Source organism: Garra rufa, chromosome 6, assembly GCF_049309525.1.
Source record: "Garra rufa chromosome 6, GarRuf1.0, whole genome shotgun sequence".
NCBI lineage: Eukaryota > Metazoa > Chordata > Actinopteri > Cypriniformes > Cyprinidae > Garra > Garra rufa.
The window spans coordinates 27,177,262-27,249,350 of record NC_133366.1 but is presented as its reverse complement, the minus strand read 5'-3'; the positions used below and the strand labels follow the sequence as shown (position 1 = coordinate 27,249,350).

Genomic DNA, 72,089 nt, shown 5'->3' with positions numbered 1-72,089 from the left:
GCATCTCACAAAAGTGAGTACACCCCTCATATTTCAGCAACCATTTTAGTATATCTTCTCAAGGGACAATACTATAGAAATGAAACTTGGATATACAGTACAGACCAAAAGTTTGGACACACCTTCTAATAAAAAAAGAGTTCTTTATTTTCATGACTATAAAAAAATGTAGTTTCACACTGAAGGCATCAAAACTGTGAATTAACACATGTGGAATTATATTTAATTCTATAAAATATTTAATTCTATATATACTATATATACTTCTGCACAACACAACTGATGGTCCCAAACCATTTATAAGGCAAGAAATCCCACTTATTAAACCTGACAGGGCACACCTGTGAAGTGAAAACCATTTCAGGTGACTACCTCTTGAAGCTCATCAAGAGAATGCCAAGAGTGTGCAAAGCAGTAATCAAAGCAAAAGGTGGCTGCTTTGAAGAACCTAGAATATGACATATTTTCAGTTGTTTCACACTTTTTTGTTATGTATATAATTCCACATGTGGTAATTCATAGTTTTGATGCCTTCAGTGTGAATCTACAATTTTCATAGTCATGAAAATACAGAAAACTTTGGTTCAAAGGTGTGTCCAAGGTGTGTCCAAACTTTTGGTCTGTACTGTATTTTATAGTAGTCGATGTGCAGCTTGTATAGCAGTATAGATTTACTGTCCTCTGAAAATAACTCAACATACAGCTATTATTGTCAAAATAGTTGGCAACAAAAGAGAGTACACCCTAAGTGATAACAGCAGTATGTTTTTGTCTGCTTGACAGGACCATACAAACTTGTGTATCTTGTATTAGAGCAGTTAAAATTAGGTGCTTTAAGTACAGTTCTCTCATACTGACCACTGGATGTTCAACATGGCATCTCATGGGCAAAGAACTATCTGAGGATTTGAGAATTAGAATTGTTGCTCTCCACAAAGATGGCCAAGGCTATTAGAGGTGCAGTAACACCCTGAAACCGAGTTACACTACAGTGGTCAGGGTCTTACAGAGGTTTTCCAAGATGGGCTCCATTCAGAACAAGCCTTGCAAGGGTCAATCAACAAAGTTGAACCCTCGTTCTGTGCGTCAGGTGCAGAACCTGGCTTCAAAAAACAGATGCATGAGTGCTGCCAGCATTGCTTTAAAGGTTGCAGAAGTAGAAGGTCAGCTTGTCAGTTCTCAGACCATATGCCGCACACTGCAACAAGTCGGTTTGCATAGGCGTCGTCCCAGAAGGAAGCCTCATCTGAAGCTGGATCACAAGACAGCCCACAAACAGTTTGCTGAAGACAACCTGTCCAAGAGCATGAATTACTGGAACCATGTCCTCTGGTCTGATGAGACTATAAGATGAACTTGTTTGGCTCAGATGGTGTCCAGCATGTGTGGCGATGCCCTGGTGAGGAGTACCAAGAAAATTGTGTCTTGCCTACAGTCAAGCATGGTGGTGGTGGCATCATGGTCTGGGGCTGCATGAGTACTATATCCAAGTTTCTTTCTATAGTATAGTCCCTTGAGAAGATATACTAAAATAGTTGCTGAAATGTGAGGGGTGTACTCACTTTTGTGACATACTGTACATCAGAAAAAAACATGGTTGTCTTATATTCAGGATCTAGAATAATACATGTGAATAATACACCCACAATGATAGGTGACGCCAAATATACATAAACGCATATTTGTGTTAATGAATTTTTGGTAGACTACTATGAGATGCATAACCTAATTGTTATATAATCAAGGTAGGCTACCTGTCATTTTTATGGTATATCAAAGTGTTTTATTTTGGTACATTTTACCAGTATTTACCATACTTTCAAAACAAAAATTAAAACAGGGAAAATATGCAGTATGAATTTTATTTTATTTTATTTATTTATTTATTTTTTTCATTGTTTTCAAAAAGCCTTTTTCCAAAAGGTACATCTTGAAAAAGGGGGGTGGTTATATATTCAGAGTCATCTTATATTTGGACCAATACAGTATTTTTAGGATGTCCTTACTACTTTTTTTTCTGGGACCTACATGGTAGTTGCATTGATGTGTATGCAGGGTAAGATTATCCTAATTTGTGTTCCGAAGATGAACGAAAGTCTTGCAGGTTTGTTTTCATTTTTTGGTGAACTATCTCTTTAGGAGAGGTGAAAAGAAATAATGAGGGAGGAAAAAGAAATACGTTTGATAGACTATATGGATCATTTTTCCGCTAGGGACACTTTTGACTACTTGAAATTTTGGAAAATGTTTCATTTCTGTTGAAATAAATGTTTTAGCATATCCTAGGAGATCTGATCATCACATGAAAGGAATAGTAAATCCAAAAATAAAAATTTGCTGAAAATGTACTGACCCTCAGGCATTCCAAGATTTAGATGAGTTTATTTCTTTTGGAGAAATTTAGCATTATATCACTTTCTCACCAATGGATATTCTGCAGTGAATGGGTGCCGTCACAATGAGAGTCCAAAGAGCTGATAAAAACATTGCACAACGCACAACTCTAGTCCATCAGTTAACATCTTAAGAAGTGAAAAGCTGCGTGTTTGTGAGAAATCCATCATTAAGACGTGTTAACTTTATTCTGTCACTTCCGGTCAAAATATGATATCCCAGGACAAGGACTAAATAGGTTTCAGGACCAGAATAGTGCATTCTTTCATTCACCTTCAAGCTATCTTAAAAATTATGAAAAAAGAATGAAAGAAATAGCACAAAATTAAAAAGGTGTTATAATCACCCCCTGCAGCTTACATAAATTCTCTGTTGTCAATTACTCACTCTCATGTCATTTAAAACCCCTTAGACTTTCATTCACGTTGAAAAATTATTTTGAGCTTCTGTTGACCAATCTCACTACTTCATCCCAAGGCCAAATACAATGAAACTGTCAAACCAGACACTGGATAAGAGAAAAAGTCTACCTGCAGCATAATAAAAACCATTACAAATGCACAGAAACATTCATATACTGCATTACAAATTATCTCCCACACACTTGAACAAAATTCTAGAATACGTGGTCACAAATATGAGTTTTAATCAATCTCTTGTTATAGAATGTGGTATAACAGAATCTTCCAAGAAGTATGCATTTCTTCAGACCCCTATCAAGCTGTTTTATTTTCCTGGTATTCGGACAGCAGTAATACACTATCAACAGCTCGATGTCAATGTGGTTCTGGAAAATTGCTTTGCTTTGTCACATAGTTCTTAGTGTGAATAAACCTTCAGGCTCTCTTTTCACCCTTATCCATATATGGATTTTACAGTAGGCACCATTGCACACAGCGTAGCAAGTGTGTCCTTTTTCCATATCCATACGTTGACAGCTCTCAACTAATGTAATTAAATCATACACCATAGTTTTCTCACAAAGGCGAACTTTTCATACATCGCCTCCATATATGACTCACCCTGAGAAGCCATTACAGGCTATCATGCTCAGAAGTACAGCACATAAATACATGTACACATTATGTTATGTAGAGTTTCTTTCTTATACTGAATTAGCAGAGCCCTATGATTTCCACGATCTAAAAAACTGCTCTGATCTGGAAAAATCCAGTCATAAAAATGGAATTTACTGTAGTACACTTAAATCAAAATGTGATATGGACTAGTGTCTGTGAATACTAAGCCGCAAAAAAAGACAATATTTAAATTTGAATCCTGCATGTTCTGTGTGAATGAATGGCACAGACGCACAGTTTTGTTTACTACACGCATACTGAAGCATGCATGACACTTGCATGACCTGAAGCATGCATGACACTTGCATGACCTCTGCCCCTTCATTATATAAGGACATATACACATAAACATAATCTGTAGAACTACTCTGAGTCACTTCATGAGCATTTTACGTTTTTTTTTTTGTTTTTTTGAGAAAAAACTTTTGTCTTATCGTATACAAACAGCAACCTGTCAAAATAAAAGTTCAGTTTAACTTGAAGAAACTGCAACAGAAATATATTACTCAATATAACGAACGATAGTACTACTGCAAATAAAATTATTATTAAAACATTATTATTTAAGGAATGTTTATCAGAGAAATTATTTAGCAGAAAAAATGTAAATACAAAACACAGTATTTCTGGAAAAAAAATAATAACAAAATATTTTTTTTTTGTAAAATCAATTAATTAGACATGCTTTTGATTATAAAAATGTAATCAAAACATTAAAATGGTGTCCAGAAAATGAATGGAAAACAGAAATTGGTAAGTAAATGGATTCATAGGGCCTTAAAATGTAATTTTTGTTAAACTTGTAATAAATTGCTGTTAACTTGTGCAAGTTTCTTGATTTCAGTTAATTAGACATGTTTTCAATTATATTTGTTTTAAATACCGAAATATTAAGTTGGAAAATGGATTTCGTAGGGTTTGTGTCTGGCTTCTGGTCTTATCAGTGTCCAACTATTGCTGCTATACACTGCATTCAGAAAGTATTCAGACCCCCTTCACTTTTTTTAATTTTGTTATGTTTCAGCCTGATAGTAAAGTTGTTTAAATTCATTTTTTTTCTCATTAATCTACACTCTGTACCTCATATTGACAAACTGAAAACTGAATTTCAAAAACTGAAATATCACATTTACCTAAATATTCAGACCCTTTACTCAGTACTAGTTGAAGCACCATTGGCAGCAATTACAGCCTCAAGTCTTTTTCAGTATGACACAGCAAGCTTTGCACACCTTGATTTGGGGAATTTCTGCCATTCTTCTTTGCAGATCCATTCAAGCTCCATCAGGTTGGATGGGGACTGTCGGTGGGCAGCCATTTTCAGTTCTTTCCCAAAATGTTCGATTGGGTTCAAGTCAGGGCTCTGGCTGGGCCCCTCTTGGACATTTACAATGGTGTCCCTAAACCAGTCCTGTGTGGCCTTGGCTGTGTGCTTAGGGTTATTGTCATGTTGGAAGGTGAACCGTCAGCCCAGTCTGAGGTTCTGAATGCTCTAGACTAGGTTTTCATTAAGGCTATCTCAATATTTTGGTGCACTGAGCTTTTCATCTACTCTGACAAGCCCCTTAGTCCCTGCCGCTGAAAAAAGCCCCACATCATGCGGCTGCTACCAGCACACTGTACTTTTGGGATGGTGTTCTGCAGGTGATGAGCAGAGCTGGTTTCCTTCAAACACGATGCATAGAATTAAGGTTCATCAGACCAGATAATCTTGTTTCTCAGAGTCAGAGGGTCCTTTAGGTGCTGTTTTGCAAATTCCAAGTGTGTTTTCATGTGTCTTTACTGAGGAAAGGATTGAGTTTGGCCACACCGCCATAAAGCCCACATCGGTGGAGTGTTGCAGTGATGTTTGTCCCTCTGTAGGTTTCTCCTATTTGCATATGATCATGGAGCTCAACTAGAATGACCATCAGCTTCTTGGTCACCAATCTAGACAAGGCCCTTCTCCATCACTTGCTCAGTTTGGCTGGGTGACCAGCTCTTGGAAGAGTCCTGGTTGTGCCAAACATCTACCATTTGAGGAATATGGAAGCCACTGTGCTCTTGTGAACCTTCAGTGCAGCAGATTTTTTTTTTTTTTTTTTTTTTTGGTAGCCTTCCCCAGATCTGTGCCTTGATACAATCCTGTCTCTGAGCTCTGCAGGCAGTTCCTTTGACCTCATTGCTTGGTTTTCGCTCTAACATGCATTGTCCGCTGTGAAGCCTTTTTTAAAGAGGTGTGCGCCTTTCCAAATCATGTCCAATCAGTTTAATTTAACACAGGTGGACAGTCAAGGTGTAGAAACATCTCAGCAATGATCAAGAGAAATGGGAGTCACCTGAGCTAAATTTCAAGTGTTTTTGCAAAGGGTCTGAAAACATATGAAAATTTAATATTTCCATTTTTTCTTTTTAATAAATTTACATTTCTAAAATTCTGTTTTCACTTAAATATTGCAGTATCAGGCTGGAACATAACAAAATTGGAAAAAGGTAAAGGGGGGGGGGCTGAATACTTTCTGAATGTGCTGTATATTGCAAATTACTGTAAAGCCCCACTAAGTAACTTTTCCCTCAATGCGCCCTCTACAGGTTAGAAGCGGAATTGTCCATTACCGCTGTCGTAAATAATTTAGCCTACCGTCGTGTCACATGCACGTTATTTGTTTGAAAGGCTATCCAGGACCGACTTTGGAAATAACGATGTCCAGTGACAAGGTAGAGTATGTTGTATGACATTATAAAACTATGAAAACCTTTAGTGAAGCCTGCCGTGAAGCAAGTCGCATTTGTAGTATCATTTGAACTACAAAACCGCGACCCGACGACCCAAACATACATAGTGCTGTTATGGCTGATAGAGGGTCGCAAAGTGAATACGAAAGTGCCGTTTCACCCTGTTATGAGTTGATGAACCACTGACATGAGTTCGGAAACATTATTTTAAGGTAAAAAAAGTTACTTAGTGGGGCTTTAATGTATTATATTAATTATAAACACAATGATTTGTAGTGCCAACAGTTTTACTGTTTACTGCACGTTGTAATTATTCTCATTATTTTCCTATAGCAGCTAATGAGCAGGAGGTCTCATTCATAGGCTTACTTCCGCATTGAAGAATAAGATGGTTAAAAGTAGCTAAACATTCATTAAACAACCATTTCTATAAGTTTATCCTATAGATGCAGTAATAAATTAAAATGAAACATGGTTGCCATAGTACCTAATGCTGTTTTTCTTCACAGTGGAGTATCAACTCTGGTTAGCAGTTTGGAAAATTGCTCATAGTAAAGTATGATAGAGAGACTGTTACTGGCATTAGACGTGCCCAGACTTCATCCTCTGTGTTTAGCCTGTTTGCTAACAGTATGGGGGTAATAATAAAGCCACCACAGTGACAGGGGCGATGATTAGCGACTGACGTGCTTTCCGTGTCTGTATTTGCTTTTATCCGTCACTCTCCGCAGCCTTCGCTTAGCAGGTGTCCGGTTTAGATATGGAAACGAAAGAAAAAAGAAAAGAAGCGTAAATGACGAATAGAACTACGGCTTATAAATGGCAGTCTGTTTTGAAGACTGCTAATAAACAGCGGGAGAAAGAAGAGGACACAAAATGAGTGAATTGAAATGAGTAATGCTGATGGATTTGATGGTGAAAAGTTGGTTTCCCCCCAGAAAGAAAGGGACTGATTAGAGAGGGAGTGGACAGGAATAAGGAAAAGAAAATTTGAGTGAGATCAGAGGGAAGGAGAGGATAAAGATGCAAAGGAGGGCTTCAAAGTGAGGCTGGAGAGAGAAGGATAGATTATGCTGTTTGATTCATGCTGTTTCGTTAAATGCGCATTGATTGCTCAGGCTGTAACGAGGTCCCTGCTGAAAATATACACATTAACGAATGACTCTGGACAGGCTAATGCTGCTAATGAATGGGGGTTGGTTGGTGTGAGGCTGTGTTTAAGATTTTTACACTCTTCTGTATATCTTACTGCATGGTGCAACCCAGGTTACTGCATAACTTCCACTGGCCAACACCAACAGATTGATTCATTTGTCAATAAAACAATAATATTTGATATCAAGTCCTGCGTGAAATGCTTGTTAAAGGGAACCCCAGGAATTAAGACTTGTATGGCTTAATATAAGTAAATGATGTCTATGTCTTGACTATTGGGGGGTGCCATTATTTTGATAATGTAAAATGGTTCCACTCTGTGAGCTACTGGCGCTACACGTTGCTATTTTCACCACAACACGACTCGGAATAAGCAACTCAGAAAAACAAAATACTGGTACAATGCCACATTTTGAGTTTTTTGGTTGTAAATTTCAGTTGAAGGGCAACAAGAAAAGCCATGTAAAATTTCATTGCTTTTTTAGTGATGAGAAGAGGATGTAGGTGGATGAATAAAACTTCCTAAAGAAAACTGCGTCTTTGTTCTCTCCTACACACTCCTTGTGGAGAAAAATCGATGGTACGGCATTTGGTTTAAGCCTACGCTTATATCAATTACTACCTGTAAGCTCTTTCAGTAGTTGTGGTCATCGTATTTTATTTTATAATATTTTATAAGTTGTGTAGTGTTATGGTAAAAAATAGCAACAGGTAGCATCAGTAGCTACATTTCACGTCATAATGGCACGACCAGTTGTCCAAAATTTGTATTAAACGATAGGAATTTTAAAAATAACGTAAATCTCTTATGCGTTTCTACTACATATTTCAGTAAGAGACATCATATATGTTATATTAAGCCATACATGTCATAATACCCAGCGTTTCCTTTAAAGGGATAATTCACCCAAAGATGAAAATTAGCCCATGATTTATTCACCTACAAGCCATCCTAGGCATATCTGACATTCCTCTTTCAGGCAAACATAATCACAGTTATATTTGAAATTGTCCTGGCTCTTCCAACCTGTGTAATTGCAGTAAATGGTGTCCCTGTTTCTGATTCCCAAAAAAGTATATCCTTCCATTATAAAACTTGACACAGCTCCGGGGTGTTAATAAAGGCCTTCTGATGTGAAACGATGTCAAATAAAAAAAATAGATTTTTAAAACTTTATAAACCGTAATCTCCAGCTTCCTTTCGATCAAGCAGGTGCTTTCACGACAACACGTTCAAGCGTGTGATGTAGGCGTAACGTAAGCTCCAAGGAGAAGAGTGTGGTCTTGTGAGATTAACCTCTAGGGAGTAAGTGACGAACACGGAAGCACAGAGGAGAAAGAGAAAAAGCTCTCCGGAGCTTACGTTACACCAACATCATACGCTCAAACTTCTTGTTGTGAACATGCCTGCTTGATCGACCGGAAGCTGGAGATTACAGTTTATAAAGTTTTAAAAATCTGCATTTTTTTTTTAGAATAACATCGTTTCACATCAGAAGGCCTTCATTGACACCCTAGAGCCATATAAATTTAACAGCGATTCTATTTGTCTGAAAGACGAATGTCAGATACGCCTAGGATGGCTTGAAGGTGAACAATTGATGTCTTTTTTAGTAGAAAACCCATTAAAACTTCACATTATTTGAAAAATCCACATCGTTCGATACATATTTTGGAGTATGGGGGGGCGCTGTTATTTTGATCATGTAAAATGGTTGTACTCTGTGAGCTACTGGCGCTATCCTTTGGTTTTTTTTACCACAACACAGCTAAGAATAAGCAACTCTGAAAATAAAATACTGATGCAATGCCACATTGGTTGGTTTTTGGTTGTAATTTTCAGTTGAAAGGCAAGAAGAGAAGCAATGTAAAGCACTGCTTTCCTAGCGATAAGAAGAGGGGAAAATAATGGGAAGATGCCTTTGGACAAATAAAACTTTCTGAAGACGTCTATGTTCTTTTCAATTCAGCCCTGATGTCTTTGAGGCTTTCAGTAGACCACAGGTACTCAAAGAGCTTACAAACGGCAGAGACAAGAAATGCTAAATGCTGTCCTGGGGGCGTTTAGACTCCTTGTAAGTGGAAAAATCAATGGTACGGCATTTGATTTAAGCCTATACAGTTACATCCATCGTAAACTGTAGGCTCTTTCAGCAGTTGCGGCCATTGTATTGTACAGAGTATTTTATTTGTGTATTCCGAGTTGTGTCGGTAAAAGTAGCAACTGGTAGTGTTAGAGTGCAACTATTTCACGTCAACAAAATAATGGCGTCCCTAATAGTCTAAAATATGTATAAAACTATGTAAATGTTTTACATTTACTCATTTAGCCGACGTTTTTATCCAAAGCGACTTACAATTGGAAATACAACAAGTGATTCATCCGAAGGAGGCAGATCAACATAGGAAGTGCTCAAAAATACCATATATCAGGCGTTGTTAGAAGAGTGCAGGCTAGAAGGGGAAGATCAAGAAAGAGAGGAGAACAGGCTAGAAAGGGAGGATCAAGAAGAGATGAGAAAATTTTTTTTTTTTTTTTTTTTTTTTATAGAGTCACATAGTGTCGAAAAAGATGGGTTTTCAGCAGTCGCTTGAAAGCTGTTAAGGAGTCTGCATTCCGGCTAGGGGTGGGAAGATCATTCCACCAGGCAGGGACGTTGAACAAGAATGTTCTGGACAGTGATTTAATACCCCTCTGTGGTGGTACAATGAGGCGTCTTTCACTAGAGGATCTCAGTCTTCTGGAGGGAGTGTAGATGTGTAGTAGTGAATGGAGGTAGGCAGGTGAAGAGCCGGTGGCTGTCCTATACGCCAGCATCAGTGTCTTGAATTTGATGCGTGCTGTAACCGGTAGCCAGTGCAGAGATATGAAGAGGGGTGTGACATGGGCCTTTTTGGGCTCATTGAAGACCAGTCGTGCTGCTGCATTCTGAATCATTTGTAGAGGTTTGATTGTACATGCTGGAAGACCGGCTAAAAGAGCATTGCAGTAGTCCAGCCTGGAAATGACCAGGGCCTGGACGAGGAGTTGTGTAGCATGCTCTGTTAGGAAGGGCCTGATCTTTCTAATGTTGTGCAAAGCAAACCTGCAAGATCGAGCAGTCTTAGCTATGTGGTCTTTAAAAGTCACTTTTTTAAATAACGTAAATCTTTCATGGGTTTTCTACCACATATATCAGTAAGAGACATCATTTATGTTATATTAAGCCTCACACGTCTTAATACCCGGGGATCCCTTTAAGGGATAGTTCACCTTAAAATGAGAATTCTGTCATCCATTACTCACCCACATGTCATTTTGTGGAACACAAAAGAAGATACTTTTTGATGATATCTATTGTCAGTGAACTATCAAGTATCCTCTTTTATGTTCCAGAGAACAAAGAAACTCATACAGGTTTGGTACAACATGAGGGTGAGTAAATCATGACAGAATTTCATTTTTCGTTGAACTAGCTTTTTAATGCCAGGTGTGAATTTGACGTTGACCTGGTACTCGGCGAACAAAATCAATATGACCAAACTTTATCAGTTGTGTGCAGATAAATCACAATTAAAGATTAAAAGTAGAGGGCAGTTAGTATTCAGAAAAAACTCAGAAATTGTTATAGGCAAAGCACTTTGAGACACAATAAGAAGCTTGAAACTGTTTATTGCACTGTTAACAAATAGGTATTTTTTTTACTAAATGTGTCTATGGCAGCATCTTTAAAGGGATAGTTCACCCAAAAATGTAAATTCTGTCAATAATTACTCACTCTCATGTCATTCCAAACATGTAAGACTTTCGTTCATCTTTGAAACAAACATTACAATATTTTTGATGAAATCTGAGAACTTTCTGACCCTGGACTATTTCTGGTCTCATGAACTACTTTAATGGATGTCCTTGCTACCTTTCTGGCCCTTGAACATGGTAATTATGTTGCTTTCTATGCAGGGTAGAAAGCTCTAAAATATCTTAATTTGTATTCTGAAGATGAATGAAGGTCTTACGGGTTTGGAACGACATGACAGTGAGTAATTAATGACAGATTTGTAATTTTTTGGGTGAATGATCACTTTGATATAATGATAGATTTGTGTTTGTTTTTTTCCAAAACTTTATGTGCACAAACAGTTGTGAATTATTATGCTGTGTTGCTCTATTTTAAGGAAATTATTTATTAATAATATTTTTACATTATATTATAGTATAATAGCATAATTTATTTGTTTATTATTGTTGTAATTAATGACTATTTAGCTGTAATTATTAACTACTGTTTTTTGTTTTCTACTTCTGCACTGCCTCACTTTTGTTCTCTGTTTTCTTTGTTTTTCAGCTTGCTGTTCTGACCGAACTCACTCATACTCATGCCAATGAGAGGCCAGGTCTGTCCAACCCTGTCCATCCAGGAACAGGAAGTATTTATCACAGCGAGAATTTCCAGTTAAAGCTTACTCCTCCGCCATTGGTGGAGGAGTAGATAACTCCGCCCATTGTTACAAATCATAATAAAGCACTACCATGTCTGTACAGAACTCATGTTTGAGATGTTGTGTTTCAATGCTTTATTTTGAGATGCTTTGTTAGTCATCACACTAGTCTAGCCCTCACAGTGTCAAATCAAATTGTCATTAAATCTGTAATTACTTGTTAATATATATTACTTCCACAAGTTTCAGAAATGCTAAACAGAGTAAAATCATTTATATTGTTAAACAGATTAACGTATTTACACTTGGCCCATGGCACAGTAATTAGTAACTACCTGAGGCAAGTAAAGAGAAAGAATGTTTATGATTATATCAGCCTGCATTAAAAAAATTAAATTGCTTTTTATAATCACATAGGAACAATGTTTACTGTTAATTTAGTAATTGAATTTAAAATGTTAAACTTAATTTAACATAATTATAGTTAATTTCAGCATAATTTAGCTTAATTTCATTCTTGCTGTTCAAGCACTAAAAAAGTAAATTCAATTATTGCATGTCTCAAAATTATTGCAGTATAAAGGCAACCACTGAGGCAGAGTTAAGTGTTTGTGAGATTCATTGGCTTTAGTTGTCTGAGAGAAGATGCTGCTCTTGTGCCTCAATTCTCTGTAGCATCTCTAGACCTCAAAGAAGTTGTGGTCGGTGTGTGAAGTCTGATATATTTTGTTTTTCTACAAAGCATAGACTAAGGTTAAGAGGACACCAGCAATCCTCTCTGCTCTCCTGATGGTCCATCGTGGCCTTTTTGTTAAATCTGGTTGCTGAACCAGATCAGATAGTGTTCAGTATTCCAGTCAGCAGGTTGAACTTTCTCAGTTGTCTCCAGTATCACTGATTCTAATATACACACTGTTACTTACACAGGAAACAGCGAGATGTGTGTGCTAGAGAACAGATACACAGAGAGTTCTTTAAGAGATAGAGAGCAGGCGCTGTTCCCTTACAGCCTCTGAGAAAGGATTGTTCTCTCATCAAAAGCTCATTTTAGTGTCCTAAACAGTGTAAGGCACAGAGATGCACCACAAACACTGCCCTGCTGATGCAGCTGTGGGTGTGTGTGTGTGTGTGTGTGTGTGTGTGTGTGTGTGTGTGTGTGTGTGTGTGTGTGTGTGTGTGTGTGTGTGTGTGTGTGATAAAGCTTCGTTTACGGTTTATGTGGGTCTTAAACAGTCTTAATTTGCCCTTCCTCAAATTAAGGCCTTAAAAGGTCTTAAATCAGAGCGGAAAGTCATAAATTCAGAAACTTAAATGTTGCATGCAATGCACTGCACAAAGTAAATGTCTTATTTAATATTTTCCTCTTGATTTCCAAAATAAAAAATCTGAACATCCTAAAATCAAGATACATTCACTTGAGATACAAAGTGAAGATAAGAAGTGTTGTTTTATGGGTAAATTCTAACGGGGTAAATTATACTTATTTTGCTTCTGGGAAGCGTAAATATTTAATGCAGTTTCTCAAGGGTCGTACTAAATAAAAAAAAAAAAAGATCTTTAAACAAAATAAGAATAATGTTTTGCAAGGGGTGTGTAAACTTATGATCAAAAGTTGCTTTTTTCTGAGACTATTGTCAGATATTTGTTCTTGTTTTAATAATAAATTCCATTTTGACCAGTTTCACGGAAAGCAAGACTTCTCATATAATTTTGCTTATCAAGTAAATGTAACTTTGATTTAAAAATCTTTAAGGCCTCTTTACACCAAGAATGATAACTGTAAAGATAACCATATTAGTGTCCACACCAGCAGATGATAAACTGTCTGTTAAGTATGGAAGCCCTTTTCTGCCACTGAATAAAAATTTTAAAAAGTTTGTGACAGAAAAAAGTCAGAATTGTAAGAAAAAGTCACAAACTTTATTTTATTTTTTATTCAGTGGGAGAAATGGGCTTCCATACTTAACAGACAGATATAAAGTATATTTTTATATTTATATAAAGTATATATTTCTCAGAATTGCGAGTTGCAATTGCAAGTTTATATCACACAATTCTGAGAAAAATGTAAAAGCGAGATGTAAACTTTAAAATGCAAGAAAAAAAGTCTGAATTGTGATAACTCCTTTTTTTATTTGTATATTTCAGTGGCGAAAACAGGCTTCCATAGTTAAACGCAGGCTCGTCTGCCACTTTAAATTCTTGAGCTCATTATAGCAGGATTGATTCTGATTAAGTGTCAATGTTTTTATAATTCATCAGCTGGAAAAAAAAATCGTTCTGGAAGGGATTCCACCGATATTGTTTCTCTGTGCCTTTATCATAATAGCTGTGGCGTGGACTCTATTTGTTAATACTGAGAATGATTTTTATAACTATATGTGACCCTGGACCACAAAACCAGTCATAAGAGTAATGTTTTGTTTTGTTTTTTTAATTGAGATTTATACATCATCTGAAAGCTGAATAAATAAGCTTTCCATTGATGATAGGACAATATTTGGTTGAGCTAAAACTATGATTTTCTGGAATATGAGGGTGCAAAAACATCTAAATACTGAGAAAATTGCCTTTAAAGTTGTCCAAATTAAGTTCTTAGCCATGCATATTACTAATCAAAAATTAAGTTTTGATATATTTATGGTAGGAAATTTACAAAAGATCTTCATCTTTACAAACATTATCTTTACTTAATATCCTAATGATTTTTGCCATAAAAGAAAAATCGATGATTTTGACCCATGCAATTTATTTTTGGCTATTGCTACAAATATACCCGTGCTTCTTAAGACTTGTTTTGTGATCCAGGGTCAAATATTGTCATTATCTTTAGAATTATCATCCTTGGTGTAAACAGGCCTTTAGACTTGTGCACTGGAAAACAAGACAAAAATACTGAACATCGCTTTTTTTGCAAATACAGTAAAAGTTATGGGTATTTCCATATGGATTAAAACATAATAGAGGTCTGTTGGAAGTTTTATTTTCAAACCTGGAGTGTTGCTAATACAACTGAATAAATATAAGTGTGCTACCTTTTTATATTTACATGTAGAGTTGGTTTCCACCAATTAGCACACAGGAAAAGAATGAACACAGCCACAGCTAAAATGCTTCCTGAAGTAAGATATTGTAACTGGATCTTATTTTTCCACCTACACTTCTATACATAGAGCATAAATGATCCCTAAACTATTCAGCAAAGGCCTGACTGCTTCCACCTTGGCTTCTACTTTTAATACTCCCATATGCACTTGAACAACTCAGATAAAAGGCAATTTCTAAGTGTGTCGTGAGCGTTTACATGTGTGGGCAGTGGAGGAGAGTCAATCAAAAGAATGGAGTGTTTTTCAATGATGGCTTTAAATCCCTCTGATTGTGCTGAGCCTCGGTCTGTGTCTCTAAAGTGCTGTAGGAAACATGACAAATCTGCATTCAGGGCAAAAAATTATTACAGGTCATTCATGAAAAGTTTTCCAATATGACCTTTCATATTCAAAGCATTTGTAAAGTGTAATATATTTAAATAAAAAAATAAAAAACAGGAAAAAGCCTGTTTTATTTTCCTGTATATGCATAGATGCATTGCTAACCGCACAAGGTGTTTGATGCATAAGGTGCTTAATAGTGTAATCTCACTGAATGCATTAATATTGAAGCCTTTTAAAAGAGCACATCCTCATTACCACTACAGAAAGAAAGCTATGCTGTTAAAAACTCGTGTTTATTCCTGGCTAGACATGTTTCATGAGCCTTTCCATTCAAAGGATCTAGTTTACTCTGTAAAGCACATAGAGGCAGGAAGAGAGAAGATCCGGCATCATGTTGCGCTGTATTGATCTTGTTTGGAGGAGACTACTTCATACAAATAGGAAAATAAATAAATAAATACATAAATAAACAGTTGGACATGAAATCAAGTGCAGAGAGCTGTGAAGTGCAGCGCCTGTGCTTCTTATTTTAAAAAAGCATTAAAGGTCCCATATTGTCAAAATCAAAATTTCCTGGCTTTTTTCATGATAACTGAGGTCTAGGGGCTATGTAACTACCATATGAGTTTCAAAGCAGTCAATCCACAGTAAACTGCACACAGCCTGCTTAAAGTAGCTGTTCATTTTCACGAGCCGCTGTGACTTCCGTACAGATGTGACGTCCGATCTACTCAGTCACCGCCTTCAGTCACCACCCCAGCACCAACCACCGTCCCACCCTCCTTTTGTCAAACCCAGACAACAACGCATCCATTCCATTGTTAAGCAACAACAACACGAAAACAAGTCGAGAAAACGCTGTTCAGTCCATGGATGTCAGGAAACTACATCATTGCACAGGCTTCAGAACAACGTGAATATAAGAGACCAGTGGCAGTCAACTTCAGCCTCTTTCACACAGCGATTCCGGTAAATACACGGATAATGTTTCCCATGATTTGTTCCGGAGTTGTTTAATTTGGTTCATTCACAGTTGTTTTCCGGAATCTGTGCGTCCTTTACACACAACCCTTAAAGACATGTGAAGTTTGGATGTGAGATGTAATGCGACGCATACGTTTCACTAAACTGAAAGTAACCTGATGAACAATCTGTGCTTCAGCGCTGATAGTGCGGAGCTGGCTCTGTCTGATCGCTGCTTCATTCCACTTTGCACGTATTTTTTTGTCGTGAAGAGTCGCAGGGTAACGTGCATCATCACTACAACACTGCCTTTATGGTTCTGGCTTTTGTTCACACAGCGCTCGTTCCCGTAATTTTCCAGAATCAGCGCGCATTGTGAAAGGGGCTTTACTGAAGCAACAGTTATGTAGCTTACTGCATTCGGTGTTTGAAAAAGAAAAAACATTAATGATCATTCTGAAATATCCTCTTGAGTATCAGCAAGCTAGGCTCTCTCTATGGCTCTGGGTTCGGCTACAACGATACATGACCGTAGTTACCTGTGATTGGCCTGGCTGTGCTTCACTCAGAAAACAACAGGCCAATCAGAAGAGAGGCTCATGAATATTAATTAGATGGGCCAAAATCGACCTGTTTTTGACAGAGCTCCTAAAAAAGGAGCTGTAAAAATATATTGAGATGGATTTTGGCACTTATACCGCAAATATATATTCTTAATGACATCAACAACTAAAATAAACCTCCAGAAATGTGTACAATATGGGACCTTTAAGTAAACTTCTGCTTCAAGTGCAGCCTTTCAAGGGCACATATTTAAAAAGCAATTTGCTGATTTTCCATTTCGCTGTCTGTCATTTACATAGTTTCAGGATAAATAAATATATATATTAGTTTGACAAGAGATCTTGTATTTTAATAGATGGTGTTGTGGCATGAAATGTGATGTAAAAGGCACAAAGGATTCATAATAGTAATTTCCTTTTAATTGTCCCTGAATCAGTGAAGAATACTAAAGATATTTAACCCCGCTTTAAATGCAAAGGGTGTTCATAGAGATATTCCCAACTGGACAAAAGCTCTGGAGTGCTTTTAAATTATTATTAGTGTACATGAGACTGTGCATCTCATTCTTAGAGACTTGGCAACATGTTTCATCATGTATATACATATATATATATATACATATATATATACAGGTCCTTCTCAAAAAATGTGCATATTGTGATAAAGTTCATTATTTTCTGTAATGTACTGATAAACATTAGACTTTCATATATTTTAGATTCATTACACACAACTGAAGTAGTTCAAGCCTTTTATTGTTTTAATATTGATGATTTTCGCATACAGCTCATGAAAACCCAAAATTAGCATATTTCATCCGACCAATAAAAGAAAAGTGTTTTTAATACAAAAAAAGTCAACCTTCAAATAATTATGTTCAGTTATGCACTCAATACTTGGTCGGGAATCATTTTGCAGAAATGACTGCTTCAATGCGGCGTGGCATGGAGGCAATCAGCCTGTGGCACTGCTGAGGTGTTATGGAGGCCCAGGATGCTTCGATAGCGGCCTTAAGCTCATCCAGAGTGTTGGGTCTTGCGTCTCTCAACTTTCTCTTCACAATATCCCACAGATTCTCTATGGGGTTCAGGTCAGGAGAGTTGGCAGGCCAATTGAGCACAGTAATATCATGGTCAGTAAACCATTTATCAGTGGTTTTGGCACTGTGAGCTGGTGCCAGGTCGTGCTGAAAAATGAAATCTTCATCTCCATAAAGCTTTTCAGCAGATGGAAGCATGAAGTGCTCCAAAATCTCCTGATAGCTAGCTGCATTGACCCTGCCCTTGATAAAACACAGTGGACCAACACCAGCAGCTGACATGGCACCCCAGACCATCACTGACTGTGGGTACTTGACACTGGACTTCAGGCATTTTGGCATTTCCCTCTCCCCAGTCTTCCTCCAGACTCTGGCACCTTGATTTCCGAATGACATGCAAAATTTGCTTTCATCCGAAAAAGGTACTTTGGACCACTGAGCAACAGTCCAGTGCTGCTTCTCTGTAGCCCAGGTCAGGCGCTTCTGCCGCTGTTTCTGGTTCAAAAGTGGCTTGACCTGGCGCCTGTACACGGTGGCTCTGGATGTTTCTACTCCAGACTCAGTCCACTGCTTCCGCAGGTCCCCCAAGGTCTGGAATCGGTCCTTCTCCACAATCTTCCTCAGGGTCCGGTCACCTCTTCTCGTTGTGCAGCGTTTTCTGCCACACTTTTTCCTTTCCCACAGACTTCCCACTGAGGTGCCTTGATACAGCACTCTGGGAACAGCCTATTCATTCAGAAATTTCTTTCTGTGTCTTACCCTCTTGCTTGAGGGTGTCAATGATGGCCTTCTGGACAGCAGTCAGGTCGGCAGTCTTATCCATGATTGCGGTTTTGAGTAATGAACCAGGCTGGGAGTTTTTAAAAGCCTCAGGAATCTTTTGCAGGTGTTTACAGTTAATTAGTTGATTCAGATGATTAGGTTAATAGCTCGTTTAGAGAACCTTTTCATGATATGCTTTTTGAGATAGGAATTTTGGGTTTTTATGAGCTGTATGCCAAAATCATTAATATTAAAACAATAAAAGGCTTGAACTACTTCAGTTGTGTGTAATGAATCTAAAATATATGAAAGTCTAATGTTTATCAGTACATTACAGAAAATAATGAACTTTATCACAATATGCTAATTTTTTGAGAAGGACCTGTATATATATATATATATATATATATATATATGTATATGTATATATATATATATATATATATATATATATATATATATATACACATATATATATATACATATATACATACATCAAAAAAATTATTACTCATCTTTTATTTACATTTGAACAGAAAATGGCATGTCCAAAATTATTCATACCCTTTTCAATAATCAATAGAAAAATCTTTATTGGCTATTACAGCAATCAAACCCTTCCTATAATTTCTGACCAGCTTTTTGCATGTCTCCACTGGTGTTTTTGCCCATTCATCTTTAGCGATGAGCTCCAACTTTTTCAAGTTGGAGGGTCTCCTTGCCATCACCCTGATCTTTAGCCAAGTTTCTCTGCAGACTGCCTGATGTTGTTGTTGAGAATTTCAATGTATTGCTCCTTTTTCATGGAGCCATTTACTGTGATTAGGTTCCCTGGTCCACCGGCTGAAAAACACCCCCAAAACATTAGGTTCCCACCACCATGTTTGACAGTGGGAATTTGACAGTCTTAGGATTGAAGGCTTCTCCTTTTTTGCACCAAATGACGGCTACATCATTGTGGCCAAACAATTCAATTTTTGTTTCATCTGACCATAAAACAGAAGACCAGAAGTCTTCTTCTTTGTCCAGATGAGCATTTGCAAAGGCCAAGCGGGCTTTTTTGTGCCTTATCTGGAGAAGTGGAGTCCTGCTTGGTCTGTGTCCGTGGAACCCAGTGGTGTGCAGTGTCCGTTGGACTGTATGCCTTGAGATGGTGCCACCAGCAGAGCCCAGATGCTGGTCGGAAGCCCAGGTGTCACTTTTGGCTTCCGACCACATCCTCTGAGATTTTTCACAGTGTGGAACGTCTTGTATTTTTTAATAATACTTTGTACTGAAGCCACTGGAACTTCAAAACATTTAGATATGGTCTTATAGCCCTTTCCTGACTTGTGAGCAGCCACAATGCGCAGCCGGAGGTCCTCAGTGAGCTCCTTTGTCTTAGCCATGACTGTCCACAAACCAGCAGCAGAGAGCTTCTGTTTTTTCACCTGTTGAGTTGATTAAAACAGCTGTTCACAATGAATCAGGGTAATTAGAATGCTTTAGAACAGCTTGGACTATTTGGAATGGTAGAGAACTTTGGATTTTTCCATAGACTGTGACAGTTTGCAAAGGGTATGAATAATTTTGGACGTGCCACTTTTTGTTCAAATGTAAATAAAAGCTGAGAGATATTTTTCCCCACAATGATGCCTCTTGTACATCGTCTTATTATCTTTTGGGAGAAGCCTGTGTCATTTCCGGTCAAATAAAAAACTTGCTTTTTGAATAAAAGTAAGTTTAAGTCAGAATTTGCCAGGGGTATGAATAATTTCAGGCTTGACTGTACATATATATATATATATATTGCAATCAGACATTTGCTGCAGAGAACAAAATTTTATGAAAACAATTCAACAAAGGCATCAGTAAACTATTGGAGAACATTTATTAATACACATTTGAGGGATTCTGAGAATGGAAAATTGATGAATAATGAAAAAAAAAAAAAAAAAAAAAAAGAATTGACTCTGAACATTAATGTTCAAAACTATTCAAAAGTCACCAAAAGTCACATTTGATTTAGAATCTTTTATTTTTTATAACCTCTAATAAACGCTGCCTGTAAGCACTTAGAAGCTTCTGTTACCCCTCTGCAATCTTGACCCATTCCTTACATGAAAAAACTTCAAGATCATTGATAGTCTTTGGTTTTCACATTGCCACTGCTTTCAACAAATTCAACCAAATATTTTGGTTGACAATTTTGTTCCCTACCATAAAAATAAGTGACTTAAAAACAGCAATGTTGAATAGTGGTTGAATAATTATGACATAGCTGTGTTATTAAAAATCTTAGAACTCATTACATTGCAGCATATATTGACATTATCGGTTTTAATATGCCAGTAAACTGTTGTAGGTGCAATTTTTATAAAATATGAAGACATTTTCTGGTTGTCCACAATTAGTGAATCTGCATGAAATTACTTTTACCTGTGTGGACTTGAGGATATCTGACTTTACCTTCTCCTTTACCACCTATTTTCAACATTCTGATGCATGAAGTGTCCCAATACTTTTTCATGTTGTCACGAAGGGTCAACATGTGTTCAGTAAACTTTCTAGGGCTTAATGTAGCGTTTTGATTGCCAATCGCTGCTTAATAAAGAATCATAGCATATTTTAGTGTCTTCCACCTAAACAGCCAAATGCACTTCAGTATTTATTGCATTTGAAGCATTTTTGTATATGTGACGGATGTGAATTGACATGAATTGTGTGAAAAGTGAAAACATTGACAGTTGCTAGGTTACACTACGCCAAGGAAAGTAGATCAAGGCAGGGCAGCTACTAAGAGCTGAAAGGATGAAAGGATTGAAGCAGCAGATCTTGTCATGCTGGCTATAGACTCATTCATCCTCAGAATTCCATCATCCACGTGGAGAGCATATTCTCCATTAAGAAAAGCAAGAGGAGTGAATCAAGGAGGAGTAATCCATGTCAAAGTCTATTATTTCGATTCTAGGACTAGCAACTGTTGTTGCTGAGAGAAGAGAAAGTACACGTTATTTTCATTCTTTCTTGACACTTTCAGTTGTAGCCTGCTGTTGTTTTTTGTAATTGGAAATATAATATAATATGACAATTGACATTTACAGTAAATATTTGACATTTTTTATCTTGAATTCTTTTGTTTTAATTCTGGTTTAATTTGCCTCAGTAGAAGCTAAGTTGATATGTGTAATATTTTAGCACAGTGTTAATATATTTTATTTTCAGAGATAATATGTTATAATGCTGAGTTCAAAAGTTTACACCCCCCTTTCAGAATCTGCTAAATGGTAATTCGTTTACCAAAATCAGAAGGATCATACATAATGCATGTTATTGTTTATTTGGTACTGACCTGAATAAGATATATACATAAAGGATGTTTACATATAGTCCACAAGACAAAATAATTGAATTAAATTTATAAAAATGACCCCATTCAAAAGTCTACATCCCCTTGATTCTAAATACTGTTGTTACCTGAATGATCCACAGCTGTGTTTTTTAGTTAGTGATAGTTAATCAAGAGTACCTTATTTGTCCTGAACAGTTAAACTGCCTGCTGTTCTTCAGAAAAAATCGGTCAGGTCCCACAAATTCTTTGGTTTTCCAGCATTTTTGTTTTGATTTTGAGATTTTGGGTGAAAACCTTTGAACAGAATGAAGATATGTACATTTTTCTTATTTTGCTTAAATATGTTTTTTTTAGTACTGCCCTTTAAAGGCTACAGAAGATAGTTGATCTTCAAATTCAAAAAGCTGTTGTTTCAATGCTTGTTTTTTCCTTTTGCAGCATCAGTGAGCGTTTGACCCTTCTGCAATAGTTGCATATGAGTCCCTCAGTTGTCTTCAGTGTGAAAAGATGGATCTCAAAATCATATAGTCATTGTTGGAAAGGGTTCAATAACACAAAAATGCTGGAAAACCAAAGAATTTATGGAACCTGGTTTTTCTGAAGAACAGTGGGCTGTTTAACTGTTCAGGACAAACAAGGGACTCATGAACAACTATCACTAAACAAAAAAACAGCTGTGGATCATTCAGGTAACAGCACAGTATTACGAATCAAGGGGATGTAAACATTTTAAACAGGGTAATTTAAAAAAATCAACTATTGTTTTATTTTGTAGATTATATTTAAACATCTTTTATGTAATATATTTAAATAAATACATTTTGTGTGATCATCTTATTTTGGTAAAATAATAAACATTTTGCAGATTCTGAAAGGGGGATGTAAACTTTTGACCTCAACTGTATGCATACTGCAGACATACATACTATGACTGTTTAGCATTTTGGTTTTATTTAAAATGTGGTCAACTGTTTATGGAAGCCATTTTCAGAATTGTGACATATAAACTCCCTCAAGAACTGGACTTTCTAACTCACAATTGTAAGTTTATTTCTCACAATTCTAAGTAAAAAAAGTCAAAATTGACGAGATACAAACATGCAGTTCTGAGTTTATTACTCACAACTGCGGGTTTATATCTCACAATTCTGAGAAAAAAGTCAGAATTGCGAGAAAAAAAAAGTCAGAACTGAGATAAAAAGTTGCAACTACCTTTTTTTTTTAAACTGTATTATTCAGTGGCCGAAATGTGTATATGTGATAGAAAACAGAGACTGTCTCTATTAATTAATTAATAAAAAAAAATAAAAAAAGACAGAGTATCACTTATTTTCACTTATGGCATAGAACAGATCGACTTTTTATAGATGAAATGGTTTCCCTGTTAAACCTGGAAAACAAGTGTTAAACCTAAAATCTAAAATAAGAATTTTTAAAGGAGGCTAAATAACAAGTCACTATATTTAAGGCTCCATATTTTTTTCTCTGTGGTTTAATGACAGATTGATGCCTTTCATTGTTGTATGAGAGGCTTTCCACTAAAATGTTTGTTGAAAATGTATTTTCTTATTTCTCCAACAATGACTTGCGCAACAGCAATTAACAACCAAAGGGATTATGATTCATCTGTAATAACACTAACTTGAATTGTAAATGAAGCCGCGCTAGAGGTTTTGTTGCCCTCATGATTGAGTTGATTGAGCTTTGTGGAGGAGTGTTTGGTCTCCAATCCCTTTTTTCTTCCTTTTTTAATGATCTGACTCAGGCACAGCTGGCCTCTCTTGAGTATTTAAACCGTGCCATGTCTCAGCTCTGCACATTTCTGCTCACACTGTGAATATTCGGTCTTATGGAAAGAAAAAGCACTATAGGCTTAACGAGATAGAGAGGGTAATTACGGAGTCTTCACAAGTTGTGAAATTGACTGAATGTGTTGTTAAATAATTGCACTGCCAAAGCTGTTATTGGCTGTGCTGCATTTATTAGTGTCATGCTAATTCCAAAGTCAATGTTCTAATCTGGGCAATTTACCTGAAACCACCCACCCACTCAAAATTCGATGCGATTCTGAGCCTGTCGCTGCTGGACATTAAACAAGAAATGTGAGTTCATATCTATCTTGGCGAGCTTGTAAGCTTCTCAGTGCATTTCCTTCATGTTTCATTGTGTTTTATGCCTTGGGAATGCTATCACACTCTTGAGGGAAACTCCAATATGTTTTGAGAGACTCATTGCTCTTCAAGGACCGTGCCTCTGTTCACAGCAGTAATTCATCATCATCATGGACTTATTTGTGTTCAGGGTAAACAAACAATATAAAAGAACCATCTCCCTACTTCTGTTGTACTTTGGTGATGCTGGATAACTTCCAAACCATTTTGTGATGTATAGTCTGTGCGCTTGTTACTATTTAATCAGAGCTTGGAAATAAGATGATTTAAGCTAGTTTTTAGATCACAACTTTGCATTTTTGTTTGTGTACGATTTAAAGAAGAAGTGTGCAATTTCTGTGCCAGTTGCATCACGAATTGGAAAAATGATGGCTTTTGGTCTCTGCATGTCAGGCTTTGATAGGAAGCAGTATTTTAATACAAAACAAAATACACATTGCTTTTAAAGTGGTGACATGGAATTCAATCTCTAACTGGCATGTTTCAGAAAATGAAAAGATACTTCAGACACTTTTTAAATAGTGCAATTCTCTGAGAGACTTACAAAATGGAGCCAATATGCTCTTACAAGACCCTACATGGTTACTCCAGTAACCCATCATAATAGAAATAGTATTGAGGCTCTTACTCACATATATATATAACAGGAAATTTGCAACACCGTCTCCTGGCTATAACTCACTTTAGTTTAGATTTTGACACATCCAGAGTTCAGCTTTAAAAGATACATCAGCGTTTAACAATTTGTGTAATCTTTTTTTTTTTTTTTTTTTTGGCATTTTTGCCTTTATTTTGATTGGACAGATCAGAATTGACAGGAAGCGAAGTGTGAGAGTGATGGGGGAAGGGTCGGGAAATGTCCTCGATTCGGGATCCGACTCGAGGTGCAATTTGTGTAATCTTTTAAAGCTTTTAAAGCTTAAACGACTCACCTCTATACAAGTGGCAAAGGAAACAGATTTTGGTCACACTTTATGTTAAAGGTTTTCACTTTTACATGGTGTTTGGATATAAATGCGTCTTAGAAGTGTTATCGCAACCAGGTGTTGTTTTACATGACCATTGAGGAATTTGTACTGTACCTCATACTTGTGGAAAATGGGCATTTGATGTCCCCTTTAAGGCTAACTAATAACTAAATATTAGTATCCAATTCTCATATAAACAAACCATTAACTATGACTTTTGCCTCAGTAAACTCCTAATTTGCTGCTTATTAATAGTAAGGTAGTTGTTAAGTTTATGTATTGGGTATGATTAGGGATGTAGAATATAGTCATGCATAACCTGTGCTTTGTAAGTACTAATAAACATCCAATATGTTAATCATAGGCATGCTAATAAGCAATTAGTTAATAGTCAGAATTGGTCCCTATACTAAAGTGTTACAGATATTTTTATTTAACTTAATTTTTATCGAGCTTCTGTTTTTTTGTTTTTTTTTTTTGGGGGGGGGGGGGGGGTCGGTTTGAGAACCACAGACCAGATATACATTGAAGGTATCAAGGTCGTTTCGTGTCTTAGGACATCAATGTATCGTCACGAGCCGCAGGGTGTCTGTGCATGTTTTTTGTTACTTGTAAAGGATTGGTGCCCATCCTCTGCCATTATATGGCTAACAGACTGCACCGGGTTGAGTTAAAAATCTTAGTTTGTGTTCTACTGTAGAAACAAAGTCACCTACATCTTGGATGCCCTGGGGGTAAGCAGATGAACATCAAATTTTCATTTTTGGGTGAACTATCCCTTTAAAGGGGTCCTATTATGCTCCTTTACAAAGTCTTTATGTTGTTTTGGGGGTGTACTTGAACATGCTGTCATGCTTGGTGGTTCGAAAAAAGCATATTTTTTCACACAATTTACTTTATTACAATAGCTTTCTCCCCAGGCTGCCACAAACGGCTCGATTAGTTCCAGGTTCCACCTTCCGAAAAAACAAAATGTATTGTGATTGGTCAGCAGTCCCACTGCGTTGCGATTGACAAACAGCGTAGACTGCGTTCCACCCTGCTGCGCCCCTTCACAAAGCAGCAAACTAGATTAAAGTGATTCTTACCTTTTAAAGGAACCGTATGTAAGAAATTTATGTCAGTTAATCATAAAATGGCCCTGACATGTCACTAGACATTAAGAAATCATGTTCATTTCAAATACTTATATCACTGACAACAGTAGTCTGGCCAGGATATTGTCATTTAAAAGTGAGAGTTGCAGCCCTCAACTGATGTTATTGTTGTCATTTTGTGTTTTGGTCTGAGGCTCCACCCTCCAGCTATCTACCAATCACGAAATCAGTAGAGTTTTGTGATCTGGGTTGCCAGCTCTGTTACAGCTGCAGCTATATGAACGTGTCGGATAAAACATGTATAACGTTACGAAAACTAAAAGATCTCGTTATGAATCCGAAATACGTCGTGACAAAGTCCAAAATAAACAAGGATTTGTATAGGAGATGCCTTTGAAAGATGGAGACGGCTGAAAACGGAGAAGAATTTGAAGATAGACGCCAACGTTGCTAATTTTCTCCTGGACTGGTAAGATTAATCTATGTTTGGCTAACTTTGCTTCCGTACACAGTGGACTTTCCACGGTCGGCCGTGCTAAATGCGTTCATAAAAAGCTTTATATCGCACCACTAGCAGGGTATGAAAACAATCTATGTTCCGACTGAAATGTGGTATTACAGTACATCTTTGTGAAATATTTGGCTAATCGGCATCTGTAAATTTTTGCGATACATAATTACTTCGCAAAACATCTCTTGTGAAGCATAAACATAATTAACAGAAGAAAAACAAATTATGGTGTAGGACTCGTCACTTGCCGTGGGAAGCTCCTTGTAGCAGCCTATTCCTGCAGCTTAGCTGGCAACCTGGAGTCAGGGGGGGAGCGGGAGGGGATACACTGTTCTACAGTATTTTGAAAGTGATTGCAGTACCAGTTTTGACCACAATCCTACATACGGTTCCTTTAAATATGGAATATATAGAATATATAGAATTGATTTAATATAACTCAGATTGCATTCGTCTGAAAGAAGGAAGTCATATACACCTAGGATGCATGAAGGGTGAGTAAATAAAACTCTACAGTATCGTTGGTCCTATCGTCAGCCTGCGAGATCACCGATACGTGATATTATCATTATTGTGCTAATGTATTTAATTATTTGCATGCCCGAAACCATAAGGCTAGTGAAGCTATCTACACTGTATGATGAATAAATGTCTTACCACACACTGCACGTCTACGGCGAGGCGCCAACGCATCCACGGATGATCACTAGTCAATGTTGGTGTTTACATCAGCAGCGGATCTGCATGTGTTTGGACCCTCTGTACAACACATGTGAACGGCGCGGCTTCAGCACGGCTACCGGAGCAGTTCGCGGACCCTTTAGTTAAAGCTTGCATTTAAACGAGCCGACAAATTGGCACGATTTGGCACAAAATCATCCACAATGACACACGGGGTATGTTTTTTGCACTGGGGTCAATAAGGCCACTGGCTCACTTTCAGATCAAGAGATGGAACTGGCCAAATAAATTTAATGTATTCTCTCATATTAAAATAAGAATTAATATCCTGAATCATATTTGCTATCTCAAGTCAAATTTAATTTATACATAGGAACTTGAAATTGACATTCTCAAATCAATTATGAATGGCAAACAACCTTGCCAAACATACAGGCTACAGACACAGGAAGAACCTAAAGGTCACAATGAGTGAGGAACTGTGTACATTCTGTAGGCATATGCATAGGTGTCATAACTTTTGAGAAGGAATATACAGTCAAGCCCGAAATTATTCATATTCATACCCCTAGCAAATTCTGACTTAAAGTTACTTTTATTCAACCAGCATTTTTTTTTTTTATTAGAAATGACACAGAAATCTCACAGAAGATAATAAGCATTTGTACAAGAGGCATCATGGAAAAAATTATTACTCATCTTTTATTTACATTTGATAAAAAGGGGCATGTCCAAAATTATTCATACCATTTTCAATAATAAATAGAAAAGCTTTTATTGGCTATTACAGCAATCAAACGCTTCCTATAATTGCTGACCAGCTTTTTGCATGTCTCCACTGGTATTTTTGCCCATTCATCTTTAGCGATAAGATCCAACTCTTTCAGATCTCCTTGCCATCACCCTGATCTTTAGCTCCCTCCACAGATTCTCAATTGGATTTAAGTCAGATGAGCATTTGCAAAGGCCAGGCGGGCTTTTGTGTGACTTATCTGGAGAAGTGGTGTCCTCCTTGGTCTGCGTCCGTGGAACCCAGCGGCGTGCAGTTTCCGTTGGACTGTCTACCTTGAGATGTTGCCACCAGCAGAGCCCAAATTCATCAGGATGGCTTTGGTGGTGATCCTTGCATTCTTTTTTACCTCTCTCACTATCCTCCTGGCCAGCACAGGTGTCACTTTTGGCTTCCGACCACGTCCTGTGAGATTTTTCACAGTGCGGAACGTCTTGTATTTTTTAATAATACTTTGCACTGTAGCCACTGGAACTCCAAAACATTTAGATATGGTCTTATAGCCCTTTCCTGACTTGTGAGCAGCCACAATGCACAGCCGCAGGTCCTCAGTGAGCTCCTTTGTCTTAGCCAAGACTGTCCACAAACCAACAGCAGAGAGCTTCTGATTTTCACCCGTTGAGTTGATTAAAACGGCTGTTTCCAATGAATCAGGATAATTAGGATGCTTTAGAACAGCTTGGACTATTTGGAATGGTAGAGAACTTTGGATTTTTCCATAGACTGTGACAGTTTGCAAAGGGTATGAATAATTTTGGACATGCATTCAAATGTAAATAAAAGCTGAGAAATATTTTTTTTCCACAATGATGCCTCTTGTACATCGTCTTATTATCTTTTCGGAGAAGCCTGTGTCATTTCTGGTCAAAAAAAAAACTAAAAAAAAAAACTTGCTGGTTAAATAAAAGTAACTTTAAGTCTAAATTTGCCAGGGGTATGAATAATTTTGGGCTTGACTGTATATAGATAAGAAGCAAAGAAGTGTACAAATGCTAACTCACTTAAATATAATTAAGTTTACTTGACTTGAAAAAGCCAACTTACTGAGCTGCTATTTAGGCTTCTTCTTCTTCTACTTTTTTAGAGAATAAATTTTAAATGTATCTCCTCCTAGAGCTTTCAAGCTACAACCACCAAACTCGGGTCAGACCTTTTGACTGGTCTGACTAGGAATGCTATATCTTTTCTAGCTGTTCCGAGTTATGGTTTTTGAAAACCTGACTATCAAATCCAACCAAAATTCCATAGACTTTCACTGAGGGTGTGAAAACCTTTATACAATGGACTTTTTACATCACTTGTAGCTGTGCATTGTGGTGACAGAACAACACTGGTAACAAGTGTAGTGAAACGGGTCAAATTCACAAAATAAGAGATAAAATGTATTGTGCCTTTGGATGTCAGAGTCAGAATGCAAATATTTTTTATAGATTAGCTACTGTCATCAAAGATGCCACTTAAAGCTAAACGCAAACGTTTAAACGGACAGACTAATGGATGAAACCTGCTATGATTCCTTACAAATTAAAGCATAAATTTGATTTAAACAATAGGTCTACATAATATTCACATATGCAGTTCTTGGGAACATATAATATTAGCCCTACAGTTACAGCATGAAATTTTATTTAAACCTATAACATTTTACATTTACTTATTTTATCTCACAATTCTGACTTTTCTTCTCACAAATACAAGTTTATATCTCGTATTTCAGACTTCATAACTCGATTTAACTCAACAATAGCGAATTTGTCAATTCTGAGGGGAAATAAGCCAGAAGTGTGGAATATAAATTCATGATTCTGAGCCAAGGGGAAAAGAGAGAATGACGAGTTGATTTTCTTCAGAATTGTGATATATAATTTCGGAATTGCAAGAATAAAGTCGGAATTTTGAAATATAAACTCAAATGTACATTTTTAAATATTTTTTTTATGCATGGGGTGGCTAATTCGTAAGAATTTGTTCAACCTCACCAGTACACATGAATACGTTTTTGGCTAAATATAAATATTACGTATTTTACGAGTACCCAATTCGTATGAACTGCGAGTGAGGTTGTACAAATTTGTACGAATTAGCCACCTCATAAAATAGGAACGAATTGCCTTGAGATAGCGTTAACCATTGCTTCCATAGTCTGCTACTTTAAAACTCATCTGCACCAGGTAGGCTCCATTCACAAAAAGTCATCCTTTTTTGCAAACACTGAATTGGTCTTCATGTTATGTCATTTTGATGAGATAGTCACTTTCATTTGGACATGTCTCTAAGCACAAAAAGCGTCTTTGGCAGTCCAATTATTTATTTTTATTTTTTCAGCTCAAAGCAAAAGTCTTTTCTCATGGATGCATTTGTGAGCCAGCTGGTGTTTTGTTTTTTTTGTTTTTTCCTTAGGTTAGTTTGGATTAATTAGCTGAATTCTATGGATGTTTCTCAGTCTAACTCCCTTGCCTGCTGTGCTGCACTGTTTGCATGAGGATTAACAACATCAGACCCCCTCAAACTGAGTGAACCCCATCACCACATTCTGACAATGAAAGAAAAGACTGTTTACTTTGTGCAAATGATGCCAGCCCAAGGGTAATGGTCTAATTCTCTTCTAATGGTTTCAAATAGAGCACCTATCTAATGAGATGAGATCTGTGTTTCTATATGGCCTTGAGACTGACTGTGCACTTTTTGGTACTTTTTCTAAGTTCAGAAATGAAAGTCTCCTCCCTCTCTATCTACAGGATACCTTGTAGTTTTATTTGTTTACGTCTCTCTCTCTCCAATCTCTAGATAAATGTCTCCCTGACAACCCATGGGGATGAGTGCATGCTGGATCCAACATTTCTGTTTGCTCATTAGCACGAGTTTCCTGTGTGCTTTATTATTGAGTGCATTCTTCAGATCTGTGGACAAGGATGTGAGCATTACAGTCAACTGTTTCTCCCTTCACTTCGAGTGTTTTCATCTTGTTATGCACTGCCGCAGTCTTTCTGTTCGTAAGACTGATGCAGTCTGGTACCCCTAACAGTGGTTGAGCGGGATCGATTCCAAGTCTTGATAGACTCCCCTATTTTCTCTCCCCTGCATCCATAAAGCTGTGCTCTGTTGCAGGCATCTGCTCTAGTTTTCATAGCATTGCATCATTCATTTTATAACATATGAATGCAATGTCATTGCAGTTGCCTGGCATGTTAGTTCATGTGGTATTACATCCAATCTACACAGAGAAAGTTGTGTGATTCGACAAAACTACATTACTGTACACATTTGGGGTCAGTATTTTTCTTTCTATCTATTTTAAACAACAAGTGACAAATTACAAATGCGTCTTGAGAAGCAAATCAGCATATTAGAATCATGTGACAATGAAGTCAAAAATTTACATACACCTTGCAGAATCTGCAAAATGTGAATTATTTTACTTTTACTATAAGAGGTATCATACAAAATGCATGTTATTTTTTATTTAGTACTGACCTGAATAAGATATTTCACATAAAGACGTTTACACATAGTCCTCAAGAGAAAATAACAGTCAATTTATAAAAATGACCCCGTTCAACTGATAGTTGTTCCCAAGTCTCTTGTTTGTCTTGAACAGTTAAACTGTCTGCTGTTCTTCAGAGAAATCCTTCAGCATGTGTATTTAAACCCTTTCCAACAATGACTGTATGATTTTGTGATCCATGTTTTCACACTGAGGACAACTGTGGGACTCATATGCAACTATTACAGAAGGTTCAAACGTTCACTGATGCTTCAGAAGGAAAAACTATGTATTAAGAGCCAGGGGTGTAAACTTTTGAACAGAATTACATTTTTCTTATTTTACCTAAATATCATATTTTTTCCATTTAGTACTACTCTTTAGAAGCTACAAATGCTATTTACATGATTCCCAGAAGACAAAATAAGTAAAATTTACTCTGACCTTCAAATTTAAAAAAAATCTCTTTTAGTTCATCATCTGTATATTTTGGTTCAAATAAATAAGGCTGGACAAAAAATTCATTTTTTGCTCTCAAAAAGTATTCTCATAGCTTCATAAAATTACAGTTGAACTATTAATGTAACATGGACTATTTTAACAATGTCTTTACTACCTTTCTGGGCATTAAATGTGTCAGTTGCATTGCTGTCTATCCAGGGTCAGAAAGCTTTCAGATTTAATCAAAAATATCTAAATGAATGAAGACCTTGCAGGTTTGGAACAACAAAAGGGTGAATAATTAATGACAGAATTTTCATTTTTGAGTGAACTATCCCTTTAAAATGCACTTTAGAGAGCATAATTGGAATGATGAAGTTTTGTCCAAAGATGGAGTCCAACAGAATCAGCCGCCAACCCAAAAAACATGACGTTGCATCAACGTTGCTTTAGTTTATTGAGGTTTTTGGGAAATTGCTTATGCACAGCTCTCACCACAGCATTTGAGTCAGGATGAGCTCTGGACTTTGACTGGGCTATTGCTAAATCTTGATTCTTTTCTTTTCAGCCATTTTGTTGTAGATTTGCTGGTGTGCTTGGGATCATTGTCCCTCTAGCATGACCCAATTTTTGCCCAACTTCAGCTGTCGGACAGATGACCTCACATTTGACTCTAGAATACTTTGATATACAGAGGAGTTCATGGCCGACTCAATGACTGTGAGGTGCCCAGCTCCTGTGGCTACAAAACAAGACCAAAATTATCAGCCCTTCACCAGCATGCTTGTCTTTTGGTATGAGGTGTTTGTGCTGATATGCTCTCTAGGTTTTCACCAAACTTGGAGTTGTGCATTATGGCCAAACATCTCTACTTTGGTCTCGTCTTTGGTCTCGTCTGTTCAAAGGAAAATTATTCTAGAACTTGTTCTAGACTTGTTTTTTTCGGATGCAACTTCACAGACCTAAACTTTCTTTTGCCAAGCCTTCTAAACATGCCATTTTTGTCCCATATTTTTCTAATGCTATTGTCATGAACTTTATCAATAAACGTTAACTGAGGCCTGTAGAGTCTGAGGTGTAGTTCTTGGGTTGTCTGCCATTTCTCTGAGCATTACACGGTCTGATCTTGGGGTGAATTTTCTGGGACGACCACTCCTGGAAAGAGAGGTGTCTGTTTTAAATGTCTTCCACTTGTGAATAAACTTCAAATTGTTTGGAAATGGCTGTATTACTCTTCTCAGATTGATGGCAGCAACAATTGCTTCTCTAAGATGATTGATGATGTCTTACCTCCTTGGCATTGTGTTAACACACACCTAAAGGCTCCAGACCAGCAAACTGCCAAACCTTATGCTTTTATAGAGGTGCACAGACTTGCTGATGATCAGTTAATCAAAGGTATTTGATTAGCAGTGATTGACTGTTATTTACTCCAATGTTAACAGTAAGGGTGTCCTAACTTTGTGACACATGGCTTTTCCATTTTGGCTTAATTTTTGTTCAATAAATAATGGCACAGTGCAATTTGGCATGTGTTGTTGTTCGTCTGAGGTTTTATTTTCCAAAATTAGGACCAGCAAAGGACCTTTTTTTTTTATTATTATGTTCTGATACGGAAAAACATGGAATTTAATAGGGTGTCCTTACTTTTTGACAAAATGTGCAAAACATCCTTTTTTTATTCGCAGTAGCAGTTTTTAGCAGTGGTGACAGACATTTCCCTTCTGTAGTGCTCTTTTAATGGATTGTGCTGGCTCTCCATTCCACCCACCACTCTCAATTGCAAATGAATTGCAGCCTAGCAGGTAACTTTGTCCGAGTAGCTTTCTATGCTATCTTTTCTCCCTGTCACTCAGTGCCACTTCTACTGATATTGGATATATGATAAAAGTCTCTGCACTTGCTGCAGGCCAAAAATGTTAACACTTGTGTACTAACCATGTAATAAAATACAATAAATGTTTCTCACAAACAGACAGCTTTTCACTTCACAAAACGTTAATTGATTCACTCCAGAAGATCAGCTGGTGAGCAAGTGATATAATGCTAAATTTCCCCAAACCTGCTCAAATGAAGAAACACATCTTGAATGGCCTAAAGGTGAGAACATTTTCAGTAAATGCTCTTTTTGGGTGAACTATTTCTTTACCCCTAAACCAAAAAGGCTGTTATTAAAAGCACTGATATATAGGGTGTTTTGGATGCATGTGAATTAGTTTTAAGAGAGGTGCAAGGGTGCTTAGCAACATAGTGAAGTTCTGTGGCCTTTTATTTCATTGGTTCAGGCTCATATTCCATGGAGTCCTTCCTGTTAGTACCCATCTGTTTTCCAAGTAAGGTCTCATTGCTGCAATGGCTTCTCTGCTAACTATTCCTCTATACTTGCAAAATATCCTCTCTTCTGATAAAGAAGGTGGTAAATTGAACGGGAAGTTCTCTAGGATTCTCTAGGATTATCTAGGATTAAAAGGCCAATGCAGTTAGCCTTCCAGGACTTCCTGTTTGTCGTAGTGCATACTTTGAGCTGAAGCTCCGTCGAGATAATTTATCATTGTCTATTTTTAAATCTAAAAACAATTCTATACACCATCATTTCTGTTTTTCATAACATGTGAATATACCCCTTGTTGTATTCTACAACAAAAACAATCGGAACGCCTTGCTATCATTAGTTTTTATTTGATTTCCGGAGTCTGCTACTAAGTTAGCTTATAGGCCGTTTAGCAACACCAGCGTGGTTGTGGCTAATCTTGCATACGTTGTTTATTCTCTATTCACACACATTTCAATTGTTTACTCACTGTTACTTGCTTTAATGGCGAATTTGTGTCTACCTTTGAGTGCAGGTGAAGATACGTTCGAGCTACACTTGGAGCTGGAGGCCATGGAGAAGCAGATCCTAGGCTTGCTGTCCAGGCAGATCGAGTTGCGTGAGAGGAAAGCCGCACTCGAATCTGCCCGGGTAAGTATACAGCGTGATACTAACACTTCCATCACCTCTACTCCGTGTGCTTCTCTGCACAGATCCGGCACCCAGGACGTGATCCTCCCAGATGTCCTTCACTCCGGCGCCGGGACTCCGTGGATCCTGGGTGCAGCAGCAGCGGAAGACACGAGCCAGGCCCCGGGCGAGGACCTCTCCCCCTCCGCCGCCTCCGATCTTCGAGATCTCCACCCGGAACCACTTCGCTCCCCTTCGCGAGACGGAACGTGACGCTGTGATTGTCGGAAACTCCATCGTCCGGTACGTTCGTGCTAACTTAGTTAACGGTAAAGTGCACACTCACTGTTTTCCTGGTGCTCGTGTTCACGATATTTCTGCGCAGATACCAGCAATCCTGAAGGACGACGTGAGCGCCGGTGCGATTGTCCTGCAGGCAGGGGTGAACGACGTCAGGCTGCGGCAGACGGAGGTCTTGAAGAGGGACTTCAGGAACCTGATCGAGACGGTATGCAGCACATCACCTGCGACGAGGATCATCTTGTCAGGACCGCTTCCCACGTATCGACGTGGACACGAAAGGTTCAGTAGACTTTTTGCTCTAAATGAATGGTTGTTGTCACGGTGTAAAGAACAGAAACTGCTCTTTGTTAATAATTGGAATATTTTCTGGGAGCGTCCTAGGCTTTTCCGAGCTGATGGCCTGCACCCCAGCAGAGTCGGAGCAGAAGTCCTGTCGGACAACATCTCCAGGACGCTACGCTCCAGTTGACTAGTAAGCAAATCTTCAAATAGTTGCGATGATGGCTTTTGTTCTGCACATTTAAATGATAGTACTGGTGCTGTCCAATCTATAAAGACTGTATCTGTTCCTCGAATAGTGAGGTCAAAACAAAAATGTAATGCAGGATCTAGAAAAAATCTAATCGTGATTAAACCAGAAAAATGCACAATAGATGAACAAAAACAATTTTTAAAGCTTGGGCTACTAAACATTAGATCACTCGCACCCAAAGCACTTATTGTAAATGAAATGATCACAGATAATAGTTTTGATGTACTCTGCTTGACTGAAACTTGGCTAAAACCAAACGATTATATTGGTCTACTCCACCAAACTACTGTTATAAGCATGAGCCCCGTCAGATTGGTCATGGCGGTGGTGTTGCAACAATATATAGTGATATTTTCAATGTTACACAGAAAACAGGGTACAGGTTTAATTCATTTGAAGTACTTCTACTTAATGTTACTCTGTCAGATATGCAAAAGAAATCTCTCCTATCTCTTGCTCTGGCTACTGTTTATAGACCGCCAGGGCCGTATACAGATTTCTTAAAAGAATTTACAGATTTCCTTTTAGACCTCTTGGTTAATTTTGATAAAGCATTAATTGTTGGAGATTTTAACATCCATGTTGATAATGCAAATGATGCGTTAGGACTTGCGTTTACTGACCTAATAAACTCTTTTGGAGTCAAGCAAAATGTCACCGGGCCCACTCATCGTTTTAATCATACACTAGATCTAATTATATCGCACGGACTTGATCTTACTGATATAGATATCGTACCTCAAAGCGATGATGCTACCGATCATTTCCTCGTATCGTGCATGCTGCGTATTACTGATATTAAGTATATAGCTCCGCGCTATCGTCTGGGCCGAACTATTGTTCCTGCTACCAAAGATAGATTCACAAATAACCTGCCTGACTTATCTCAACTGCTCTGTGTACCCATAAATACACATGAACTAGACAAAATGAGCACTATCTTCTCTAATACATTAGAAGCTGTTGCCCCCGTCAAGCTAAAAAAGGTTAGAGAAAAACGTACTGCGCCATGGTACAACAGTAATACCCATTCTCTCAAAAAAGAAACTCGTAATCTTGAGCGTAAATGGAGAAAAACTAACTTGGAAGTTTTTAGAATTGCATGGAAAACAGTATGTCCAGCTATAGACAGGCTTTAAAAGCTGCTAGAGCCGAGTACATCCACCAACTCATTGAAAAAACCAAAACAATCCAAGGTTTTTATTTAGCACAGTGGCTAGATTAACAAATAACCAAATGCCACCTGACCTAAATATTCCTGCACAGTTTAATAGTAATGACTTTATGAATTTCTTTACTGATAAAATAGACAACATCAGAAATACAAGGTCACACTTTATATTAGGTGGCCTTAACTATTATGTACTTACATTAAAAAATAAGTACAATGTACTTAATGTGATCATATTGCATTGCAAAACATTTTTGCTTCTATTAAGGTGGGATATGGGTAAGGTTAGGGACAGATTTGGTGGTATGGGTAGGTTTAAGGGTGGGTTAGGGTGTAAGGGGTGGGTCAACAGTGATAATTACAGAAATTAATTACAAATGTAATTACATGTAGGTTTTTTAAAAAAGATAAGTACAATGTAAAAACATGTATGTACACAATAAGTACATTGTACCAATTGATTAATTTAAATGTACGTACATAGTAGTTAAGACCACCTAATGTAAAGTGGGACCAAATACAATAACAAATATAGATACTACAGCAACTGATACTTCAGCATTAATCAGTTCAACCAAAGAAAAACTGCAGTGCTTAACAACTATAGAACAGGAAGAATTATATAAACTTATCACCACATCTAAACCAACAACATGCCTATTAGATCCTGTACCCACTAAATTACTAAAAGAATTGTTACCTGTAGCAGAAGTACCGCTTCTTAATATTGTTAACTCATCATTATCTTTAGGTCATGTCCCCAAACCATTCAAACTGGCAGTTATTAAGCCTCTTATAAAGAAAACAACGGCTAGACCCTAGTGAATTGGCAAATTATAGACCCACTTCTAATCTTCCATTTATGTCTAAAATTTTTGAAAAAGTTGTGTCTGCTCAACTGTGCTCCTTGCAAAAAAAAATGATCTCTTTGAAGAATTTCAGTCAGGTTCCAGGCCCCATCATAGCACAGAAACTGCACTTGTAAAAATCATAAATGACTTGCTACTTGCGTCAGATCAAGGCTGCGTGTCATTGCTAGTTTTACTTGATCTTAGTGCTGCGTTCGACACTATAGATCATGACATACTCATAGATCGATTACAAAGCTATACAGGTATTCAAGGGCAGGCTTTAAGATGATCAGATCATACCTGTCCAAACGGGGAGTCATCGCAGTTATCACCAGTAAAGTATGGAGTGCCACAAGGATCTGTCCTAGGTCCTCTACTATTTTCAATTTACATGTTACCCCTCGGTAATATTATTAGGAAATATGGGATTAGTTTCCATTGTTATGCTGATGATACTCAACTATATATTTCAACAAGACCAGATGAAACTTCTAACTTAGCAAAGTTAACAGAGTGTGTTAAAAATGTGAAAGACTGGATGACCAATAATTTTCTACTGTTAAATTCAGATAAGACCGAGATATTACTTATTGGACCAAAAAACAGTACACAGAATCTCTTAAACTGCAATTTGCAACTAGACGGATGTACTGTTATTTCCTCTACAGTCAAAAATCTGGGTGTTATATTAGACAGCAACCTGTCTTTTGAAAATCATATTTCTCATGTTACAAAATCAGCATTCTTCCATCTTAGAAACAGTGCCAAGCTACGGAACATGTTACCTGTTTCTGATGCAGAAAAGTTAGTTCATGCATTCATGACGTCTAGACTGGACTATTGTAATGCACTACTAGGTGGCTGTCCCGCATCTTCAATTAACAAGCTACAGTTAGTCCAAAATGCAGCTGCTAGAGTCCTTACCAGGTCAAGAAAATATAATCATATTACTCCAATTTTACAGTCTCTGCACTGGCTACCTATTAGGTTCCGTATCACTTACAAAATATTACTTCTTACCTATAAGGCCCTTAATGGTTTAGCTCCTGCATACCTAACTAGTCTCCTACCACGCTACAATCCATCACGCTCCCTAAGGTCGCAAAACTCTGGACTTTTGGTAGTACCTAGGATAGCAAAGTCCACTAAAGGAGGGAGAGCCTTTTCACATTCGGCTCCCAAGCTCTGGAATAGCCTTCCTGATAACGTTCGGGGTTCAGACACACTCTCTATGTTTAAATCTAGATTAAAGACTCATCTCTTTAGCCAAGCATTAACATAATGTATCTCATAACGTTGTACTTCAGTTACATCTGATCACATGCAGATCAACATTCTTCAGCTTGGGCTAAACACAAAATGTTTGCTTGGTTGGAACAGCAGCTACGCTAATTATTTCTCTATTTGTTTCTGCCACAGGATTTCCATCCTGTGGTACCTAGGAATTACAAAAGATTAAGTCTGAATTCAGAAGAAGAGATGATGCCAACCCCCCAGAGGACCGCCGATGATGCCAGCCTTGAAACAACATACAGCACTACACAATTTTTCTACAAGTTTGATTGCAACACATAATCATTACTATTAGTGTTCGTCATCTGTTTGATTACACCATTACTGATTTTAACATTTATATCATATGTACATCGACTTAACATACAGTATTCACCACTAATAAGCTACTAAATATATTCTAGTAGCCTACATTTTGTACAGCTGCTTTGCAACGATTTGTATCGTGAAAAGCGCTATACAAATAAACTTGAATTGAATTGAATTGAATTGAATTAACAACTGAAAAGCCATACAAGAAAATATATTAACACTTATTCTTAACACTAAAGTTTGGAAGCAACCAAAATGCATGAGCATGATTCAGAATGAAGGACAGAAGCATTTCTTATTTTCCAAATTTCTTTATAAGAAAAAAAGAGGTGGATTAACAATAGTTGATAAAAGAAAAGAAGAATGGGGTATAATTTCATATTAGATAAACATTTGTGTATCTACAGTATATATTTGTAGCTACAGTATCAGTCCCTGATATGAAACTGCAGAGACCGGAATAGTCATATTCATTCATTCATTCAATAACAAGGAGAGAATCACACCTGCACCATCTACTGTATGGATCAAGGTCATTCCATGATTAGAGGAACTCCAAAATTAACATTTTTCTTCAGGCAGTGAAGTTACATTATGTGCTTATATATTACATAGGTTTGGCAAACAGCAAGCTAGTATAACATCTTTGAGCCAATACTTGAAATAAACAAAGTTGGATCATTAAAAGGGTTCACTTGGTTTTCATCCAGTCAGTACATCCTTGGCAGTCTCAGCTCGTAGTCCTCTAATTAGCAGATTTATTGTCATAACTTTCACTTTTTTTAGGTAAGTTGTAATCACTTAAAAAAGTAGAGCAAGACATTTATGTGTGAATTCCCTGTGCAAATTTGATATTTTATTCAGGACTGTATTCTTCTTTAGCAGTGATAGAAATGGTTTCATGTGCTTAAACCAAGGCAAAGAAGCATGTCTTGACATGCTGGTCCTGACATTTTTTTTTTGTTTGCATTTTGGGCTATAACTGTGCTTGGATATTTGGAGGGAGCATATTTGTGGTCCTAATATAATAAGATAAATTTGAATGCAACGATAACATGAGACCCAGAGATGCTATAGCAAGTCCGAATAGGCCAAATGTTCTTAAACCCTTAAAAAAATGAAATTGCTGCAGCCAGCGAGGATCTCAAAGATCTTGAAGTGACACTAAGGGGCCTTTCACACAAGATGCGTTCTTGCGTTAAATACAGCTAGACAGGGGAGATGGAAATGACCTGAAAGCTGGTTTATAGCATTCCTGTAGCTCAGGGATGCTACTAGCAATGTCAAGGTTATGGGTTTGTATACCTGATACAATAATCTTAAAATCTTTCAAAGAAGAAAGTCATACAGGTTTGTCATACAGAATTTTAATGTTTCGGTGATCTCTTAAAAATGCAGCTGTAAAAAACAACCAGCCTAATAAAAATACGTGCCTCTATATACATTTCTGCAACACCATAATTACATAACTTACTGCACGCTTCGCCACAGTTTCAAAGTGAAATGTTCAGAAAGTGGCGCTAAAACACATGTTCAATTTGTGACCGTGGCATGTTTATATTTTGTTGGTACAGGCACGTATTGTGTGTTTTTATTACACTGCTTGACGTATTTATTGCAGCTGTTCAAAATTGAGATATCTGTGGAGTGTCGCAAATAGTTAATGCTCTAAAGTGTTGAAAATATCCTCCATGCCAAATCCAACCCTAAACCTACCCGATAGTGTTAACTAGGGCTGCCCTCGACTACAGATTTCTTCTGGTCGACTAGTAGTCGGTTATTTTAAGCATTATTCCACTATTAGTCGCATGTTTATTAATAAACCATATAAATCATAATAATGATCATAGCCTAATAAGCGCTTAAGCGCATGCAAAAGGAAAAACAGCAAGGAGGCTGCATTAATGTTTTTTTAATTGATAAACTAGCATTTTCTTTGTTTTCGGCTTAAGAGATGAAGTTGGTGACATTGAATGATGCGTCATCTCTGCAGTAATGGATGCACCTTGTATGCATGTTTCATACAGATTACATAATCTGAAAATATTTGTTTTTCATTTGAATTGGTTCATTTAAAAGTAGAAATTTCATTCTCAATATTTTTTCATGTCTGTAGGGCAAGTATACACAGAGTTTCAAAGTTTCGCACTCAAGTTTAGAGACTGAGACGGCAGAAAACGCATCCTGTTTGCTTTAATTATTATACAAAAGTGCAATGTTTTGTTATTCTGAGGGCACAGAAATGAGGCTTTACAGATTTGAAAGGTGTATTAGGTGTAAATTTTTCTAGGTTAACATCAGATTGAGCCGCCATGTAAAGTTGCACTTTACACCTTTCAGATGAAAAGCCAAATTTGAGGTTGATGAATGATTGGTGAGCATTTGGATGTTCTGCCCGATGTACTGTATTACCACATAGACCAGCCGTTAACTATCTGTCCATCACAGACTGCGTGACTTTTTTTTTCTGTGACTAATAAAATTTTGGTCGGCCAAGCCTCTTCTCTTTGACTAATGCTTAGTCAACTATTAGGGGGCAGCCCTTGTGTTAACAAATGCAAAGGTGATATAAAAACAGTTTTGTCGATGCAGCCGTGATATTTTAACTTCCTTATGCGGATTTGAGCTGTTTTGTCGAACTGTAGTTTCACAGGGTTCGTAGCGGAGCTCTTCATCGCTCAAGTGCAACGCCGTATTGCGTAAGCTACCGAGCAAATGTACTGAATTAGAAAACTGATGCATATAAAGCTGTTTATGTGATGACAACATTCAAAAGTATCAGTTTTCAAATCGCGCAGGATGTTAAATTGTTTGAACTCATTACATAATATTATTCAAGCAATTGTATAAAAATTAGGCTTTTTAAATCAAAACCCTGTACCTGTAAATCCGGGGTGGGGAACCTTGATCTTCAAGGGCTGGTGTCCCTGCAGAGTTTAGCTCCAAACCTAAAAAAAAAAATTACCAACCTGTATCCTGAAGACCTTGATTAGCTTGTTCAGGTGTCTTTGATTAGGGTTAGAGCTAAACTCTGCAGGGACACCGGCCCTCGAGGATCAAGGTTCCCCACCCCTGCTGTAAATCATACTTTGTGTGAAAATAAAAATATAAGTTGTCAAGAGTTTTACTGCCACTAGCGTTCATTTCAACTGGAAACTGCAGTGATTCGTACATATCGGTAAGTTTTTTCAGTTTGGCAGAAATGTGTATGGATGCACGTATTGGACACAAAAATGCATCTTGTGTGAACAGCCCCTAAGCAGTCCTCTGGCTTTGTCAATGATACGCCACATACTTCAAAGTGGTACAGGCTCTTGACAAAATGGGATTTTGAGGGGACGAGCTACACAATTTTATTCCTTATCACTCTCCTGCAGAATTGATCTTAAACCTACTTTTCCTATAACTGATTGTCAAAGGGTTGTTTTTCACTCCCAGAAGCCACAAACTTTGAGGACTATGCTGATGGGAGGAATGGTCCTCCCCACAGTCTGGTACCAGACAAGAAACGTCTGGTAATGTACTCTGGCTGTGCCTCTAGGGAATCTCTGCATGTAAGAGAGTTGGAAAAAAGGGGCATTCCCTCAAGCACGAGCCTCAATCTCTTTTCATCGCAAAGTTTCATTACTGTCCTCTGAGCTCATGCATGATTTAGCCAGTGTTCTGACTGATTCTGCTAACAGGACATTGAAAGACTCTCTCTCTCTCTCTCTCTCCCTCACTCTCTCTCCTTCTATCTTTGTAGCACTCTCCATCCTCCTAATACACACAGACCGCCTTAGTCTAGATCTCTCCATATTGCATCAGCCATCCCCTCTTCATTTTCTATGCATTGGACATAGCCTCATATTTTTGAGTTCGACTTTCCAACATCTGTTCATCCATGAAAAATTCTATCATGTATCGAGTCCCATTTGGTCAAAGTTCTCACGATATGTGTTTGTCAGCGCACTTACTTGCGTGTAACCTACATTAGCCTCACCATGCGTAAGGGACTATAGGGAAAATGAGAGCTGTAGTAAGTACAGGAGAGAAGTTGCCATGACTCATCTCTCGAGGGTTCATCAGGGACAACCTTGGATGGCAATGCCATAACAGGGAGCGTGTGCTTGCACTGGCTCATTGAACTCATGCACCTGCAGATAGGATAGTGTAGGGAAGTGTTTCCGAAACCAAGGAATTCTAACTGACAGGCACGTCAAACTGTAGTCTCAATCTTCTCAATGATCTCAACCATTGATTTGGATGGTGACAGTAAAGTGCAGTCATCCTGGTCCCAGAGGCTACCGGGACTGGAGTCCCCATCGGTACTCAGCTCATCATCCTCTTCATCCTCATCATCGTCATCCACACAGGAGTCCTCGTCGCATGATTCCATGTAGTGCAGACCCAATGCATTGATTCCAGAGTCTTCTGAGCTTGAGGGAGATGAGCAGTGGTCCATTTTAGGGCCTGAGATCTTCTCGTTTGGTTGGCTGTGCTTAACAGTTGGGCCCGCTTGCCGTGTGTGCTTGTTGGTACGTTGGGGTGCAGGTTGAGGTGCCGGCGTTTGGGGTTGGTGTGTGGGATTTGGTGTAGGTGGAGGCGGCCTTTGCACATAACACATTTTGCCGTTGATACGTTTGACCATGTAATCATCCACAAAGAGGTCAGAGATGACGCAGAACTTGGGAGACTCCGGGCAGGGTGGAGCCTGGAACTTGGGGGCTGTCCTGAGAAAGCGCTCAGCCAGGGAGATGGACAGGTTCATGGTGTGGGTGTGACCTGAGGGGGCGACTGGAACCGGCGTGCTGGGAAGTTGGCATACACTGGTCATGGGTTGGTACACGTATTTACCTGCAAAGAGAGAAATAGCAGATTAAACTTTTTGCCCTTCAATAACATGCATAATGTAATACGTATCGAATGACACTGACATCATCAGCTGAATTTGAGAGAACTTAGATGCCAAAAAGTGAGGTTGAAAAATAAGTATGTTCTAGCTGAAAATTTAAATTCAAATCCCATTGGACAGTTGACTAGAGAGTCTGGAGTTGCTATTGATTTGTCTGCTGTGCTTGTGATAGCTGTGATAGATGGTGTTATAAGTTGCTAGATACTTGCACTGTACAACACAGGTTACTAATCTGAAAGTGTTAGTCTTTCACAGAGGACAGAATTGATTCTTTCACAACCAGAAATCTCAGGCAGCATGGAGAGAATGTGGCATACTCTCAACTTTAGAGGTCATAGAGCAGATATGTTCTGTATACTGTATAAAGGAATGCTGTTAATTTTAATTAACAGTGAGGTAGAAATTACAGCTTCTAAAAGCAGGAAATAATAATTAAAGTTTAAAAATGTAAAAATTATTATTATTTATTTATTTATTTATTTTTTTACATCTTTATGAGATCTCCTTTATGATATCTTCATGACATTTTTTAATGTGAGTCATAAGGCTCAATTAAAATTGAGATGTATACATCATCTGAAAGCTGATAAATATGGTTTCCATTGTTTGTTAGAATAGGACAATATTTGGCCGAGATCTGGAATCTAAGGGTGCAAAAAAAAAATCAAAATATTGAGAAAATCGCCTTTAAAGTTGTCCAAATGAAGTTCTTAGCAATGCATATTACTAATCAAAAATTAAGTTTTGATATATTTAGGGTAGGAAATTTACAAAATATCTTCATGGCACATGATCTTTACTTTGATAATTTTGACCCATACAATGTGTTTTTTGGCTATTGCTACAAATATACCGATGTTACTTAAGACTGGTTATGTGGTCCAGGGTCACATTTGTGCTCCAATTTAAAAATATCAAAATAAATTTTGTTTCAGAAATCAAAAACATACTCATCACAGAACAGCAGTGTTATTTTAGCATAACTGAGTTACTATCATAGTTTTTATTAACTATTTTTTATTTTATATATTTATTTTTATACTGTTTTCCTTTTAGTTTGGGTTTTGGTAATTTCGCAATGTTTTCTTGTCATTTGTAGTGCTTTTGGAATGAATAGTTTGCATTTTAATTAATGTTTGATTAAATTAATAGATCCATACAACAAATACAGGCATTTTTTAATTTACCCACAATTCACAGACTATCTGAAAAGGGATTTAAGGTACACTGCCGTTCAAAAGTTCGGGATCACTAAGACTTGTAATGTTTTTAAAGAAGTCTTTTATGCTCATCAAGGCTGTATCTATTTGATCAAAAATTGATAAAAACATTTAATATTGTGAAATGTTATTACATTATAAAAAAGGTTTCTATTTTAATACACTTTTTAAAATATAATTTATTTTTGAATTGTCATCAGCCATTTCTCCTGTCTTGAGTGTCACATGATCCTTTAGAAATCATTCTAATATGCTGATTTATTAGTAGAATTACAGTATCTATGTTTGCAAAAGTTGTGCTGTCAAATATTTTTTGGAACCTGTGATTCATTGATGAATAAAAAGTTAAAAAGAACAGCATTTATTTAAAAAAAAAAAAATGAAATGAAAATGAAAAAAGAAAGAATATTATTATTATTTATCAAAGAATCCTGAAAAAATATCACAGGTTCCAACTAAATATTAAGCAGCACTGTTCCCAGCACTGATAATAAATCAGCATATTAAAATGATTTCTGAAGGATAATGTAACACTAAAGACTGGAGTAATATTGCTGAAAATTCAGCTTTGATCACAGAAATAAATTAGATTTTACTGTATATTGAAATAGAAAAATGTTATTTTACATCATAATAATATTTCACAATATTAATTACAATATTAATTTTGATCAAATAAATGCAGCCTTGATGAGCATTAGAAACTTTAAAAAAAACATCAAAAACTGTACTGATCCCAAACTTTTGAACAGCAGTGCATTCAATTATGAGAGCAAGCACATACACACAACATCAATTTTTTTTCCTTTCTCATTTGATTCCATAGTTTTTGGAACATTTTTTGTAGGGTCAACATAAACAGTCTCTTTGTAAAAAAAGGTTCACAGTTGTATCTCATCTAAAAGCAATTCCACTGCATTTCCCCCACATAGTGAATAGAGTTTGAGTGTGATGGCTAGTATCTCAAAGGCAGAATTCCCTACAGAGATAGAATGGATTCTTTGCTCTGGAAAATTCTGAGGCCCAGCTGGCTGTGAGGCTGGAGAAAGAAGCATTTCCATCTAATCTGAATCTCTACTCATTTAGAGATGACAAAAAGGCAATCTGATATCACAGATATCTCGTCCGAAACAGCTTTTTCTGTAGCATAACACATTTTATCTGCTCTCTATTTCCATCTTGTACATCCCAACCCCTAAACAAGGGGAAAACACCTCGAATTTCCAACAGCGCTGATAAATGCCATTCAACTGTGGCAGTTACTGGCATACAATTCTGAAAGAACCTTCATTACCGACATCACTTGCCATTTCTGCTTCTCCAAACAGACAAACATCTCTTTCTGACTTTCTGTTTTTCTTTTATCACACACAACTTGTAATGTGATTGGAAGGCATACAAACACAATTTCTCATTACATTTGGCTATGCAACTTCTTTCAAGTCTCTCAATCCTAGCTCTGGCGGCTTACAGTATATGGAGTATATGGCATTTTTAAATCATGCGAACAAAACCGAGAGGGGTTGTATGGTGTATACAATAAAGAGTTTGCTGTGGAAGGCAAGGCAGTCTGACACATGGTTTAGTCGTGCTTTAGACAACCTGAGTCTGAGTCCTGACTCGTGGTTCTTTCTGATCCTTTTCCTCTCTCTTTCTCTCCTACATCACATTCTGTCAAGCCTACTGTCCTATAAGATAAAGGTAAAAATCTCAAAAATGCATTTAAAGGGACATAGGACAGAGAGATGACTTGAATGAATATGAATTATAAGAATTATAAGAACAGCATGACACAAAATACATTCTAAGCATATGGCATAAGGGATTGGCTACCTACTATATGCCCAGATTTGTCATGTTATGCCGAGTTCAGACTGCACGATTTTCAAAGCAATCGCGTCACAGATGTTTTCACACTGCATGACTATCTGGGGTAGCATTCCGTCGCTGCTGTGTTCACACTGCATGATGGATCGGCGACAGGGGGTTTCACACTGCATGACTTTACAATAGGAAGAATCGCCGACAACTTTGTCCCGGTCCGCAAACTACGTCTCACAACCAAACACACGCGAGAAATGACATGGAAACAACGCGAGGTCAGGCATGCAAGTTCTCACGTGAGACTGGTATTATTATAAAAAAATGGTAGCCCGCAAGAAGCTTGTCATACAAATTGCATGTGCACTCATTTGCAGCGAAAAGAAAAAAAGCCGAAACTATTCTTGTTGATATTGTGGTCTATACCTTCGTAACTCCTCCCCTAACTTCCCACTGGCCTGGATGTTGCTGTCTCATTGGCTGAAGGTAATCGCCGATGTGATTTTCAGTCAGATCACCTTTCACACGCCATGATTTTGAATCGCCGACAGGTCCAGATATTTAGCATGCCAAATATCTCACGGGTGTCGGCGACACGTCGGCGATTCTCTCAGATCGCGTCTTTGATAGTTCACACTGTGTGATTGTCACTCACGTGAACGAGCACCGATTTGCCTGTGATTTCGGGCATTTGTCGGCGATTTCTCAAAACCTGTCGGCGAGTCAAAATCGGGGCTAAAATCATGCAGTCTGAACTAGGCTTTAGCTGTGGTAGAATGAATGTTAATCTGCTTTTGATGGAAAAAGAAGACAGAGCAGGCTTACTTAACTGATATTTCAATGAGAAAAGGCTTGCTCCAGTTAACCAGTCATAAAAACAAAAGCCAAAACTTCTAATCCCACCATTCAGTACAGTCATTGATCATTTTTGCGAGTGTAACAATTTTTGCGACAAAATTGTGCTTTCACTTTTTCTACTGCCAAGCTGAAGAATTTGAAAGAAGGATAAATGTATCTACATAACAATTGGCTCCACATCACTGTGGATCTAAAATAACAAGTGTTTGCAGTCACTATGAAACGTGAAATGTGCAATGATAGATGCCTTGAGGCCTATATAGAAACTCTTAGCCGTGACGAAAAAACTATCGCTCGTAATAATCACATCAACATCCTGTCGAGAACAAGTATTCTTCTGCCACTGTAATTGTATCTGTCATGTCTGTCTTTTTAGATTAAGCTTGCAAAAAGGAAAGACTTTCTTAGGAAGAAGGGAGCAAAAAAAAAGCATTTCTACTGCCCTTAAAAAGTGTGATTTGCATATCTGTCACCATCCTTCAGACTGAATATATGTTGTTTGGTCTGATGTAGATGTGTGGAATGCTAATTAACAGAAGAGACTCAAACAAAACCTAATTAGTGTTTAATAAATAGAAAAGTAATTGTGTCGTTGACCTTTATGTTTCCATGAGTTCCCATGCGGAAATGTAATTTATGACATTTATTGCTATATACTTTATGTGACCTACTATATAAGGCCATATATAATTTTCACATACTGTACATACATTCTGTGGGTAGATACACGTTTATAACACCAGTTAAACTAGTAAAATATGTACATATGGTAATAATATCTATATGATGATTTTTAATATGGTATTATATGTAAAAATAACATGTCAACGATATATATTTTATGTAATCAACTTTTTTCAACCACCATGTAATAAATGTCTATCTTTTATATTTACTTATAATATAATATAATATCAACATGTATTGACAGGTTTAGGATGGATATACATGCATATTTGTATGGGTTAAATACAAAACCAGTCAAGTTTTTAAACAGTTAGATTTTTTTATGTTTTTAAGACGCTCACCAAGCCTGCATTTATTTGATTTAAAGTACAAAAACAGTAAAATTGTGAAATATTTTTAGTATTTAAAATAACTTTTCTAGTTGAATATATTTTAAAATGTAATTTATTCCTGTGATCGAAGCTAAATTTTCAGCATCATTACTCCAAACTTTGGTGTCACATGATCCTTCAGAAATCTTTCTAAATATGCTGCTGTTCAAAAAACATTTTTATTATTATTATTATCATTATTTAAAACTGTTAAGTAATTTTTTTCAGGATTCTTTGATGAATAGAAAAATCCATCGATCAGCGTTTAACTGAAATAAAAAGCTTCTATACACAAGATAGGAGTCAGGATTATAGAAATGAATACTTTTATTTAGCAAGGATGCTTTGTGATGATAAAGACATTTATAATGTCACAAGATTTATATTTCAGATAAACGCTGTTCTTTTGAACTTTCTATTCATCAAAGAAACCTGGAAAAATTCTACTCAGCTGTTTTCAACATAATAATAATAGTAAATGTTTTTTTTAAGAGGCAAATCAGAATATTAGAAAGATTAGAATGATTTCTTAAGGATCATGTGACTGGAGTAATGATGCTAAAAATTCAGCATTGAAATCATAGGAATTAATTAGGCCTATGTTTAAAAATATAGTAAAAATATTTCAAAATTGTACTGTTTTTGCTGTACTTTGGATCAAATAAATGAAGGCTTTGTGAGCAGAAATAACTTCTTTAAAAAACATAAAAAATCTTGCTGTTCAAAAACTTTTGACTAGTGTATAATTTTCACATTCTCTGGGTAGATATACATTCATAACATTAATAAACTCTTCATATTAAAACATGTACATACTGTATGTTAATCATATCTATATGATGATTTTTATATGCCATTAGGTAGCAGTAACATATGTCAATAATATATATTTTATGTATATGCAACTTTATTAAAACACCATAATCTGTATGTTTATGTAACATGTATTGGCAGGTTTAGGATAGATATACTTATAGATATACATATTTGTCCAAAAATGTATTACACATACATAAACATGCATATTTGTATGGGCTAGATATATATGTTAATATATGAAATACATGTTAATGTATTCATATATTATTCTAATTTCTAATAGCTTTATCTTACTTCATATGACAATATATGACATATTATCATAAAAGATGAATAAAAATATATTTAAATGTATTACATTTGCGTATGGGTTAATTATTTATCATTTATTAACTTTAATAAAGCACACAGCAAAATTGTGCAAATGTTTACAGTTTAATGAATACAGAAATGTGTTATTTCTTGTGATTTACAGCATTATAAGGCTAAATTATTTTTAGCAATTTCTGTTGAAAAGATGCTTACTGTAAATAATGTGGCATGCGAACCGTTTGACTCAACAGGTCATAACAGGACCCCTGTGAGTTTTCATAAGAAAATCTTTTGCGGCAGACTATCCCGCTAAATCAGCTCAGTAATTGGGTCGTTCTACATTCTATGACAGATAATAATGTACCACTAAAGCCTGATTCAGCCATATAATAGAGTATATTATAGGCCCATTACAAATCATCGACTATGTGTCCATGGACAGGTCTGGAGGGGAGCCTTGAATACTTACTTATCCACACACACACCATTTACACCAAAACAGAAGCTTCAGCACTGCTGTATCCAGTCTGTTCTATCCATCCTCATGTTTCATTTACACTTGATGAAATGATGAAAGCAAATGAAACTGGAAACCGCTTTTAGACATATGGGGCATATAAATAAGTGGGATTTGAGTGATCAAGCAAGTATTGCAGTGAGTTTTATCAGTGGAGAATCACTAAAGGTCCATTTGAGGACATTTAAAACCTCTGCTGACTGGGTACCACAGAATGTGTGTGTGTTTACAGATAAGACCTAATCCTGTGATTGTTGGTCTTATTTTTAGGCTATAAGTTCTCGTGCTCAGACAAATATTGTGCAAACAAAGCCTGATGTACAATCAGGGTTTACAGGCGGATGTGAGCAGGACTTTCCGTATCCTGTTTTACACACATGCAATCCAAGCTGTCAGAAATGAGAGCTTGAGGCTTGAAACTTGAATTGAAGCACAATTTTGAATAATTATGACTTGACATTTACAATACTTTAGATTTCATATTGTCTTAATCACAATTACTTGTGACTATAGCCTGGCTTTAAATGGAATTATATAATGCAAGCCAGTGACTTGAGTGTTCTTGAGAATTTGACTTTTTTCTGTCTACAATATTTCATTTATATTTTGATTTTGAGTTATTTATTTTTTTGTATTTTTTCACAAAGGAAACATCAATAATTTTGAATTTGAAGATCAGGGTAAATTTAACTTATACTCTGAAGGACAGTGCTAAATGAAAAAAATATGATATTTAGGCAAAATAAGTCAAATGTACACATCTCCATTCTGTTCAAAAGTTTTCATCCCCGGCTCTTAATACATAGTTTTTCCTTCTGGAGCATCAGTGAGCGTTTGAACCTTTTGAATAGTTGCATATGAGTCTCTCAGTTGCCCTCAGTGTGAGAAGATTGATCTCAAAATCATACAGTCATTGTTGGAAAGGGTTCAAATACACAAAAATGCTGGAAAACCAAGAAATTTGTGGGACCCAAAGGATTTTTCAGAAGAACAGCAGGCAGTTTAACTGTTCAGGACTAACAAGGGGACTCATGAACAACTTTCACTAAACAAACAAAAAAAAAAAACACAGCTGTGGATCATTCAGGTAAAAACACATTATTAATAATCCAGGGGATGTAAAGTTTTAAATGGGGTCATTTTTATGAAAATAAACTATTTTTTTCTCTTGTGGACTATATGTAAACATATCTTACTAAATAAACTATAAGATGCATTTTGTATGATCCCTCTTATTTTGGTAAAATAATTAACATTTTACAGATTCTGAAAGGGGGGTGTAAACTTTTGACCTCAACTGTACATGCTCAATGTATAGTGCAAAATAATTACTTACAATTACAATTTTTTTCTTTTCTTTCCCATTTAATGAAAGTCATTGGGGTCCAATTTTGCTTGAACTTCAACACTATTTAAAACAGTAAGTTCTGAGTAATGATTGTTTTGAATGATTTTCTGAGGTACACAAAAATAGTATTATTGAAAAATCATTGCACAGCTTTTTTACATACAACGGCTGTTCATAGTGAAAAAATTATATAATGCAAACCAGCAACTTTTGCAACTTCATAGTGACCTCAAAATACAACATATGGAATTGGAATGACATAATGGTTATTTAAAAAGTCAGATGTCAAATCACATGTATAAATCTTTTCACTGTAAGAGCTCTAATTTCTCTCTGCAGAGTACACACTGCACATAAATGGTGAGTGGCTGCCAGAAGTCTGGAGGACCCTGTGGAAAAAAACAGCATATGCTGATTAGGGATGTTTTGAAGCATTGTAGCTGGTTTGAGCTGGTTTAAGCTGGTCCCGAGCTGGTCCTGAGCAGGTGCTAATTGCGATAACCAGCTCAGGACCAGCTTAAATGAACTCATGACCAACTAAGCACCAGCTTAAACCAGCTCAAACCAGCTATCATGCTTCAAAACATAACCAACATTTGGGGAATTCATTAAAAAATATATAGCTCCCTATATTTAAAGGATTTGCCTTATATAACTTGATATTTGCATCTGTTTTGTTGCACCCTTAAAATAGACTCTCAAGATCCTTGAAACCAGTGGTGAGGGTGGCTGCCACTCAGACTGTGTGAGATTCACGCCTTGATAAAACGTTGAGAGAGAACCCTGATTAGAAAGTGAAGTCACAGATGAGAGGAGCTGAGTTCTACACTCCTACAATCTCTCTGTCCTGCTCGTCTGTAATTACACATCGGACTGGTCTCAGAGAAGTGTGAAGGTGGGCTTGGATGAAGACGGATGATGAAGGCCATGAAAACCCCTTAGTGTGAATCATTCATCAGGATTAGACAGGCGATGCCATGTTCACGCTTAGGTCCCGGTTCATCTCAGGTAGAACATTCACTCTCGGTCCGTCTGACTCCCTCTCTCTCAGTTTCTGTGTATGTGTGTCTGATAGAATAGGTTTACTTGCCAGTCCAGACTGGCTTCAAGAACAGACTGAGCATCATCTCACGCTGTGCTTATATGATGCCTCACTGAGCACCAATTACACTTTCTTACAGTTTTAGAGTGCTGTTTACTGAGGAGAACAATCTATCCATCTGGTTGATATTTTTTATGAATAATTCAAGCAAGATGATATTTGTTTAGAATTTGTTAGACTCAGACTCCTGACCATCATCACAATTATTATTCTTGATTCTCTAAATCCCATTGGCTATCTCTGGTACAGGCTGTTGGCCCTGGGGCCCGTGGTCATCTTATACTGTACAGTATGTGCTTTGGTGCAGGAGGCCCTTGGTGATTAGCAAAAACTTTATAGGCTGAAGGCCCTGGAGCCCCATTTTATCAACTTGAATGTACCCATTGAGACCCTGGAAGCCTCCTCTGGTCAGCTAAAACTGTAAATGCTGAGGGGCTTGGTGCCCTTACTGGTAAGATTAAACTGTATGTACTGATGGACCTGGGGCCCCTACTGGTAATCCTATACTATATGTGCCAAGGGGCCTGGAGCCCTTTCTGGTCAGCCTAAACTATAAGCTAAAACTGTAAATGCTGAGGGGCTTGGTGCCCTTACTGGTAAGATTACACTGTATGTTCTGAGGGGCCTGGGACCCATAGTAATCAACTTACACTGGATGCTCTGATGACTGTGTGGCCCCTAATGATCACCTTCACTTTAAACACTGAGGGCCCTAAAGCACCAACTGGTCACCTTACACTGTATCAGATGTTAATGATCACTTTCACTGTAGCTCTGAGGGTCCTGCAAACTCTTCTGCTCAGCTTACACTGTATGTGCTGAGGTGCCTGGGGCCCCTACTAGTAAGACTACACTGTATGTGCTGTGATCCTGTTGCCCTTACTGGTAAGCTTAAACTATATGTGCTGAGGGGTCTGGTGCCCTAGTAATCAACTAATCAACAACTATGCTGAGCCCTGTCTGGTCAGCCTATACTGGAAGTGCTGATAGGTCTAGGGCCTGGGGCCCCAACTAGTAAGATACACTGTATCAGCTGAGGGACCTGGGGCCCTTAGTGATCACTTTCACTGTTACAGTAGCTCTGAGTGTACAGTACAGTACAGTAGCTCTCCAACACCTACTGGCCAGCTTACACTGTATGTGCTGAGGGGCCCGGGGCCCCTAGTAATCACCTTGCACTGTACAGTACATGTTGAGGGGCCACAGCCCCTTCTGGTCAGCCTAACTATAAGTGCTGAGGGGTCTGGGGCCCCTACTTGTAAGCTTACACTGTATGTTTTGGGGGGCCTGGGGCATATAGTAATCAACTTACACTGAGTGGCCCTTAGTGATCACTTTCACTGTTATAGTAGCTCTGAGTGTACAGTACAGCTCTCCAACACTGACTGATCAGCTTACACTGTATGTGCTGAGGGGCCTGGGGCCCCTAGTAATCAACTTGCACTGTATATGTTGAGGGGCCACAGTTCCTTCTGGTCAGCTAAAACTGGAAGTGCTGAGGGATCTGAGGCCCCGACTGGTAATGTACACAGTATGTAATGAGGATCCTGGAGCTCCTAGAGGTCCATAGTCATAAACCCCTTCTGGTAGGCTTACGCTGTATGTGCTGAAGGGAACCCTTGTAATCAACTTACATTGAAGGCTCTAATGGTTGTGTGTCCTCTAGTGACCCCTTTTCAATTTAAGCACTGAGGGCACTGAAGCACCTGCTGGTCACCTAACACTGTATCAGATGAGGGGCCTGGGGCCCTTAGTGATCACTTTCACTGTTAGCTCTGAGGGTTCTGCAGCCCCTTCTGGTCAGCTTACACTGTAATAATCAGCTCACGCTGTACACTGACACACACCCTAGAGATAATCTTACTCTGTTTGGGCTGCGTGATCAGCTTAAATTGATGTCAGTCTCCTGACAGTGAGCTCACCGACGCAGTCAAAATCCAGCACTGTCCATATGCGTGACACCTGAACCCATCCGTTGGAGAAGGATGACATATTATTACTGACACTAAACAAGGCTAACTCATAGTGCTGATGTGCTACGGCCTGCCCCATGGCCCACTGGGAAAAACTTAGCACTCTCACTTCCTTTTTCATCAGAGCTTGACAAGTACACAATAACATTACACCATCCAGAACACCAATACACTAGGGCCTCTGGACTGAAGCATATCATTATGTTTCTGTATTTTGGAGGGATGTCATTCATATTAGATCTCAGAGACATCTGGTGGCTGCAAAATAATAATTTTAACAATTGGAAATAAAATTCTAAGTACTAAAAATCTGCAGATTTAGTAAACTTTTAAAAGCATCCTCTGTTTTGAAGTCCCTGAATGGCATATCTTTCGTCTAACCTTTAGGGAGGTAAACAAGAACAACGCCTGCTGTGTTTACATGCACCCAAACAGCAAAGACAAATAAAAGACAAAAAAAGAGAAATACGAGAGTAGAAAACACCAGAATTCCCCAGGGTCTGCAAAGAACTGCTCTGAAAAGACTTATCTCAAAAGACATTGGCAATCTGTATTCAGCTATTCACTCCTGCAAGTATGTATAAATACATTTCTAATTGCCTCTGGGCTTTATACTGTACAGTGACTTCTTGTCTCTGTGTGAGGCTAACAGACATTGGTACAGTACCTTGGGAACAGTTTTTATTTTGCGTTTGTGTATCTAAAGCATTAAACATGTTTCTCCTGAACTTTGCTATTTTGTACATAACCATGTAATAAGTGGGAAATAGTATGGTCAGATGGGTTTATTGCCTAGGGTTTATTTTGGGAAAACGGTCTGCTACTTGACTCCATTCCTCATTTATACAATGCCCAAAACAAGCCTGACAGCATGCGAAGAATCAGTGTATCAATGCTTTCTCCTGGTGTCTCGCTCTGTCATCTAATTATCGTTAAACTGACCTAGTCAATGTTTTTTAGATGGGCACCTGACAGAGTTTCTCTGTAATGCTGGTATTATCTTTGCTGGGTCCTGAAAGAAGACACAACTCATGCAATTCAACTCACAAGTAGGGCAAATGTCAGTCAAGCTCCCAAGAGAAACCTTGTCGTTCCATTTTAAACAGCACTGGTTCTGCCTGAGAGCCTGTGCCGCATCGCACAAAGTATCAAATTAATATTTAGCATGTTTACATAATGTTCATAGTGTTGCAAACATAAACACCCTCCCCTAATGAGAAAAGATAATGGCTTAATTATTGTGACAACGGAACTTTACAGTTACAGTATGTTTTTGTGAGGGTGTGTTTGGGTAGACATAGCTTTGTTACTAATAATAATTAATTCCTGTAGTGGTCACACCCTACAGTACAGGATGTTGAATTGGAATCTGAATTAGAATGACAGCAATAAGATACAAAATATTTTTTTCTCTGTTTTCAGTTTTTTAGTCAATGGATGCATTTTTCTAGACATTACTCTAACCTACAAATTTAAACTTTCTTTCAAATTGTAATTTTGCATCCTGTTTGTACATCAATTCAAATTCAGGAAGTGAATTGGAATTTAACTGACATTTTAAATTTAATTTCAAATGATGGGTGAGTTTGATGTCGCACTTTGTCATTTTATATTGAGTGAGGTTAAAAGCTCAAAGCACTTGACCGCTATCATTTTTTTTTTTTTCTGAAAAGGAAAGGTTGAACTTTAAAAAATAAAGTCAAAGCCAAGACCTTAAAGCTAGGAATAAATTGTGCTGACCTTTTAAAGCTGAGATAAAAAAGCCCAACTTAGCAACAAGGCCAGACTAGCGCTTGACCTCTGACAGAGCTACGTGAACTTTCTGTCATATGCTGATTAGTTTCTTTTTCATCTTGTCAGTCAGAAAAATAGCTAAATTGTTGGATTTGCTAAAAAATCCAAAGTCACACATACCTGAAGGGAAGGAGGAGTTTATGAAGTTAAAGAAGAAGTTCACTTCCAAAGCATAAATTTACAGATAATTTACTCATCCCCTTTGTCATCCAATATGTTTATGTCTTCAGGAAAACATTTCAGGATTTCTTTCCATATAGTAGACTTCTATTTTCGATCAGTTATTTTCTTAAAAAATGTACAATTTATATACTTTTTAACCTCAAATGCTGTCTTGTCAAGCACTGTGTCAACTCAATGTATTCCGGTTCAAGACAGTTAGGGTAGGCCAAAATGCAGTTTAAATGGAGCTTCAAATGGCTCTAAATGAGCCCAGCCGAAGAAGAAGGGTCTAATCTAGCAAACCGATTGGTTATTTTCTAACAAATAATTGACAATTTATATACTTTTTAACCTCAAATGCTCTGTGATGTCAGTATCCAGCTAGACATGATGAGCATTTGAGGTTAAAAAGTATATATTGTAAAGTTTTTAAGAAAATAACTGATCGTTTTACTAGATAAGACCCTTCTTCCACAGCTGGGATCATTTAGAGCCCTTTGAAGCTGCATTTAAACTGCATTTTGGAAGTTCCAACTCAGGGGCACCATCAAAGTTCACTATATGGAAAGTAATCCTGAAATCTTTTCCTTAAAAAACATAATTTCTTTACGACTGAAGAAAGTAAGACATGAACATCTTGGATGACTAAAGGAGGGGAGAGTAAATTTACGAAATTTTTGTTATGGAAGTGAACTTCTCCTTTATGTTATGGGGGTTGTCTCAAACACACAGTTTAGCCAAGAATGGTTTTGCTTCACTCTGGATACTGACTTAACAGAGCCTTTTTTCATAATATGTCATAGTAATGCTGCTCTAATCTTAAACAGGAAACAAGACTTTAGAATCAGACAGTTGAAATATCAAAACCCACGAAAACCTATAGCGACCTAATTTTATTGTCACTTACCCAGAAGAATCTCCACTGAGTGTTTAAAAAGCACCCCAGATTTTTCACTCTCTTTCTTTTAGACATACACACACACATACACATTTGGAGATGATTACTTGACAGAGAGGTCTCAGGAATCTAAGGAATCTGCTCCCTCCTTCATAGTCACATGACATTTGTTAGCCTCACAATGACTGCCATTTTTATCAAGACACCCCTGACACCAGTAATGGCCTGATCCTATCGCTGCCTTATAAAGAAATCTTGGCGCTGATCTTTATTCGTCTGTTGACTTCCTCTATAATGCACATTCATTATGGACATGTTAGAGTAGGCTAATTCACTTCTGCTAGCAAGTTTCACTTCAGTTGTAAAGTCCCTAAGTGTCTGCTTTTGAGATACTGTAGTGGATCATTTTCAGAAATGCTGAATTTTTGTATTGCTGATGGCTTACTTTATTATATGTGACCCTGGATGACAAAACCAGTCATAAGGTTAAATTTGACAAAACTGAGATGTATACATCATATGAAAGATCAATAAATATTGATGTATGGTTTGTTAGGATAGGACAATATTTGGCTGAGATACATCTATTTGAAAATCTGAAATCTAAGGGTGCAAAAAATCTAAATACTGAGAAAATCACCTTTAAAGTTGTCCAAATTAAGTTATTAGCAATGCATATTACTAATCAAAAATTACATTTTGATAGGTTTACAGTAGGAATTTTACAAAAAATCTTCATGGAACATGATCTTTACTTAATTTCCTAATGATTTTTGACATAAAAGAAAAATCAATAATTTTGACCCATACAATGTATTTTTGGCTATTGCTACACCCCAGCGACTTAAGACTGGTTTTGTGGTCCAGGGTCACATATTGTTTCACGTGTGAAGTAAGAGTTGTAACAATAGTGATAATATAACCAGTGACAAATTCTCATAAAGAATTAGATGGCTTCAAGAATGTCTCAAAATCAATATATTATACTAATAAAATATTCATACACACATTAAACAATGTTAGACTCTGCACTGCTTATAAAAACAAAATGAGCAATAAATACCTGTAACTTGACATCTTATATCTTATATAAATCTTGTGTTTTAAACAATTTTAGGTTATATAATGATGGTTGGGTTATATAATGATAATGTATTCTTTGTTCTTAATTCTTTTTCATAGCTAAAAACTTTGGTTTGGTTTGTCAGGGACAGGTTTGTCATATTTTTGTCAAAGAATTCTGAATTTGACAGAAATGCATAATGTTAATGTTTATAATACATAATGCCTATACTGTAATCCACATTTAGCAGGTTAGAGTTAAGTTATGGGATAGTTTACATATAGAGACGATATAAACAATCAGCCAGCTGAAATGTTCTATATATTAGGACATCGCTTTATTATGAGTATAATGTTAAGACCTAGGTTTAAAAAAAAGGCAAGCATAGCTCCCTCCACCGGTGGTATAAGGTGCATCTGGTCACCGTTGTCTCTTGAAGTTTGTGTGTGTGTGTGTATGTGTGTGTGTGTGCGTGTGTGCGTGTGTGCGTGTGTGTGTGTGTGTGTGTGTATATATATATATATATATATATATATATATATAAGGCATAAGTAATTTAATCGATTTTTAAATATTACTTAGGCGAGCAAAAACGAGATGTACGTTTACAACTTAATTTCTAAGATGTCTATGCATCATTTATCAACTTGTTTAATATTTCATAAGTGACACAAACGCAAGATTCCCCATTCCTCTGAGAATATGTAAAATGCTATTACGGTCTAATACAAATTAGCCTACATATCTATCAGATTAAGGTCTTATTAATGTCTGATTAGCGAAATATATTGGCATATTTGTTGCATTTTGATTATTGTCATTTCAAAGTATAGTGACTTTACATTTAAGGTAGGCTGCGTTTCAAAACCAAATGTTTAAATTGCAGCATTACATATAAATGACTATTAGTGTACTAGTGTAAAATGTTGAAATTGTGGTTAAATAACTATAACAAAGCATTTAGAACATTTGGCAGTATAGAGCTATAAACTAAAAACTCTGACGTCAGCATTTGTGAACTCTGAAGGGAAATGGGAACAAAAGAATTTCCCTGAGTCTGAATGAAATCTTTGTTTTATTACAATCCAATGGTGCCCTTAAGTAAGCATTTTAGTAGGTTACGCTTTGTCTTTTACGCATAGATTTTACTAACTTTACACTGGCCACTGGTTAAGAGTTGAACTCTTAAGAGATAAACGCGCTGACCCATTAAACTCCTTTTTGTGGGTGGTAGTTTTAAGTCTTGAGGCATTTCGATACTGTTTATTCTGTGCAACTATTGTTATCCTTATCTATCCAAGTGTCATCGATTCTGGAGAAACAGTGTTACTTACAGTGGCACCAGCCCAGATGACAGCACCAGTGCAGCTTGAAACACTTCCCGTGGCTGTGCGTGGCGCAGATGGATAGTCCATCGCAGGGCAGAAAGTCCGGTCGCCCTGCGCAACTCCTCGCTAGAGCCTGAGCTTCATCTAACTTCTCACTCTTCTGTCCGCCCGAAGCGGCCATCGCGCACGGATCACGCCGACAAAGCCCTCATCAGCACCGAGCGCTTGGGGAAGACCAGATGCGCTCAGCGTCGGCTGTTTTTCAGTTCGACAAAAAAATGAACAAAAGTGGAGCTACGCCCAAGACTTCGCCTACCCAAGTCCCACTTCTAACCCTTATACAAAAACATCCAGTTTCCGCTCGATCTGCCTCTGAAAACCGTTACTTTTTCATAAAATAGCGCCGTGTCAAATGTGTCCGTATAAACAGCTTCAGATTGGCACGGAGACTGATCTTGATGCTTATTGTCGAAGACGGATTTTCCGTTTCGCTCTTGCGCCGTCGATCCCCGCCTCTTACTACTCTCTCTCGCTCTCGCTCTCACTCTCTCTCTCTTTCTCTCTCTCTCAGTTATGAATGCATGCGCGCATATCTTCACATTGACTGTATACGTTTGCCTAAGAATTATAGTTGTCTGTAAGAATAACTTATCGTAGAATTTTAGACTTCTGAGGAACTTGCAAAATGGAACCCATAATTTTCATGCAAGTCTCTAAACAATCAATGGTTCTTCTAATCGGCTAACTCTATCAAAATAAAAAATTCTGAGGAACGAGTTTCTTAAAGTAACGTACTGTAATGTGATATTTGAGGCAACATGAAAAGGGTTTTTGACCTTCACTGAAGTATGTTTTATTATGGTGAAGTATGATAAAATATGTCATCTGTGTTTTGTTCACCTACTGCTCCATGGATACTGTGCACTCAGGCAGACTACTCATTGTTTGATGTACTGCTATTGTTATGCTATGTTGAAAAGTTCACATAATCATGCCCAGAACAGAACTGGTGAGTCATATAAAGTAAATTTTTGTTAAAGGTCTCCATTTTCTTATTATCATCCAAATTTTGTTTCTTTAAAAATCTAGGGAGAATTGCAGAATGGTTTTAGACACTGGCTGTGGAGATGAAAATGTTTCAGCTTTCAAAGTTAACCTAAGAACAGTCATAGAGGGCATTCATCCTCAAAGTGTTCGGCTTTCAAAGCTATACTCTATTGTCAGCAGTTTTCTGGAGCGGCTCACCCAACGTTTTCCTCCTTCAAAGCCATTGTTGACAGCACAGTGATTGACTTCACATTAGACCACCTCAAGGAAAAAATGCCTGTCTTTTTTGAGTCTCTCAATGGGTTAGTTGGTGTGGAACAGCACGGTCAAGGCCACATTATAGCACTGATAAAACATGCACTCAGGTTGCTTGCAGGCAATCTTTTATCAAAGGATGAAAGTAAAAATTGGTATGAATGAAGAAATTCTGTTCATGCATGAACAGTACAAACCACACAGAATATCATCAAAAGAGAAATTGATTTTATTGCTTTTAAAAAAGCCCATGCCTTTAGCACAGGTACTTTACGTGATTTATGATAACTTGACATTTAGCTGTATCTGAACCAATATTCAGAAGTATTGAGTACCATGTCCTGAAAACAATAAATGCAAGAGTATTTGTTTGTTTATATGCATACATGAAAAGTATAAACTGGAACTAACTGACCTGAAAAACAGCTATTAGAAAAAAATGATTGAATCTTATTGGCTGATAAGAGTGCAATATTAGTGTGATATCAGAACACCAACAGCCATTTCACAGTTTGTAATCGTATCATTCCGCTTGCGGTACTTCTTACAGCGAGTGTCATGGCAGATGCCCAAATCCAGTATCATTTTATAAATATAACTGTTTTGTGTCAGAAACTGTACTTGTATATAGTTCATATATGCAGTTTGTTAATAAAGATAACATCTGCTTGAAAATTTGGATCAACGTTTTCGGACATGCAAGCTCCAGATCGTAAGCAGCCGTTCTGCGCTCATGAACCCACGCGAGAGCTCCTCATCTCGGCCAGACCTTTGAGAATTTACAGCTGGCTATGATGTCTCTGTAATGGTTACACATGCAATATAATTTGTTATGGGTAAATCTAATGATGTTTGGTTTTATTAATTTATTATTTGTTCCAAAGAAGATAGTTTTGGCAAAATCTCATATTTACGTAAATTCATTGTTGTATATCAGAGCGCTGCCTTTGTACTTATGACTGAATTTTCTAGCAACTTTTATGATTGCTGTTATTGTTGTTTATTAAATAGTATTATTCAATAAATACTATTTTATATAAATACTATTTTATATAAATAATAGTATTCAATAATAGTATTTATTTAATAATAGTATTGAGAGTGCGTTTGTGATGGTGATTTTAGTAACATTGTTCCGCCATAGATGGCGATAAGAGACTGTTTTTATGAGTCAGCAATAGAGACTTTTACTTTGAAATGTTAACGCTATAAACAGAAGTTAGTTCTAGTTTTAACAACATCTTACAATGCACTAAGCAGCAAAATCACATTAACAGATGAAAGGATATTAAAGTTTTGACAAAGATAACGCTTTCCTCAGCAGATATTCAAACTAATGTTTATTGTGAATACGAGACCGATCTGAAAAATTAATGCTGTATCAGATGCAGGAAATCACACTTGATCAGTCCATCTCTCTCTCATAATACTCTACATAATACAGTGAGCTTTTAATACAGTAATACAATAAGCTTTTACAGTTTTTTTCAGTCGCTAACAAGCGTTTGTCCAATCAGTTGTCACATTTTCAAAACTCTAAACACAATTAACACAGCATCGGTCTTTTATGGCCATACCATTCACAAATTTCATGTCGTTTTCACCCAATATGCAGTCAGTGAACACATTTCCACAATGCTTACATTTTCTTAACAGACAAGCTATACCTCCCAACAAAATTATGGATGGTTTTTGTAGTATTTACGAATGTTAGCACACAACATCCCACAATAGCAAATACATTATTCCAAACCTTAGATACAGTATAAAAACCTCTGCTTCTGCAATGAAATCAGTTCAAAAACAATATCAATATCAAAAATATATCTCAGCTGATAATAAACAAACAATTGAATAATTGACACACAGCTGATTTATGTTGGGTAAATTGGGCCAACCACAGCTGATTCCAGTCTGGCTTAGACTCAGAGGCAGTGGTTATTTTTTTCTATTACATTTACACTTATACAGTAAAAGGAGGAATTTTAGGAGTGATGTTTTGGAAACAGGGTTGGGGTCAATTCAGGAATGAACTCCATTTCAAAGAAGGAAATGGAATTGGAATTGGAAATCAACAACAATTACAGGAAACAGAGTTGGAATTGAATTGGAATTACAGGAAGTGGAATTCAATTCAGAGAAATTCCAATAAATTCCATTTATTGCTGTTTCTGAGCATCTATCTGTGATTGCATTTAGAGACATACATTTTAACTTTATTTATGATGCTTTACAAATACCAAGTAATGTATGAAATAGAGTTGATCAAATGCAAGTAAATAAAATGAATGACAGTGGTGATAAGTTTCTGTATGTACTATACATTCAATATATGATTACCACATAATATGTCTCAACTCACAAAAAAATGAGTCATGTTCATTCATGTATTTCATTCACTTTTTATTGCATAGAATTATCATAATTTCCTGAAATTTGGCATGTGAAATGATCATGCTTAACCAACTAAACATACAGTACTTTGTATTTCTTTTATATGTTTGTTGTTTATGTGATTTATAATATTTAATGTATTATAAACTAGCAACTCAAGTGGAATTTTTTGGAATTTGATTTCATTTGTGTTTCCTGACATTCCAATTCCAAATCCAATTCCATTCCAGGAAGTGAATTGGAATTTACCAATCATTCTCAATTCAATTCATTTCAAGATCACAGAGATTAGATACAGTAATTTTGTGCTTTTTTTTAGACCCCCCCCCCCCCCCCCTTTTTTTATCTGGGCTTTTTGCTGTTGTTATTTTTATTTATTTATTTATTTATTGTTCAGAATGCTCTTGTGTGTTTCGTGGATATTTTGTTCACTGTAAGCAATACAGTAAAACTTTTTCTGTTCTATCATACCATGTTTCTACTGTAGCTCCTGTAATAAACAGAAAAAGAAACTTATTTGCTTTTTACTGGAAATGCTTTTGAATGTGAACATTACTGTACATGTGGACAGACAGTTCCAAACCAAGAAATTTAGTGTCAAAATGGTGGATTGCATGTTTTGCATGCAAATACCTGTAAAACTGAAACATAAAAAGTCCATGCAGTTTTTGTAATGTCAACAATAGCCAGTATTTTGAAACCTGGTGTACTTTGATTGACTGCATGTACCTTGTGAAGTGAAGACAAGTGTTATTCTTTGACAGAATAATTTCATTTTGAGTCAGATTTCCAGTGTTTTGGTAAAGTTAGTGTGTGCAGAGAAAGATGTATTCTATTTCGAAATGAAGAGTTAGTATATATTTAACAAAATGTATTTTTGAGAAGAAAATTATCCATTTGGCCAATTGTGTTTTGTAGGTGTGAGTCTGTGTTAAGAGTTTAGAAAAAGTATCTGAAGTATGGGTAAGCGTTTGTTAGCGATTGAAAAAAACTGTAATGAAGCAACTCAACATTACTTTGTTACTAGTTCTAAAGTGACGTTTCCGAATTAGTAATGGAGGCTTGGGCTCAGCTGTTAAACTGTCAACTTTACATTTGAATTTGTGGCAGAAGGAAGTAGTTCTGTACAAAAGAGGGCTTTTAAAGACACTCCATTGTTGTTTTGTTTATGTATTTACACACTTGTGCTGTCGAACTGTTGTAGAAACGCAATAACACAATCGTAGCCATTCCTTGATGCTGTGATATTGCTTATATATGCCATATGAAGTAAAAAAAAACATATGAAACCTATTTAAAATTAGAATGATTTCATGTGTAAACATATCTAGCCCATGCAAATATGTATGTTTATGTATGTGTAATAAATTTTTGGACATATATGGCATGTACATGTATATCCATCCTAAAACCACTCAATAAATGTTGATAATATATAAGTAACTATAAAAGATAGATATGTATTTATAAAAGTATATAAACTGGGGGTGGGCATAGATTAATTTTTTTAATCTAGATTAATCTAGATTAAATTTTGGAATTAATCTAGATTAATCTAGATTAAAATGGCTAATTTGAATTCTGCTGAAGGCATTCAGAATATGTGTGCTACCCAAATAATGACTAAAAGTAAGACTTCGAGAACGGGCCAGGTGGCGCATTAGATCAGGCGCTCATCTCCTGTTTCCAAAATGCATCACAAACTGCTTGACAATTGCATTTACAACATAATTACCTATACACACTTGTGTAACCAAGTACTTCTGCGCAAAAGGCTGCACGACGTGCGCGTTGCCGTTAAATACAATCAATCTGGGCATGGATTTCTGCATGCATAGTCTTCCATTAAACTGCGTTGCTTTTAGAAGCGTCAATTCAGTTGTTGCATATAGTTTAATGTCTTTATTTCGGGATTATCAAAGTAAATTATAACTCACGTGCCCCAGTAAAAAGGGTCTAGCAACGCACCTGCCCTGAAGCGGCTTCATAGCTGCATCCATGTTTGCACGTCTCATTTGATGTGGTAATTTCACAGAAGTTGAAGACTAGTTCTCGCCCCCTACAGTGTAATTCGACTAGGTATACGTCATCCGCGCTAAAATATCAAGGTGAAAGTCATCATATCTTGCGTAGTTTAGACCCAGCTCCCAACCCAACTTTGAGAATAGATTAACGGCGATATTTTTTTTATCGCCCGATAAGAGTCTCACGTTAACGCCGATAATGGCCCACCACTAATATAAACATACAATATAAGCATACAACATACTGCATGTTAATATATATTATTAACATGTCGTTTAAGTTTAAACTTATACTGTATTTTCATCTAACCAGTGAGTGTACACATGGAAATGATATAATACGGCCTAAGAGGTAACATATATATGGATTGCAATATCACTCTCAATATAGAGCAAAAGGTGTCATATATATTACATTTCCATATGGGTGATTCTGCCTTAGACTAAAAAATACATTGTGGTCAAAGTATTTTTGCTAAAGTTCAAAGTGCTGTACAACAGAAGCTTGGTATCTTATTAGAATAAAAGGCAGGCGAGGATTGTGCAACTTAGAGTGAATTAGTGCAAGAAAATGGCATGATAAATGTATCTATCAATAAGAATAATTACTTCACATGTGCTTGGCCTTAAGGAGCAGAATAATTGCACAGCTTTACGCTTGTACATATGAATTGTTTACGACCTTTGTCTTGACCTCTTCGGCTTTAATTACATTTCATTCTCTTTCTCCTTCAACTAAAATGTCAATATGCACTGTCTCCAGGGCAACAAGGAAGTTATTCATCATTGAAAGGTTTCATTGGCGTTAAGAGTATTTATTTGTTTTTATTGTCCTGTCAGTGAGCAAAACCTCCACAATGTTAGTAAAGATTGCTAATGTCACACGACTACAAGCTTGTTTAAATTTTATTGCCTCTCCAGACCCATATTGCTGTCTCTGACTCTCTCTAGAATAGAAAGGCAAACACACATGCGCACAGACACTCATGCACACACAAGCTACCATTAAATTGGCAACATCCATAACCACTTTGTCACAGGCTACAGGCAGGCCGCGCAGAATGGTAGGCTCATAAATGAGCCATGTTTCACTGGAGCGTGGAGTTGAAGCCAAACGGCTGCCGCCACCACATGTGTCACAATAACTATCCAATCAATGAAGCCAGTGTCTGCTGATCCTAGGGAAAGGATTGATTAGACTTTTCCCAGAGATGGGACTTGTAGTTAGCGGCTGGGGTGCAGGGTGCATATACTTTCTCTCTCTGGGTGTGTGAAGAGTCTGGCAAGGTGGTCATGAGGTGGGATTATTTTGGGATAAATGGCCACCCACAGTGTTCGTGTGTGAAAACTGCAGAGCAAAACACAGATGCCTCAGTGTTGAATTTTTTTTGGAGAGAAAGCTGGGAGCTAGCCACTTAGGTTTCTGTGGACTTTATGAATATAAACCTCTGCCCATTCACACAGTATTTACTGCCCTTGAAACTGTGACTGTACTTGAAAATTTACATACAGTGTCTCCCTGTGTAATATGTATGACTATGGAAAATACTGTTAGCACAATCTGTCATCCTCACAGATATGGGTTAAGACAGAAAGTCAAACATTTGCCCAAAGGACAATCACTTTCCCTCTCTCTATTTCTGAATAAGCCCTACACTGCAAAAAACGCTTTTCTTACTTAGAATTTTTGTCTTGTTTTTAGCCAAAATATCTAAAAATTCTTTAATCAGGAAGGATTTTCTAGACAAGTAAAAATTATTGTCTTGTTTTTAGTAAAAACTAGTCAAAATTAAGTGAGTTTTTGCTTAAAACAAGCAAAATAATCTGCCAATGGGGTAAGAAAAAAAATCTTATTTCAAGCAGACAACTAGATTATTTTTCTTACCCCATTGGCAGATTGTTTTGCTTGTTTTAAGCAAAAACTCACTTAAAGGAACACTCCACTTTTTTTTTTGAAATAGGCTCATTCTCCAACTCCCCCCGAGTTAATAAGTTGATTTTTTACCGTTTTGAAATCCATTCAGCCATTCTCCTGTTCTGGCGATATCACTTTTAGCATAGCTTAGCATAGATCATTGAATCCTATTAGACCAATAGCATCGCGTTCAAAAATGACCAACGAGTTTCCATATTTGTCCTATTTAAAACTTGACTCTTCTGTAGTTATATCGTGTACTAAGACCGGTGGAAATGCAAAGCTGCGAGTTTCTAGGCTGATAAGATTAGGAACTACACATCCATTCCGGCGTAATAGTCAAGGAAGTTTGCTGCCGTAATAAGGCTGAAGCAGGCGGAGTATTATCAGAAATGAGTTCCCAGCTAGTTTAGCATTTGCACATGTGCGCGTGGTATTACTGCTCCTGCTTCAGCCTTATTACGGCAGCAAACTTCCTTGACTATTACGCCGGAATGGGAGTGTAGTTCTCTTAGTATACGATATAACTACAGAAGAGTCAAATTTTAAATACAACAAATATGGAAACTCGTTGGTCACTAGACATTAAAAAAATCATGTTCATTTCAAATACTTATATCACTGACAACAGTGGTCCGGCCAGGATATTGTCATTTAAAAGTGAAAGTTGCAGCCCTCAACTGATGTTATTGTTGTCATTTTGTGTTTTGGCCTGAGGCTCCACCCTCCAGCTATCTACTAATCACGAAGTCAGTAGAGTTTTGTCATCCGGGTTGCCAGCTCTGCTCTAGTTACAGCTGCAGCTACGAACGTGTCGGATAAAAGATAAAACATGTATAACGTTACGAAACCTAAAAGACCTCATTATGAATCCGAAATACGTTGTGACAAAGTCTGAAATAAAACAAGAATTTGTATAGGAGATACCTTTGAAAGATGGAGATGGCTGAAAACGGATCCTGCAGCTTAGCTGACAACCTCGAGTCAGGGGGGAGGGGGAGGGGATACACCGTTTTGGCCACAATCCTACATACAGTTCCCTTAAGAATTTTTAGATATTTTGGCTGGAAACAAAACAAAAAATCTAAGTAAGAAAAGCATTTTTTGCGGTGTAGGCCGCAGACAGTTTCTTTGTTATTGCTTTGGTGCTCTTTGTCAAAGACAGATTCTGCTAGAGGCAGAGAGATGGGATACTTTTCTTAATTCATTAAATTTCCTTACAGACAAAGTGCCCCATGAGACTACACCTTTTAGAGTTTTTGCAGAGTAAGAGATCTCAGATCTAAATAAAAATGAACAGTCTTTTGGGCTTTTCACACTGTGCTTAACCCTGGGTTATCATCTTATTAAACCCTGCTGTTAACCCTGGGTAAAGCAATGTAATTTTACCACCGCTTTTAACCTTTTGAGGGAGTAGCGCTGTGGTACTGAAGATGCAGTGTGAAACAGTTGTTTAGCAACAACCAATCATAAACTGAACAGCTTGTCTAATTAAATATTCATATGTTTCGTACAGACACAGAGACTTTCACATGTATCAGCTTTTGAGAGAATGTCAAATGAAATGTCAAACAGTGACAGGAAAACTGTCAACTGGTGTGAAAAATAGACTGTTTTATTCTTACATGTATGGTCTGAAAATTCTATTCAGGTTGTTATTTTAAGAGGTTGTGCGTTGCACTGCAAAAAATGCTTTTCTTACTTAGATTTTTTGTCTTGTTTCCAGCCAAAATATCTAAAAATTCTTAAATCAAGAAGGATTTTCTAGACAAGTAAAAATTGTTTTCTTGTTTTCAGTAAAAACAAGTCAAAAATTAAGTGCGTTTTTGCTTGAAACAAGCAAAATAATCTGTCAATGGGGTAAGAAAAATAATCTTGTTTTCTGTTTGAAATAAAAAAAAAATTTCTTACCTCATTGGCAGATTAGTTTGCTTGTTCTAAGCAAAAACTCACTTCATTTTGACTTCTTTTTACTGAAAACAAGAAAATAATTTTTACTTGTCTAGAAAATCCTTCTTGATTTAAGAATTTTTTAGAATTTTTTAGAATTTTTAGATATTTTGGCTGGAAACAAGTCAAAAAATTCTAAGTAAGAAAAGCAGTTTTTGCAGTGTGCGTTCATCCAATAACTCGCACCACAAGTAAATCCATGGTTTACAAATGTGTTTTCTATTCCTAATCCAAGCTAAAGCCTGAAACATGAAATAACCCAGGGTTTAGAATAACCTGGGATTAGAAGGATAGTTCACCCATAAATGAATTCACCAAATCATATGCTAAATTATATAGAAAAGGACAATATTTTGACAAACTTAAAAAAGTGAATAGGTGGTAAAGATGCATAGAGGCAGTATTAATTAAGATAGCCTAATATTTCACCTACCTGACTGGAAATGATAGGAACAAACAAGATTCATCATCAGAATCAAGATTCTTGCCCTGGAAGTCCTGGTTCAGTTTGGCCAACCACAAACGCCTTTTGTTTCTCAGTTTTTTGCACTCTTCTTCTTGATTTGAACTACAATAAAGGAATTATGTGTAACACAAATATACCTACATTTTTGCAAACTGTATCGATATTATTTACTTTCTATTCACAACCATTATTCAGTTTCTTACATATTTAAGGGATAGTTCACCCAAAAATGCAAATTGCCTCATGTCATTCCAAAAGCGTTAGACCTCTTCATTCCTTTTCAGAACACAAATTAAGATATTTTTGACGAAATCTGAGCACTTTCTGACTCTCCATAGACCCATAGATATGTAGAAAGAATGTCTTTAGAAAAGTAGTCAACATTTGAAAACCTTTCATCAAAGTTGTCCTAAAACCAAAACAATACCCATTCTTGTCTAGGGATAATTTTGAACTTTTTTGATCCACTTCAGATGTTGACTACTGTCCATCCATGTGACTATGTGTCAGTGTTTCAATCTTACTTTTATGAAGCTACGAGAATACTTTTTGTGCGCAAAGAAAAGATGCTTCATGTAGTGTTCAAATAGTGTTAACGAAACCTATGACGAAAAATGTTTTATTGACAAGCTTTTCTCCCATGACTAAAATGAGACCAAGACGAGATGACAATGAGGTCAATTAACAATAACTATGACTTTATCATCATTCAATTTAATTGACAATAAAAGGCGAAACTGAAACATATTCAAAAAATAAACACTTAACCAAAATATCTGTTTATTTTCGTCAAAGAAAGAGGCAAAATATTATTGCGGATTGCTATACACGGCCTCTACTACACAAGCTTTCATCTGTGTGGCTGCCAGATATCAAGTGTTCCAATTCCGAATCAGAGCTTCTCTGTTATAAGGATACATTTCCTGCCCTGTGCTTTGCTTTGTGGTTGCTGAATAAATGCACATACTCAACCACTGTTGATTTATAGAGAAACATAGGCTATTGCAGTAGAGGGTTTGCAGTTACGTCACAATTTGGTAAGTTGCCTGGATGCTCGGCCATATTGGCGATACTCAGATGTAAACAACAGCATGGTTTGCATGGTTAATGTACTACTGAATACGTTGTTCTGCTAATTTATTCTGTCTAAACCATGGATAAACCATGTGGAAGCTGCTAAATCATATAGAGAAGGTCTTAGTAAGCAGGAAGGGGTGCAATATTTTGATAAACTAAAGTAAGTAGGTGGTAAAGATACATACAAGCAGTATTAATTAAGATATTAGCCTAATATTTCACATACCTGACTGAAAATTATAAGAACAAACACAAATGTTGTCAAGATTCTTGTCCTGGAAATCCTGGTTCAGTTTGGCCAACCACAAAGGCCTTTTGTTCCTCAGTTTTTGCACTCTTCCTTGAATTGTTATAACTTTTGCCAGCCGATAGTACTCCAAATTTTTTACTTTTTCT

At 37.0% G+C, this 72,089-nt stretch overlaps 2 protein-coding genes across 2 annotated transcripts in view; one reads left to right on the top strand and one right to left on the bottom strand.

Annotated features, from left to right (window-relative positions):
* The window catches only part of vps8 (VPS8 subunit of CORVET complex), a 151,753-nt gene extending 139,886 nt beyond the window's left edge, over positions 1–11,867 (top strand). The window contains exon 33 of the mRNA XM_073842614.1: positions 11,669–11,867. Within this exon, the coding sequence (XP_073698715.1) occupies positions 11,669–11,812 (144 nt within the window). The 3' untranslated portion in view covers positions 11,813–11,867. The remainder of the gene's footprint in view (positions 1–11,668) is intronic.
* A 27,828-nt stretch (positions 11,868–39,695) lies between these two features.
* On the bottom strand, positions 39,696–61,064 carry LOC141336482 (UPF0524 protein C3orf70 homolog A). The gene is made up of 2 exons (XM_073842133.1): positions 60,572–61,064; positions 39,696–44,234 (listed from the first exon to the last, which is right to left on the bottom strand). The coding sequence occupies exons 1-2, from the start codon at positions 60,744–60,746 to the stop codon at positions 43,597–43,599; spliced, it is 813 nt and encodes a 270-aa protein (XP_073698234.1). The 5' UTR covers positions 60,747–61,064; the 3' UTR covers positions 39,696–43,596.
* Positions 61,065–72,089: the final 11,025 nt, after the last annotated feature.

Excerpts from the sequence above, each read along its gene's own strand:
- LOC141336482 (XM_073842133.1), bottom strand. The coding sequence starts at position 60,746 with ATGGCCGCTTCGGGCGGACAGAAGAGTGAGAAGTTAGATGAAGCTCAG. Across the intron at positions 44,235-60,571 it reads TCATCTGGGCTGGTGCCACT|GTAAATACGTGTACCAACCC; the intron begins GTAAGTAACACT and ends CTCTCTTTGCAG.